This window comes from Triticum urartu, chromosome 2A (assembly GCF_056163025.1).
Source record: "Triticum urartu cultivar PI428250 chromosome 2A, HENAU_Tu73, whole genome shotgun sequence".
Taxonomy (NCBI): Eukaryota; Viridiplantae; Streptophyta; class Magnoliopsida; order Poales; family Poaceae; genus Triticum; species Triticum urartu.
The window spans coordinates 354,265,125-354,337,213 of record NC_141874.1 but is presented as its reverse complement, the minus strand read 5'-3'; the positions used below and the strand labels follow the sequence as shown (position 1 = coordinate 354,337,213).

At 44.7% G+C, this 72,089-nt stretch overlaps 1 protein-coding gene and 1 pseudogene across 1 annotated transcript; both read left to right on the top strand.

The window, feature by feature from the left end:
• Nucleotides 1-35,824: 35,824 nt before the first annotated feature.
• On the top strand, nt 35,825-52,985 carry LOC125537192 (THO complex subunit 4D). The gene is made up of 5 exons (XM_048700495.2): nt 35,825-36,020; nt 36,114-36,275; nt 43,403-43,471; nt 43,560-43,744; nt 52,405-52,985. Exons 1-5 carry the CDS (start codon nt 35,874-35,876, stop codon nt 52,652-52,654), a joined length of 813 nt encoding a protein of 270 aa, XP_048556452.1. The 5' UTR covers nt 35,825-35,873; the 3' UTR covers nt 52,655-52,985.
• LOC125537193 (uncharacterized) lies at nt 36,282-42,830 on the top strand (annotated as a pseudogene).
• Nucleotides 52,986-72,089: the final 19,104 nt, after the last annotated feature.

The window sequence follows — 72,089 nt, the reverse complement described above, 5'->3', positions numbered from 1 at the left end:
ATTTTGTTTGCAATTATTTTGATTTGAATTGAGCATGGGACTGGGCATCCCGGTTACCCGCCATTTTCTCGTGAATGATGAGCGGAGTCCACTTATTGTGAGAATAACCCACCTAGCATGGAAGATATTTACAACCCTAGTTGGTACATGAGCGATTCGAGCATACAAAACATATTATCATTTGAAGGTTTAGAGTTTGGCACTTGCAAATTTACTTGGAACGGAAGGTAAACACCGCATATAGTAAGGTATGGTGGACTCATATGGAACAACTTCGGGTTTATGGAAGTGGATGCACACGCAGTATTCCCGCGTAGTGCAAGTGAAGGCTACAAAAAGACTGGGAAGCGACCAACTAGAGAGCGACAACAGTCATAAACATGCATTGAGAGTAACCAACATTGAGTGCAAGCATGAGTAGGATATAAATCACCATGAACATAAATATCGTAGAGGCTATGTTGATTTCGTTTCAACTACATGAGTGAACATGTGCCAAGTCAAGCCACTCGAATCATTCAAAGGAGGATACCATCCTATCATACTACATCACAACCATTTTAATTTCCATGTTGGTACGCAAGGTAAACCATTATAAACTCCTAGCTAATTAAGTATGACATGAGTAACTATAATCCCTAATTGTCATTGCAAACATGTTTCATTCATAATAGGCTGAATCGGGAACGATGAACTGATCATATTTACAAAAAAAAGATAGGTCGAGTTCATACCAGCTATTCCTCATCTCAATCATTTCATCATATATCGTCATTATTGCCTTTCACTTACACGGCCGAACGGTGTGGATAATAATAATAATAATAGTGCGCGTGCATTGGACTAAGCTGGAATCTGCAAACATTTATTCAAAGGAGAAGACAAGGTGATATGAACTCTTTATTAGATCAACAATAATGCATATGAGAGCCACTCAACATTTTCATCGTGGTCTTCTCCTCTCGACCCCCAAAGAAAAGAAAAGAATTTTGAAGAAACACACTAAAATATTTTTGGAGTTTTTGTTTTTCTGAAGAAAGTAAAACAAAACGAGAAAAACTATTAACACGGGCAAGCTCCCAACAAGCATAAGAAGAACAAGAAATATTTTTGGGTTTTCTTTTAATATTACAACTAAGCATGCATAGAAAGTAAGATAAAACTATTTGTTTTTGTTTTTGTTATTCTTAAGGTTAATCAAGCACACAAGAAGAAACTGGAAAAAGTTAATTAAACTAGAATGGATAATACAATGAAAAAGTATGAACACTAACAACTGAAATGAGTGTGTGAACATGAATGTAATGTTGGTGAGAAACACGTACTCCACCAATCTTATGCTTTTGGCCTAAGTTGGTCTAGGCCCATGGCTGGGCTGGCAGATATCCAAAGTTGTAGTCGGGGTTGTACTGAGATGCATCGGCCACTGCCTGAAGTGCTGCAGCATGGAGGCGAGTAGCCTCCGCTGTTATCTCATACTCGTTTGCTTCCTCTCTAGTTATAAAATATCACCATTTGCTCGAAAGTTAAAGAAAGCAGGAGCAGGAAGGGTAACAAGGATGGCGCGCCGTCTATCAAAGATTAGTCTGTACTGGAGGAACTATTTGTTCCTCTTAAGAAACCGGTAGCGTACCATAGCCTCCTAATCTAGAAATGTAGGTGGAAACTCAATATCATACCCCCTTATGGGTACACCCAAGTGGTTAGCTAAACGAGTTGCATAAATCCCACCAAATAAATCTCCATCATTAGCATTATGGTGTAATGATACGTCTCCGTCGTATCTATAATTTTTGATTGTTCCATGCCAATATTATTCAACTTTCATATACTTTTGGCAACTTTTTATACTATTTTTGGGACTAACATATTGATCCAGTGCCCAGTGCCAGTTCCTGTTTGTTGCATGTTTTTTTGTTTCGCAGAATATCCATATCAAACGGAGTCCAAACGGTATAAAAATTGACGGAGATTTTTTTGGAATATATATGATTTTTGGGAAGAAAAATCCACGCGAGACGATGCCCGAGGGGGCCACAAGGCAGGGGGGGCGCCCCAGGGGGGCAGGTGCACCCCTGACCCTCGTGGCCACCCCGTAAGGCGGTTGATGCCCTTCTTTCGCCACAAGAAAGCTAATATCAGGATAGAGACTGTGTTAAAATTTCAGCCCAATCGGAGTTACGGATCTTCGGGAATATAAGAAATAGTGAAAGGGTAGAATCTGAGAACGCGGAAACAGAGAGAGGCAGAGAGACAGATCCAATCTCGGAGGGGCTCTCGCCCCTCCCACGCCATGGAGACCATGACCAGAGGGGAAACCCTTCTCCCATCTAGGGAGAAGGTCAAGGAAGAAGAAGAATGAGGGGGGCTCTCTCCCCCTCGCTTCCGGTGGCGCCGGAGTGCCACCGGGGGCCATCATCATCACCGCAATCTTCACCAACAACTTCACCGCCATCATCACCAACTCTTCCCCCCTCTATGCAGCGGTGTAACCTCTCTTTTACCCGTTGTAATATCTACTTAAACATGGTGCTCAACGCTATATATTATTTCCCAATGATGTATGCCTATCCTATGATGTTTGAGTAGATTCGTTTTGTCCTATGGGCTATTTGATGATTGTGATTGGTTTGAGTTGCATGTTTTATTATTGGTGTTGTCCTATGGTGTTCTCCGTGTCGCGCAAGCGTGAGGGATCCCCGCTATAGGGTTTGCAATATGTTCATGATTTGCTTATGGTGGGTGGCGTGAGTGACAGAAGCATATACCCGAGTAAGTAGGTTGTTTGCGTATGGGATAAAGAGGACTTGATACTTTAATGCTATGGTTGGGTTTTACCTTAATGATCTTTAGTAGTTGCGGATGCTTGCTAGAGTTCCAATCATAAGTGCATAAGATCCAAGTATAGAAAGTATGTTAGCTTATGCCTCTCCCTCATATAAAATTGCAACAATGATTACCGGTCTAGTTGTCGGTTGCCTAGGGACAAATAACTTTCTCATAACAAAAAGCTTTTTACTAAAAGTAACTTAGTTGTGTCTTTATCTGAACAGACCCTACTTTTTATTTACATGCTCTTTATTATCTTGCAAACCTATCCAACAACACCTATAAAATACTTCTAGTTTCATACTTGTTCTAGGTAAAGCGAACGTCAAGCGTGCGTAGAGTTGTATCGGTGGTTGATAGAACTTGAGGGGATATTTGTTCTACCTTTAGCTCCTCGTTGTTCGACACTCTTACTTATCGAAAACTGTTGTGATCCCCTATACTTGTGGGTCATCAAGACCTTTTTCTGGCGCCGTTGCCGGGGAGCAATAGCGTGGGGTGAATATTCTCGTGTGTGCTTGTTTTCTTTATCACTAAGTATTTTTTTTTGCTGTTCTTAGTTGTTCTTTATCTTTAGTTATGGATATGGAACATGAAATACCAAAAAAAATAGGTGTACTTTCTGCTCATGGAGATGGGGAACCTCCTAAAACCCTCAATGCTGGTTATGTGAAAGATATTATGTACTACTTTAATAATCCTGAGAAAACCCCATTCAATTATGTAATGGGAGTAACGTTGGATCAACGTGAATACTTTAGGGATTACCGCTTGACACAAAAAGGGAAACTATTATGGGATCAAATTCATATATTGAAGTGGTATGCTAGGCAACTATGCTTGAGATATGATTATACTTGTTGCTCTAGGATGAAGGATCCACACCTTCCCTTTTTATGTGAATTTAATGATAATAAAACCTTAGATTCTTATGCTAATGGTATATATGATTACTATGATGTGGAACAAATAGAAGAATTTGTTGCTTTTATGGGTGCTTATGAAATTGAATCTATGTTTAAAGAGTTTGAAGATTTTGATGATTCGGTTTATAGACCTGAAAATTTAGCTATCCTTAGATATTGCTATGAGAATTATGAATACAATTCCGATATTAATGCACTTATTGAGAAAGTCTCCGCTATCCAAGAAGAGACTAATATTTTGCAGGAATCTATGGAAGAAGAAATTGATGAAACTGTGAGCTCATTGGATGAAAAAGATGATGAGGAGAGCGAAGAACAAAAGGAGGAAGAGCGGATTGATCACCCGTGCCCACCTTCTAATGAGAGTAACTCTTCAACCCATACATTGTTTAATTTTCCTTCATGCTTACCTGTAGCGACCCGACCTTAGATGGTCAAGTCTCTGTGTTTCAGTGTCATCCCTGGATCGATAATGCTGACACACACAGTACTCGAAGGATTTATAATAGAGTAGCAATCACACACTTATTACATCGAATGTCTCAAGAGAGAACTTATTACAATAATATGGCTTAAGGCCATCTAATACGATAACAGCGGAAGGCTTGGAAGATAAAGTGAGTCCATCAACTCCAACGGCATAGCTGAGCTGCACGGCAACGACCTAACGAACCTTACTCCTCGTCTGAAAAGTCTGCAACATAATATGTTGCAGCCCGAAAACGGGTCAACACATGGAATATGTTGGAAACATAACACAGTAGAGCAAGAACAAAATAATGCTATCACTATATGCATATATGGCTGGTGGAAAGCTCTATGGTTTATAGTTTTTGCGAAAAGCCAATTTTTCCCTACAACAAAGGAATAGATTTTAATTTTACTATCATGGTAGTTGAAACGTCATTGAGAAGGTTCCTCCAACTCAATCCCAATTAAAGTGATTAACAACCCAACAATATTAATTAAACATGATGAGATACATGTGATAACTCAAGTACTAGATACTCAAGAATTGTCCGTAACCGGGGACACGGCTAACCATGATTAGATTGTACACTCTGCAGAGGTTTGCGCACTTTTCCCCACAAGACTCGATCTCCTCCGTTGGATTTCTCGCACTACAGGGTGTTTGAGAAACGGATGACCGAGACACAGTCTTTCAGAAACATTAACACTCTACTCTGGACAGACCATACCAAACCTACATCCCACTACCTGCTGATCTGCCTCTTCAAGAGCTTCACGTAACTTACTCAACTATGCTAGAGCCCATAATAGCTTGTGGCTGCACACGGAAGTTTCTAGCATGAATCATCTCAGTTCCCTTTGAGCCTGGGTGCCGGTCCATAGGAAGATCACACGGGTACTCCGGGATTTCCAAAAAAATACAGGCAACACTGGGTACTCCAGGTGCCTCAATCCACCCAGTTGTTTGATTAAGTTGCCACCTTAAGTTGAACCATTAATTTGACAATCTCACATCTGTCATGGATTTCACTCAAACCCAAACCACGTCTACGAGCATAGCATAGCATAGCATAGTAATATAAGCAACACGTAGAGTAACTCCCAAGGGTTTGAATGTAACAGGGCAATAGGTTTTACCTCATCAACTACTTCCCAACCCACAAGTTAATGACATCCTAATCATGCAATGTTTGAGGATTGGAACTAATGCATAAAAACTGGGTGATAAAGGGGTATGATCAAAGTGTTACTTGCCTTGCTGACGATCTGCGAAACCTAGGGACTCGTAGTAGCACGCTTCGCACTCCGGGTGTTCTATCGCAAGCAAACAATAGCATACAAAAGTAATAAGCAACGATGCACAAGCAAAACTCAAATAAAAGAGGTTGACCAGAAAGTTCAAATTAAGAACTCCGGTTCGCAAAAAGAATCAAACCAAATGGAGCAACGAAACTCAAACAGCGAAAGAAAGAAGCTTCGTTTACTAATCTGAAACTAGGTCAAATTTTACAGTAGAGAAAACTTGTTTGAGTTGGTTAAACAGAAAGAGCGTTTCGAGATGAAACTCTAGGCGCTTGAATCGCCTAATTCCGACTAACGAGCGAAAAGATAAACAGAAACTAAGATCGGATCAGAAATCGCGATCAGAGAAAATCACGGAATAAATCCGATAAAAGAAAACTGACGAACAGACTAACGAACGAGTGTTCGTTAGCTGTATCTAACAGGCGAAGAACCTTTCATTAAAACGAACGTTCGGACGAACATCCGCTAACTAGAAGAACCAAGAAAAACCGGCGAATCCGAAAAAAACATCTAGGGTTTCTAAAAAATGAACGGTTTTATATTAAAAAAACCGGCGGCGGAGTCCGGTGACTACCTCCGACGAGGCGAGGTGCGGCGGCGGGGCGGCGGCTCGCGAGGGCGGCGGCGGCGTTCGGCGGCGGCGGCTAGGCGCGGCGCGGGGCGGCGGTGGCTGTGGGGGTGGGGGGCTTTAGCGACGCGTATATAAAGGGGCGGGGCGGGGCGGCTTGGAGGAGGGGCCAAGGCGGCGGCGGTGGAGTCCGGCTCGAAATCCTCGTCCGAGTCGGCGGCGGCGGCGCGTGCGCGGGGAAGGCGGCGGCGGCCTGGCTCGGCTGGGCCTTAGGCCCAGTCGGGCGCGGGAACTTTTTTTCAAAAAAATAATAATTTCGCCAACCGAAATAAAATCCTAGAAAAATAAATAAAAATCTAAAAATGCCAAAATAAATTTTCACCATCTAAATAAAATATTTAGAACGAGATGAACATTTTCTTGGCCCTAAAATGCAATTTTGAAAAACATGCAATTTTTCTAATGCAAACAAAATTGCAATAAAATCCAAGTAAAACAAATATTTGATTTTAATACTTTCCTCCAATATTTCATTTATTTTGGAGAAGTCATATTATCTCCTCTCTTGTATTTTAATATGAAATATTTTCGGAGAGAAAAATAATTAAAACCAAAATCCTCGTTTCAAAATTTGATAAAAGAATCAAATATGAAAACCGGGAAATCCCCAACTCTCTCCGAGGGTCCTTGAGTTGCTTAGGATTTCGAGGATTATGGAACGGAAAAGCAATAAAACATGATATGCAATGATTATCTAATGTATAACATTCCAAATTTAAAATTTGGGATATTACATTACTGAAGGATGAATGCTATGATAATTGCTATGATCCCGTTGATTCTTTTGAAATATCCCTTTTTGATGATGCTTGCTATGCTTGTGGTCAAGATGCCAATATGAATTATGCTTATGGAGATGAACTTGCTATAGTTCCTTATGTTAAACATGAAATTGTTGCTATTGCACCCACGCATGATAGTCCTATTATCTTTTTGAATTCTCCCGACTACACTATATCGGAGAAATTTGCTCTTACTAAGGATTATATTGATGGATTGCGTTTTACTGTTACACATGATGATTTTGATAGATATAATATGCATGTGCTTGCTGCTCCTACTTGCAATTATTATGGGAGAGGAACTATATCTCCACCTCTCTATGTTTCCAATATGATAAAATTGCAAGAAACTGTTTATACTATGCATTGGCCTTTACTATGTGTGCATAAATTGTTCTTTTATGACATGCCGATGCATAGGAAGAGAGTTAGGCTTCATTGTTGCATGATATATGTTACTTTGTGCTCACCACTAAATTACAAATCATTGCTAATTCAAATTGGCTTTGATATACCTTGGGATCCGGGTGGATTCATTACTTCAGCACTATATGCCTAGCTTAATGGCTTTAAAGAAAGCACTGCCAGGGAGACAATCCGGAAGTTTTAGAGAGTCATTTATTTCTATTGAGTGCTTTCATATAGTTTTAAAACAACAAAAATAAAGAGGGGAACCCAAAACTTTTTCAAAAAGGAAAGCGAAAGTGGGAAAGACAAGCATTGTTGAAGTGGGAGAGCTCCTTGAACTTTGTTCATGCTCACAGAAAATTTGTGAATCTTGATTACAGAAACTTTTCACTAAAAATAATTATCCCCTTGTACAATTCCATTGTATTATAAAAATAATGTGCCAAGGTTTGCCTTTAGGATGTTTACTTTGCTTGTTGGTTTGTACGGTGTAGGACAGAAACTTTGGTTGTAGTGCGTGATTTTACATTTTGAGTTGGAATGCCAAATGGTTCTAATTCTTTCTGCACTGTCTTCCTATACAAATTTTTTATTTTTCATAATTTTGGTAGAATTTTTCAAGTATCATAAGTATGGTGAATGTTCAGATTGTTACAGACTGTTCTGTTTTAGACAGATTCTGTTTTTGATGCATAGTTTGCTTGTTTTGATGAAACTAACGATTTATATCAGTGGATTAAGCCATGAAAAAGTTATACTACAGTAGACACAATGCCAAAACAAAATATGAATTGGTTTTCTACAGTACTTAGAGTAGTGATTTGCTTTATTATACTAAGGATCTTACCGAGTTTTCTATTGAAGTTTTGTGTGGATGAAGTGTTCGATGATCGAGAAGGTCTCGATGTGAGAAGAAGGAAGAGAGGCAAGAGCTCAAGCTTGGGGATGCCCGAGGCACCCCAAGTAAACATTCAAGGAGACTCAAGCGTCTAAGCTTGGGGATGCCCCGGAAGGCATCCCCTCTTTCCTCAACAAGTATCGGTATGTTTTCGGATCCGTTTCGTTCATGCGATATGTGCAATCTTGGAGCGTCTTTTGCATTTAGTTTTCATTTTCTTTTATGCACCATGCTGGTATGAGATAGTCCTTGGTTGATTTATAGAATACTCTATGCACTTCACTTATATCTTTTGAGTATGGCTTTATAGAATGCTTCATGTGCTTCACTTATATCATTTGAAGCTTGGATTGCCTGTTTCTCTTTACATAGAAAACCGCCATTTGTAGAATGCTCTTTTGCTTCACTTATATTTGTTAGAGCGTGGGCATATCTTTTGTAGAAAGAATTAAACTCTCTTGCTTCACTTATATCTACTTAGAGAGATGACAGGAATTGGTCATTCACATGGTTAGTCATAAAATCCTACATAAAACTTGTAGATCACTGAATATGATATGTTTGATTCCTTGCAATAGTTTTGCGATATAAAGATGGTGATATTAGAGTCATGCTAGTGGGTAGTTGTGGATTAGTAGAAATACTTGTGTTGAGGTTTGTGATTCCCGTAGCATGCACGTATGGTGAACCGTTATGTAACGAAGTCGGAGCATGATTTATTTATTGATTGTCTTCCTTATGAGTGGCAGTCGGGACGAGTGATGGTTTTTTCCTACCAATCTATCCCCCTAGGGGCATGCGTAGTAGTACTTTGCTTCGAGGGCTAATAAACTTTTGCAATAAGTATGTGAGTTCTTTATGACTAATGTTGAGTCCATGGATTATACGCACTCTCACCCTTCCATCATGGCTAGCCTCTCTAGTATTGCGCAACTTTCGCCGGTACCATAAACCCACCATATACCTTCCTCAAAACAGCCACCATACCTACCGATCATGGCATTTCCATAGCCATTCTGAGATATATTGCCATGCAACTCTCCATCATCATCATATACATGACTTGAGCATTCATTGTCATATTGCTTTGCATGATCGTAAGATAGCTAGCATGATGTTTTCATGGCTTGTCCGTTTTTGATGTCATTGCTACGCTAGATCATTGCACATCCCGGTGCACTGTCGGAGGCATTCATATAGAGTCATATCTTTGTTCTAGTATCGAGTTGTAAGTAAATAAAAGTGTGATGATCATCATTATTAGAGCATTGCCCCAATGAGGAAAGGATGATGGAGACTATGATTCCCCCACAAGTCGGGATGAGACTCCGGACGAAAAAAAGGAGAAAGGCCAAAAAAAGAGAAGGCCCAAAAAAATTTTAAAAAAAATGAGAGAAAAAGAGAGAAGGGGCAATGTTACTATCCTTTTACCACACTTGTGCTTCAAAGTAGCACCATGTTCTTCATATAGAGAGTCTCTTGCGTTATCACTTTCATATACTAGTGGGAATTTTCATTATAGAACTTGGCTTGTATATTCTGATGATGGGCTTCCTCAAATGCCCGAGGTCTTCATGAGCAAGCAAGTTGGATGCACACCCACTTAGTTTTTAGTCTGAGCTTTCATACACTTATAGCTCTTAGTGCATCCGTTGCATGGCAATCCCTACTCACTCACATTGATATCTATTGATGGTCATCTCCATAGCCCGTTGATACGCCTAGTTGATGTGAGACTATCTTCTCCTTTTTGTCTTCTCCACAACCACCATTCTATTCCACCTATAGTGCTATATCCATGGCTCACGCTCATGTATTGCGTGAGGGTTGAAAATGCTGAAGCGCGTTAAAAGGTATGAACCAATTGCTCGGCTTGTCATCGGGGTTGTGCATGATGTGAATATTTTGTGTGGTGAAGATGGAGCATAGCCAGACTATATGATTTTGTAGGGATAACTTTCTTTGGCCTTGTTATTTTGAAAAGACATGATTGCTTTATTAGTGGACTTGAAGTATTATTGTTTTTATCTCAAACGATAGACTATTGCTTTGAATCACTCGTGTCTTAATATTCATGCCATGATTAGATTACATGATCAAGATTATGCTAGGTAGCATTCCACATCAAAAATTATCTTTTTTATCATTTACCTACTCGAGGATGAGCAGGAATTAAGCTTGGGATGCTGATATATCTCCGTCGTATCTATAATTTTTGATTGTTCCATGCCAATATTATTCAACTTTCATATACTTTTGGCAACTTTTTATACTATTTTTGGGACTAACATATTGATCCAGTGCCCAGTGCCAGTTCCTGTTTGTTGCATGTTTTTTTGTTTCACGAAATATCTATACCAAACGGAGTCCAAACGGGATAAAAACTGATGGAGATTTTTTTGGAATATATATGATTTTTGGGAAGAAAAATCCACGCGAGACGATGCCCGAGGGGGCCACGAGGCAGGGGGCGCGCCCCTGACCCTCGTGGCCACCCTGTAAGGTGGTTGATGCCCTTCTTTCACTGCAAGAAAGAAAATATTCGGATAGAGATCGTGTTAAAATTTCAGCCCAATCGGAGTCACGGATCTCCGGGAATATAAGAAACGGTGAAAGGGTAGAATCTGAGAACGCAGAAACAGAGAGAGGCAGAGAGACAGATCCAATCTCGGAGGGGCTCTCGCCCCTCCCACGCCATGGAGACCATGGACCAGAGGGGAAACCCTTCTCCCATCTAGGGAGAAGGTCAAGGAAGAAGAAGAAGGGGGGCTCTCTCCCCCTCGCTTCCGATGGCGCCGGAGTGCCACCGGGGGCCATCATCATCACCGCAATCTTCACCAACAACTTCACCGCCATCATCACCAACTCTTCCCCCCTCTATGCAGCGGTGTAACCTCTCTTTTACCCGCTGTAATCTCTACTTAAACATGGTGCTCAATGCTATATATTATTTCCCAATGATATATGGCTATCCTATGATGTTTGAGTAGATTCGTTTTGTCCTATGGGCTATTTGATGATTGTGATTGGTTTGAGTTGCATGTTTTATTATTGGTGTTGTCCTATGGTGCTCTCCGTGTCGCGCAAGCGTGAGGGATCCCCGTTGTAGGGTTTGCAATATGTTCATGATTTGCTTATGGTGGGTGGCGTGAGTGACAGAAGCATATACCCGAGTAAGTAGGTTGTTTGCGTATGGGATAAAGAGGACTTGATACTTTAATGCTATGGTTGGGATTTACCTTAATGATCTTTAGTACTTGCGGATGCCTGCTAGAGTTCCAATCATAAGTGCATATGATCCAAGTAGAGAAAGTATGTTAGCTTATGCCTCTCCCTCATATAAAATTGCAACAATGATTACCGGTCTAGTTGTCGGTTACCTAGGGACAAATAACTTTCTTGTAACAAAAAGCTCTTTACTAAAACTAACTTAGTTGTGTCTTTATCTAAACAGCCCCTACTTTTTATTTACATGCTCTTTATTATCTTGCAAACCTATCCAACAACACCTACAAAATACTTCTAGTTTCATACTTGTTCTAGGTAAAGCGAACGTCAAGCGTGCGTAGAGTTGTATCAGTGGTCGATAGAACTTGAGGGGATATTTGTTCTACCTTTAGCTCCTCGTTGTTCGACACTCTTACGTATCGAAAACTGTTGCGATCCCCTATACTTGTGGGTTATCAACCTCCTAGTAATAATAGCCCCCAAGTTATATCGCTTATCGCCTAAAACCGCACATTTGAGGACACTAAGATCTGGAACACAAAGGTGGTAATGCTCGTGTTTACCATTAATGCATCTTCCTACAAAGAAAGCAAAGTAGTGTATGGCAGGAAAGTGAATGCTCCCTATGGTAGCTTGTGTGATATTTCTAGTTTCTCCAACAGTGATGCTAGCAAGGAAATCATTACATTCAGATTTATGAGGCTCACTAAGACTACCCCGTTGCGGAATTTTGCATGCATCACAAAAGTCTTCTAGGTCCATGGTATAATATTCATCATAAAGATCAAATAGGATAGTATGAGTATTACACTTAGATGAAAACTCAAACCTCCGAACGAAGGAATCGGTAAGATAATAATATTGTAAGCACTTGTCTGATAAGAAATCCTCAAGGCTAGCATTTTGTATGTACGCATAGAACTCATCCTTGAAACCCGCATGATCCATAAATTCATCCAACGATCATTCACATGGCTTCACTTGAGCTTCCCTTGGTGGTTCAGGGTCTAGTTCACGTATCGCACGCCTCGGTGCTTGCTTCCTTGAAGAACCACCTTGCTACATTCTCCTAGACATTTTTATTTCTCCGAAAAATTTCTGAAACTTTTAGTGACTCAAAATAAAAGTGAACCAAACTCAACAAAATTGATAGCAACTACTCCTACAAGTGCCTAGAGGCCATATCATGCATCAACACTACTTTGGACCATATAAATTTGACATGCAAGCTCAAGAACAAGGTCACCACAGCAGAAAAAAATATCAATGAATAAAGCACTAGAACAAAAACTAATTAGACCATTGGAGTAGTCACATATCGAAGAACAATCCCCCAAAGCAGTTTTGTGAATGGAGCTTTGAGCAGGGAGATCGAAAATGGCAGCAAGATGAGCAAGAACACGAGTTTGAGCTAAGGAGTGATTTTTTCTGGAGGAAGAAGGAGTGGATTGGTGTTGGAATAAGTGGAGGGGGCCACATGGGGCCCACAAGGTCAGGGGCGCGCCTTAGGGGGGGTGGGCGCGCCCTCCACCCTTGTGGCTAGCTGGTGAGGCCCCCTAATGTGTGTTCACTGCCAGAAATTCTTAAATATTCTATAAAAAATCATACTAAATTTTTAGAGCATTTGGAGAACTTTTATTTTCGAGACATTTTTTTATTACATGGATAATTCAGAAAACAGACAAAAAATACTAATTTTGCTTTATTTAATCTAATTTACAGAAATTAAAAGATGCGTACACAGAGTTGTGCTTTCTAGATTCATCCATCTCATGCTCATCAAAAGGAATCCATTAACAAGGTTGATCAAGTCTTATTAACAAACTTCTTCCGAATGACATGAAACCGGAGAATTTTCGAATAACACTAGGTTACCTCAGTAGAGATATGCATTTCCCCAACAATAAGAATATCATATTTCTTTTTGACAGTAGGTAGAGGGAATTCAAAACCTCCAATAGTAATAGTTGAAAATTTTCCAATAAAATTGATACTATGAACTTGAGATTGTTCCTCGGAAAGTGTATTGTATGCTCATTACCATTAACATGAAAGGTGACATTGCCTTTGTTGCAATCAATAACAGCCCCTGCAGTATTCAAAAAGGGTCTACCAAGGATGATCGACATACTGTCGTCCTCAGGAATATCAAGAATGACAAAGTCCGTTAAGATAGTAACATTTGCAACCACAACAAGTACATCCTCACAAATATCGATGGCTATATCAGTTGATTTATCAGCCATTTGCAAAGAGATTTCAGTAGGTGTCAACTTATTCAAATCGAGTCTACGATATAAAGAGAAAAGCATAACACTAACACCGGTTCCAAGATCACGTAAAGCAGTTTTAACATAGTTTCTTTTAATGGAGCATGGTATAGTTGGTACTCCTGGATCTCCAAGTTTCTTTGGTATTCCACCCTTAAAAGTGTAATTAGCAAGCATGGTGGAAATTTCAGCTTCCAGTATCTTTATTTTATTTGTAGCAATCTCTTTCATATACTTAGCATAAGGAGGCATTTTAAGCATATCAGTCAAACGCATACGCAAAAAGATAGGTCTAATCATTTTTGCAAAGCGCTCAAAATCCTCATCATCCTTTTTCTTGGATGGCTTAGGAGGAAAGGGCATGGGTTTCTGAACCCATGGTTCTCTTTCTTTACCATGTTTCCTAGCGACGAAGTCTCTCTTCTCCTAACGTTGATTCTTTGACTGTGGGTTATCAAGATCAATAGCAGGTTCTATCTCTACATCATTATCATTACTAGGTTGAGCATCAACATGAACATCATTATTAACATTATCACTAGGTTCATGTTCATCACCAGATTGTGTCTCAGCATCAGAAAAAGAAATATTGTTGGGATTCTCAGGTGTGTCTATAGCAGGGTCACTAGAAGCATGCAAAGTCCTATCAGTTTTCTTCTTCTTTCTATTACTAGGACTAGGTGCATCAGTATTAGTTCTCTGAGAATCCTGACCAAGTCTCTTAGGATGTCCCTCGGGATACAAAGGTTCCTGGGTCATTTTACCACCTCTAGTCATAACCCTAAAAACATTATCAGTATTCTTATTATTCAACTCATTAAGCAAATCATCATGTGCCTTAAGTACTTGTTCTACTTGAGTTGTAACCACGGAAGCATGTTTACTAATAAGCTTAAGATCATTAACGGTTCTACTCATATAATCACCCAAGTGGTCAAGCACGTAAGCATTACGTTTCAATTGTCTACTAACATAAGCATTGAAATTTTCTTATTTAACAATAAAATTATCAAACTCATCCAAGCATTGACTAGCAGACTTATTATGAGGAATATCACCTTCATCAAATCTACGGAGAGAGCTTACCTCTACTACCTGTGTTGGGTAATCAAGACCATGTATTTCTTCAATAGGTGGTAGATTCTTAACATCTTCAGCTTTAATACTTTTTTCTTTCATAGATTTCTTTGCCTCTTGCATATCTTCAGGACTGAGAAATAGAATACCCCTTTTCTTCGGAGTTGTCTTCGAAGTTGGTTCAGGAAGTGTCCAATCATTATCACTACTCAATATATTATTCAATAGCAATTCAGCTTGCTCAACAGTTCTTTCCCTGAAAACACAACCAGCACAACTATCCAGGTGGTCTCTCGAAGCATCGGTTAGTCCATTATAAAAGATATCAAGTATTTCATTTTTCTTGAGAGGATGATCAGGCAAAGCATTAAGTAATTGGAGAAGCCTCCCCCAAGCTTGTGGGAGACTCTCTTCTTCAATTTGCACAAAATTAAACATTTCCTTCAAAGCAGCTTGTTTCTTATGAGCAAGGAATATTTTGCAGAGAAGTAATATATCATATCATGGGAACTACGCACACAACCAGGAGCAAGAGAATTAAACCATAACTTAGCATCACCCTTTAATGAGAAAGGAAACAATTTGAGAATATACTAATAGTGATTTTTTCCTCATGAGCAAATAGGGTGGCTATATCATTCAATTTAGTAAGATGTGTCACAACAGTTTCACATTCATAACCATGAAAAGGATCGTATTCAAATTAACTAAGGATTGACGGAGAATTCATAATCCTTATCAGTAACAAAGATAGGTGAAGTAGCAAAAGCGGGATCATATTTCATTCTAGCATTCAAGGACTTCTCTTTCAGCTTAGCTAACAATTTCTTAAGATTCTCTCTATCATTGCACGCAAAGAATTCTCTAGTAGTTTCTTCATCCATAACATAACCCTCAGGCACAACAGGCAATTCATATCTAGGGGGGAATCATAATCATAAGTTTCAACAATAGCATCAGTTTCAGTAATTTCATTCTCTCTAACCCTAGCAATTTGTTCATCAAGAAATTCACCTAGTGGCATAGTATTATCAAGCAGAGAAGTAGTTTCATCATAAGCATCATGCATAACAGAAGTGGGATCATCAATAACATGCGACATATCAGAATCGATAGCAGGTGTAGGTGTCGCAAGTTTACTCAAAACAGAAGGAGAATCAAGTGCAGAGCTAGATGGCAGTTCCTTACCTCCCCTCGTAGTTGAGGGAAAAATCTTAGTTCTTTGATCTTTCAAATTCCACATAGTGATCAATAGATATAAATCCCAAGTGACTCAGAGAATAGAGCTATGCTCCCCGGCAACAGCGCCAGAAAAAGGTCTTGATAACACACAAGTATAGGGGATCGCAACAGTTTTCGAGGGTAGAGTATTCAACCCAAATTTATTGATTCGACACAAGGGGAGCCAAAGAATATTCTGAAGTATTAGCAGCTGAGTTGTCAATTCAACCACGCCAGAAAGATTTAATATCTACAATAAAGTATTTAGTAGCAAAGTAGTATAGAAGTAGCGATAACGGTGGCAAAAGTAACAGTAATAGTTTTGTAGCAATCGTAACAGTGGCAACGGAAAAGTAACTTAGCAAAGATCAATATGAAATGAGCTCGTAGGAAATGGGTCAATGATGGATAATTATGCTGGATGGCATTCATCATGCAACGGTTATAATATAGGGTGACACAGAACTAGCTCCTATTCATCAATATAATGTAGGCATGTATTCCGAATATAGTCATACATGCTTATGGAAAAGAACTTGCATGACATCTTTTGTCCTACCCTCCCGTGGCAGCGGGGTCCTATTGGAAACTAAGGATATTAAGGCCTCCTTTTAATTGAGTACCCGACCAAAGCATTAGCACTTAGTGAATACATGAACTCCTCAAACTACGGTCATCACCGGGAGTGGTCTCGACTATTGTCACTCCGGGGTTGCCGGATCATAACACGTAGTAGGTGACTATTGACTTGCAAGATAGGATCAAAAACACAAATATATTCATGAAAACATAATAGGTTCAGATCTGAAATCATGGCACTCGGGCCCTAGTGACAAGCATTAAGCATAGCAAAGCCATAGCAACATCAATCTTAGAACATAGTGGATACTAGGGATCAAACCCTAACAAAACTAACTCAATTACATGGTAAATCTCATCCAACCCATCACCATCCAGCAAGTCTACGATGGGATTACTCATGCACGGCGATGAGTGATAACCCACAAGTATAGGGGATCGCAACAGTTTTCGAGGGTAGAATATTCAACCCAAATTTGTTGATTCGACACAAGGGGAGCCAAAGAATATTCTCAAGTATTAGCAGCTGAGTTGTCAATTCAACCACACCTGAAAACTTAATATCTGCAGCAAGGTGTTTAGTAGCAAAGTAATATGATAGTGGTGATAATGGTAGCAAAAGGTAACAGTAGTAAAAGTAATGTTTTTGGTATTTTGTAGTGATGATAACAATAGCAACGGAAAAGTAAATAAGCAAAGCACAATATATGGAAAGCTCGTAGGCAATGGATCGGTGATGGAGAGTTATGCCGGATGCGGTTCATCATGTAACAGTCATAACCTAGGGTGACACAGAACTAGCTCCAGTTCATTGATATAATGTAGGCATGTATTCCGAACATAGTCATACGTGCTTATGGAAAAGAACTTACATGACATCTTTTGTCCTACCCTCCCGTGGCAGCGGGGTCCTAATGGAAACTAAGGGATATTAAGGCCTCCTTTTAATAGAGAACCGGAACAAAGCATTAACACATAGTGAATGCATGAACTCCTCAAACTACGGTCATCACCGGTAAGTATCCCGATTATTGTCACTTCGGGGTTAACGGATCATAACACATAATAGGTGACTATAGACTTGCAAGATAGGATCAAGAACACTCATATATTGATGAAAACATAATAGGTTCAGATATGAAATCATGGCACTCGGGCCCTAGTGACAAGAATTAAGCATAGCAAAGTCATAGCAACATCAATCTCAGAACATAGTGGACACTAGGGATCAAACCCTAACAAAACTAACTCGATTACATGATAGATCTCATCCAACCCATCACCGTCCATCAAGCCTATGATGGAATAACTCACGCACGGCGGTGAGTATCATGAAATTGGTGATGGAGGATGGTTGATGATGACGATGGCAACGGATTCCCCTCTCCGGAGCCCCGAACGGACTCCAGATCAGCCCTCCCGAGAGGTTTTAGGGCTTGGCGGCGGCTCTGTATCGTAAAACGCGATGATTTATTCTCCCTGATTTTTTTCTCCCCGAAACTCAATATACGGAGGTGGAGTTGGAGTCGGAGAGGCAACAGGGGGCTCACGAGGTAGGGGGCGCGCCCTAGGGGGGCAGGCGCACCCCCCACCCTCGTGGCAAGACGGTGGCCCCCCTGGCCTTCATCTTTGGTAGGTATTTTTCTTATTTTCTGAAAAGTGTCTCCGTGAAGTTTCAGGTCATTCCGAGAACGTTTGCTCCTGCACATAAATAACACTATGGTAGTTCTGCTGAAAACAGTGTCAGTCCGGGTTAGTTCCATTCAAATCATGCAAGTTAGAGTCCAAAACAAGGGTAAAAGTGTTTGGAAAAGTAGATACATTGGAGATGTATCAACTCCCCCAAGCTTAAACCTTTGCTTGTCCTCAAGCAATTCAGTTGACAAACTGAAAGTGATAAAGAAAAACTTTTACAAACTCCGTTTGCTCTTGTTGTTGTAAATATGTAAAGCCAGCATTCAAGTTTTCAGCAAAGATTATAACTAACCACATTCGCAATAACGCATAGGTCTCAAGTTTACTCACATCAATAGCATAATGAACTAGCGAACCATAATAATAAAACTCGGATGACAACACTTTCTCAAAACAATCATAATATGATATAACAAGGTGGTATCTCGCTAGCCCTTTCTGAGACCGCAAAACATAAATGCAGAGCACCTTTAAAGACCAAGGACTGACTAGACATTGTAATTCATGGTAAAAGAGATCCAGTCAAGTCATACTCAATGTAAACTAACAGTAATGAATGCAAATGACAGTGGTGCTCTCCAACTGGTGCTTTTTAATAAGAGGATGATGACTCAGCATAAAAGTAAATATATAGGCCCTTCGCAGAGGGAAGCAGGGATTTGTAGAGGTGCGAGAGCTCGGTTTTGAAATATAGGTGAATAATATTTTGAGCGGTATACTTTCATTGTCAACATAACAACCAAGATATGGCGATATCTTCCATGCTACACACATTATAGGCGGTTCCCAAACATAATGGTAAAGTTTATGCTCCCCCTTCCACCACAAGCATCAATCCATGGCTTGCTCGAAACAACGAGTGCCTCCAACTAACAAGAGTCCCAGGGGGAGTTTTGTTTGCAATTATTTTGATTTAGTTTGCATAAAGCATGGGACTAGGCATCCTGGTGACCAGCCATTTATCTCGTGAGTGAGGAGCGGAGTCCACTCCTCTTGAGAATAACCCGCCTAACATGGAAGATACAGATAGCCCTAGTTGATACATGAGCTATTCGAGCATACAAAACAGGATATTTATTTGAAGGTTTAGAGTTTGGCACATACAAATTTACTTGGAACGGCAGGTAGATACCGTATATAGGTAGGTATAGTGGAGTCATGTGGAATAACTTTGGGGTTTAAGGGATTGGATGCACAAGCAGTATTCCCGCTTAGTACAGGTGAAGGCTAGCAAAAGACTGGGAAGCGACCAGCTAGAGAGCGACAACAGTCATGAACATGCATTAAAATTAATCAACATCGAATGCAAGCATGAGTAGGATATAATCCACCATGAACATAAATATCGTGAAGGCTATGTTGATTTTGTTTCAACTTCATGCCTGAACATGTGCCAAGTCAAGTCATTTAAATCATTCAGAGGAGGATACCACCCTATCATACCACATCATAACTATCTCAATAGCATGTTGGCACGCAAGGTAAACCATTATAACTCATAGATAATCAAGCATGGCACAAGAAACTATGATCTCTAATTGTCATTGCAAACATGTTTATTCACAAATAGGCTGAATCAGGAACGATGAACTAATCATATTTACAAAAACAAAAGAGGCTGAGTTCATACCAGCTTTTCTCATCTCAGTCAGTCCATCATATATCCTCATAATTGCCTTTTCACTTGCACGACCGAACGATGTGAATAATAATAATAGTGCACGTGCATTGGACTAAGCTGGAATCTGCAAGCATTCAATAAACAGGAGAAGACAAGGCAATATGGGCTCTTTTGTCAGATCAACAATAATGCATATAAGAGACACTTCAACAATTTAATTATGGTCTTCTCCTATCGACCCCCAAAGAAAAGAAAAGGAATAAAACTATTTACATGGGAAAGCTCCCAACAAGCAAAAGAAGAACAGGAAATCTTTTTGGGTTTTCTTTTTAATTACTACTACAAGCATGGAAATTAAACTGATTAAAAGCTACAACTAATTTTTTTGGTTTTTCTTAAGGTTTATTAAACACACAAGAAGAAGGCATAAAAAAGGAAAATAAACTAGCATGGATGATACAATGGAAAAGTATGAGCACCGACATCTAGCAATGAGTGTGTGAACACAAATGTAATGTCGGTGGGAAATACGTACTCCCCCAAGCTTAGGCTTTTGGCCTAGGTTGGTCTATGGCCACGGCTGGCCTGGCGGATATCCATAATAGTAGTTGGGGTCGTACTGCGATAAAGAAGAGGAAGACTTCGCTTGCCACTGGCTGACAATCATCTCCGGATCCCACTGATAATTAGACTGTCGTGAAGGATCAATTTGTGGTTCCGGCTCTGGCTCCTCAGCTGGTGCAGGGTTCTGGTAGGCGTGAATAGCCTTCAACGGAACAAGGTACGTGCCTACAGATAAATCAAACAAAGAAGGAGCAGGCAGGGTAATAGTCTCAGGATGATGTTTATTAAAGAACAATTGATATTTAAGCTCTCCTTCCCTATTCTTAACAATAAAATCATGTGCCACCATACTTTTATAATCTAGATAAACACGGGGCAGCACTTTTTCTTCCTTCTGAGCATGCCTAATAGGTATGTTAAAATGTGCAGCTAGGCGTGTAGCATAGATGCCTCCAAAGATGGGGCCCTTGGTACGGTTCAGACTTAACTGTTTGGCAATAATGCTGCCCATACTAAAAGAGTTATCACCGTATAAACTGTGGTGCAAAATAATAATATCAGGGATACTCAGGTTTCCACAGTTTCCGCGACCAATTAAGCAACGACTAGCAAATAATGCAAAGTAGCGTAAAACAGGAAAATATATGCTAGTGATTCGTGCATCGGAAACCTTCCTTGTTTCCCCTACAGTGATAGTGTCAATAAATCCCTCCACATCATCACGATGCGGTTCTTCTGTCTTGCCCCCAAAAGGGACTAAACAGATCTGACAAAAATCATAAGGTGACATCTCCTTATGCTCATCATATAAATGAAATTCTACCGTAGGTGGTGAGTTCCTAGAATGAAAATGAAAGTTTTGCACAAAGGTATTTGTGAGCAAGAGATACTGATCGCATTGGTCGTGGAGGAAAGCGGTAAGGCCTGCAATCTGAGCCAACTCATGAAAATCTTCATAAATCTCGGCTGCTCTTAAGAAATCCTTGGAAGTCCATTCACACGCCCGAACCTCCGCAGTGCGAGGCAGATTATACTTAGGCTTCGGTGCCTTTTCCTTCGAGCTTTGGCTCGATGAGCCCCTCAAAAGTCTCCTCATCATTTTCTGAAAAATTCTGAAATTTTTAGTAACTTCAAAATAAAAGTAAACCAAACTCAATAATATTGATAGCAACTACTCCTACAAGTGCCTAGGGCCTATATCATGCATCAAAACTACTTTTGATCATATAAATTTGACATGCAAGCTCAAGAACAGGGTCACCTAAGCAACACAAATTTGCAATGAATAAAGCACTAGAACAAAAACTAATTGGACCAATGGAGGAGTCACATACCAAGGAACAATCTCCCCAAGCAGTTTTGTGAGAGGTGCTTTGAGCAAGGAGATCGAAAATGGCAGCAAAACGAGTTTGGACTCGGGTTTGAGTTGGTTATTCGTGTTTGGGGGAGGAAGATAAAGTGTGTGGGTGCAGGAATAAGTGGAGGAGGGCCATCGTGGGCCCATGAGGTAGGGGGCACACCCTAGAGGGGTGGGCGCGCCCTCCACCCTCGTGGCACGGTGGTTGACCCCCCTGGTGTGTATTCAGTTCCATAAATCCTCAAATATTCTAGAAAAAAATCATATTTAATTTTCAGGGCATTTGGAGAACTTTTTATTTTCGAGGTATTTTTATATTGCACGGATAATCAGATAACAGACAGAAAAATATTTATTTTTATTTTATTTAATATAAATAATAGAAAGTAAAAGTGGGGTATAGAAGGTTTTGCCTTCTAGTTTCATCCATCTCATGATCATCAAAAGGAATCCACTAACAAGGTTGATCAAGTCTTGTTAACGAACTCATTCCGAATAACATGGAACCGGAGAAATTTCGAATAACACTATGTTACCTCAACGGGGATATGCACATCCCCAATAATAAGAATATCATAATTCTTCTTGACATTAGGAAGAGGAAATTCAAAACCTCCAAATATAATCGATGGAATTTTTCCAATAGAGTTGATACTATGAACTTGAGGTTGTTTCCTCGGAAAGTGTACCGTATGCTCATTACCATTAACATGAAAAGTGACATTGCCTTTAGTGCAATAAATAACAGCCCCTACAGTATTCAAAAAGGGTCTTCCAAGAATAATAGACATACTATCGTCCTCGGGAATATCAAGAATAACAAAGTCCGTTAAAATAGTAACATTTGCAACTACAACAGGCACATCCTCACAAATACCGACAGGTATAGCAGTCGATTTATTAGCCATTTGCAAAGATATTTTAGTAGGTGTTAACTTATTCAAATCAAGTCTACGATATAAAGAGAGAGGCATAACACTAACACCGGCTCCAAGATCACATAAAGCAGTTTTAGCATAGTTTCTTTTAATAGAGCATGGTATAGTGGGTACTCCTGGATCTCCAAGTTTCTTTGGTATTCCACCCTTAAAAGTGTAATTAGCAAGCATGGTGGAAATTTCACCTTCTGGTATCTTTCTTTTATTTGTAATAATATCTTTCATATACTTAGCATAAGGATTGGTTTTGAGCATATCAGTTAATCGCATACGCAAAAAGATAGGTCTAATCATTTTAGCAAAGCGCTCAAAATCCTCATCATCCTTTTTCTTGGATGGTTTAGGAGGAAAGGGCATGGGTTTCTGAACCCATGGCTCTCTTTCGTTACCGTGTTTCCTAGCAACAAAGTCTTTCTTATCATAACGTTAATTCTTTGATTATGGGTTATCAAGATCAACAGCAGGTTCAATTTCTATGTCATTATCATTACTAGGTTGAGCATCATTATGAACATTATCATTAACATTACCACTAGTTTCAGGTTCATTACCAGATTGTGTTTCAGCATCAGAAATAGAAATATCATTTGGATTCTCAGGTGTTTCAACAATAGGATCACTAGAAACATGCAAAGTCCTATCATTTTTCTTTTTCTTCTTTTTAGAAGAACTAGGTGCATCTATATTATTTCTCTGAGAATCTTGCTCAATTCTCTTAGGATGGCCTTCAGGATACAAAGGTCCCTGAGTCATTCTACCAGTTCTAGTAGCCATTCTAACAGCATTATCATTATTCTTACTGTTCAATTCATTGAGCAAATCATTTTGAGCTTTAAGTACTTGTTCTACTTGAGTGGTAACCATAGAAGCATGTTTACTAATAAGTTTAAGTTCACTTTTAACATTAGCCATATAATCACCCAAGTGTCCAAGCATATTTGAATTGTATTTCAATTGTCTACCAAAATAAGCATTAAAATCTTCTTGCTTAGCCATAAATTTATCAAACTCATCTAAGCATGGGCTAGCAATTTTAGTAAATGGGATTACAACTTTATCATATCTATAGAGAGAATTTACCTTTACTACCTGTGCCGGGTTATCAAGACCATGAGTTTCTTCAATAGGTAAAGGATTTGGATTATATGTTTCTTCAACAGGCGGTAAATTAAGACCATGTATTTCTTCAATAGGAGGTAAATTCTTAACATCTTCAGCTTTAATACCCTTTTCTTTCATAGATTTCTTTGCCTCTTGCATATCTTCAGGACTGAGAAAGAGAAGACCCCTCTTCTTCAGAGTTGGTTTAGAAATAGGCTCAGGAATTGGCTCCGGAGGTGTCCAATTATTTTCATTTGTCAACATATTATTCAATAGAATTTCAGCTTCATCCGGTGTTCTTTCCCTGAAAACAGAACCAGCACAACTATCCAGGTAATCTGTGGAGGCATCGGTTAGTCCATTATAAAAGATATCAAGTATTTCATTTTTCTTAAGAGGATGATCAGGCAAAGCATTAAGTAATTTGAGAAGCCTCCCCCAAGCTTGCGGGAGACTCTCTTCTTCAATTTGCACAAAATTATATATATCCCTTAAAGCATCTTGTTTCTTATGAGCAGGGAAATATTTAGCAGAGAAGTAATAAATCATATCCTGAGGACTACGCACAACCAGGATCAAGAGACTTAAACCATATCTTAGCATCACCCTTTAATGAGAACGGAAATATTTTAAGGATGTAAAAGTAGCGAGTTTTCTCATCTTTAGTGAACAAGGTAGCTATATCATTCAGTTTAGTAAGATGTGCCACAACAGTTTCAGATTCATAACCATGAAAAGGATCAGATTCAACCAAAGTAATTATATCAGGATCAACAGAGAATTCATAATCCTTATTAGTAACAAATATAGGTGAAGTAGCAAAAGCAGGGTCAGGTTTCACTCTAGCATTTAGAGATTGCTTACTCCATTTAGCTAATAATTTTTTAAGTTCAGTTCTATATCTGCAAGCTAAAATGGCTAAAGAAGCATCTTGATCAAATACATAACCCTTAGGAATAGCAAGTGGTTCTTCATCATCACTTTCATCAGTATCATTAGATTCAATATTTTCAATCTCTCTAGCCCTAGCAAGTTGTTCATCAAGAAAAGCACTAAGTGGCACAGTAGTATCAGGCATAGAGGTAGTTTCATCATAAGTATCATGCATAGCAGAAGTGGCATCATCAATAATATGCGACATATCAGAACGAATAGCAGAAGCAGGTGTAGGTGTCGCAAACTTACTCATAACAGAAGGTGAATCAAGTGCAGAGCTAGATGGCAGTTCCTTACCTCCCCTCGTAGTTGAGGGATAGATCTTGGTTTTTGGATCTCTCAAGTTCTTCATAATGATAAGCAGATATAAATCCCAAGTGACTCAAAGAATAGAGCTATGCTCCCGGTAATGGCGCCAGAAAATGGTCTTGATAACCCAAAAGTATAGGGGATCGCAACAGTTTTCTAGGGTAGAATATTCAACCCAAATTTATTGATTCAACACAAGGGGAGCCAAAGAATATTCTCAAGTATTAGCAGCTAAGTTGTCAATTCAACCACACCTGGAAACTTAATATCTGCAACAAGGTGTTTAGTAGCAAAGTAATATGATAGTGGTGATGATGGTAGCAAAAGGTAACAGTAGATAGTAGTAAAAGTAATGTTTTGGTATTTTGTAGTGATGATAGCAATAGCAACAGAAAAGTAAATAAGCAAAGCACTATATATGGAAAGCTCGTAGGCAATGGATCGGTGATGGAGAATTATGCCGGATGCGGTTCATCATGTAACAGTCATAACCTAGGGTGACACAGAACTAGCTCCAGTTCATTGATATAATGTAGGAATGTATTCCGAACATAGTCATACATGCTCATGGAAAAGAACTTGCATGACATCTTTTGTCCAACATGGGTGGCAGCATAATCTCCGAATCGGTCCAGCAACCGTTTCGACATAGGCATAGTGTCGGTCTATAGGACTCTACTATTGCCGAATTGTCGGGGGTTTTTTCTTGTCAGATTTTTGATGTTTGGCTGTGTGCATCCTAGTTATGCAGAGGCCGGGTGGTACTCTAAGTGCTTTGTATCGCTTGATGCTACATTTTGAGATAATAAAAACGCCCTTTATCGAAAAAATGACATCTCTTGTCCTACCCTCCCGTGGCAGCGGGGTCCTAATGGAAACTAAGGGATATTAAGGCCTCCTTTTAATAGAGAACCGGAACAAAGCATTAACACATAGTGAATACATGAACTACTCAAACTACGGTCATCACCGGTAAGTATCCCGATTATTGTCACTTCAGGGTTAATGGATCATAACACATAATAGGTGACTATAGACTTGCAAGATAGGATCAAGAACACTCATATATTAATGAAAACATAATAGGTTCAGATATGAAATCATGGCACTCGGGCCCTAGTGACAAGAATTAAGCATAGCAAAGTCATAGCAACATCGATCTCAGAACATAGTGGACACTAGGGATCAAACCCTAACAAAACTAACTCGATTACATGATAGATCTCATTCAACCCATCACCGTCCAGCAAGCCTACGATGGAATTACTCACGCACGGCGATGAGCATCATGAAATTGGTGATGGAGGATGGTTGATGATGACGATGGCGACGGATTCCCCTCTCTGGAGCCCCGAACAGACTCCAGATCAGCCCTCCCGAGAGGTTTTAGGGCTTGGCGGCGGCTCCGTATCGTAAAACGTGATGATTTCTTCTCCCTGATTTTTTTCTCCCCGAAACTCAATATATGGAGGTGGAGTTGGAGTCGGAGAGGCAACAGGGGGCCCACGAGGTAGGGGGCGCGCCCCCACCCTCGTGGCAAGATGGTGGGCCCCCTGGCCTTCATCTTTGGCAGATATTTTTCTTATTTTCTGAAAAGCGTCTCCGTGAAGTTTCAGGTCATTCCGAGAACGTTTGCTCCTGCACATAAATAACACCATGGTAGTTTTGCTGAAAACATCATCAGTCCGGGTTAGTTCCATTCAAATCATGCAAGTTAGAGTCCAAAACAAGGGCAAAAGTGTTTGGAAAAGTAGATACGTTGGAGACGTATCAATGAGCATCATAAAATTGGTGATGGAGGATGGTTGATGATGACGATGGCGACGGATTCCCCTCTCCGGAGCCCCAAACAGACTCTAGATCTGCCCTCCCGAGAAAGAACAGGGTTTGGCGGCGGCTCTGTATTGTAAAACACGATGAATCCTTCTCTCTGATTTTTCTCCCCAAACGTGAATATATGGAGTTGGAGTTGAGGTCGGTGGAGGTCCAGGGGGGCCCACAAGGTTGGGTGGGTGCGCCCCCACCCTTGTGGCCAGGGTGTGGGCCCCCTTCGGTTGATTCTTTCGCCAGTATTTTTTATTAATTCCAAAACTTATCTCCATGAAGTTTCGGGTCATTCTAAGAACTTTTTATTCTACACAAAAATAACACCATGGCAATTCTGCTGAAAACAACGTCAGTCCGGGTTAGTTCCATTCAAATCATGCAAATTAGAGTCCAAAACAAGGGCAAAAGAGTTTGGAAAAGTAGATACGACGGAGACGTATCAGTTATCAACGGGGAACCAACCGGTTGGAACAGAGTATTGTACATATAGAGACAACCGACTTGGGATGGGGGTACCGCCCTACAGTCGCAACAGGGTCCAGTGCATTGACAACCAACTGGCTACCACGCTACCACCGCAACGGGGTCTTGTGCATCGAGCGCCAACCGGTTGGGGTGGGGGTACCGTGCTACGGCCGCGACGGGCTCCTATTCATTGAGTGCTAACCGGCTAGGGCGAGGTACCGTGCTATAGCCGTAATTGGGTTTTGGGCATTGCGAGGCAACCGACTAGGGTAGGAGTATCATGCGCGACACCAATAGGGTATTGTACATCGAGAGGAAACCAACTGGGGTGCAGGTACCGTGTGCCAATAACTGGGTAGTGTACACGTCGAGATGGCTCCTTGCAACTAGCTGGGGTCTCAACTCTAACTATCGAATGCGAGGGGCGCAACAAACCATGGGTGCTCTTCAACGTACGAGGCTTCTCGCATGGATTCAAACAGGGCCCCAACTACTGCGCACGATGCAACAGGGTCTCTACTCGCGTGTACGACTTATCGCCGCCAAGCAAGCAACATCGCTGGAGGGAGTCTCGCATCGATCGACCAGTCAGGTTCTCTGTAATGCAAAGTCTCCAACTCGATCGATCAGTACCGCGTATGGGGGGCTCCTACATTTCGCAACAGGGGGCTCTGCTCGTGCATACACCTTCTCCAATCTATCGCGCATCACCGTTGAGTACGCAGAGGCTATAGTGAGATATTTGCATCGATCGATCGGGCCTCCACCTGCTACCGCGCACGAGCATGCATCTATTGATCGACGAGGGCCTCCAACTACTACTACACACGAGCATATGAATCAATCGGGGCCTTCAACTACCCTGGGTGCAACAGACAATCGGTCGGGTACAGTAGTTCGACATGACAACGCAAACTTCGTTTAGGTAGATCCCGCCACTGGTGTTTTCCTAAATTTTTAATAAACATGATTCTTCATGCTTAGTCTTTTTGGAGCAAATATAATTTCCAGTCGATGTGTTATTTATTTGTTCTCATAATATTCTCAACTTCTTCATATTGTGAGAATATTTTGGTAATAGGTTTCAACCATCACTTTATTTCTTAATGTGTTGAGGTTCATTCAATAACATAATGCGAGGAGGGTTAAGAAGAGGACGAAAAGTAGAATAAGCAGCGACACGGATGGGGTGCCATGTTTTTTTAAACAAAAACATCATTTTTATTTACTCGAGATAATGATTACATTGTTAATAAGAAAAGACACGGTATCATTCATTGGTTTCTCAAACCAATCCCTTGTCATAGAGAATTTAACTAACCTAGCAAGTTCATGAGCAACCTTATTTACTTTCCTATTACAATGTTCAAAGACAATAAGAGGAAAATCACACGCCATAACATAACAATCATCGAATAGGACTTCCGCCGCTCCTGCTGAATGTCCTCCATTCTCCATTGTGTCAATCACTTTAATATTGTTAGTGTTAACAACAAGATGATTGCATCCCATTTTCTCTGCAAGTAATAAGCCAAGTCTTAAAACCAATGCTTCTGCTGTCAAAATATCTGCACACCAATTCATCCTTCAATTTCCGCCAACAATGAACGTTCCTTTATCATCTTTAAGGACAACCCCAGCGTGCCCCTAAGCAAGTCATGATCAAAATAAGCATCGACATTCAACTTCACAAAACCCACAGGAGGTCTTCTCCATGCCTCTATTCTATTTGTTGTCTTCGGGGAGTGTGCATTAACATAGTTTGCTATTATAGCACGGGCCCCATCGAAGTTTGGTTTTCATCCTGAGACTTTCCTTCATGAACCAACTTACATCTGTCCCACCAGAAATATCAAGTTATAGCGATCAATTCGCGTACATTCTAGATGCCCAATATAGATAGTTCTTGATCTGGCATAAGAAGTAAGAACTCCAAAATTGCCTCTCCCACACGATCAATAACACATGCTTTACTTGATAGAGGCAAAGGTGTCCCGATGTTTCGATGAGATGGTGGCTATCGTTTCTGTGGGAGTCGACCTTGACGATCCGACTACGAACGTGCGAGACGTCGCGCCTTAGCAATCGCTAAACCAACTTCTGAGGGGTTATTGACCACGCCGGAGTACGATCAACCTGACCACGAGGGTCTGTTTCCTGCGAGCAAACGAAGAACAAGCAAGAAACTGAGATTGCAATCTGGATATTGTGAATATAATATGAAAGCTTTATTGATCAAGGTGGGGTTCTGTGACGTCTTGGTCTGGTCGTTGGACACAAACGAAGTACGCGAAGTTGCAGCTATGGCGAACTTTTAGTCTAAACAAAACCCAAAGTCTAAACGATGCCCTAAGGGCTCTATATATGGAGAAGAGAGGGGGAATTTCGTGGCCCTTGGTGGAGAGGTCCGAAACCAACCCTAACTCTTGTTTCCCCACATATACGGACTCTAAAAACAGCCTATACTTAAGTACTTCGAAAATACATGGGCCTGGTCCAATAATAAGGTGACGCAACACCTAGAATAGCCTCTGGACGAAATTTATGAAGTGGCATCTTGTATATTTCGTCCCATGCTTCATGCACTCATTATGGTGGCTTCAGAGTCCTGTAATCATCACTTGTAACTCCGTTCTTGTTCCCCTTGCGCATGCCATCATCTCCATGCTTGAACTTGCTCCAAGGTTCATCTTTCTTGTCCAAGCTAGGCCCTTCATTTGTAAGAAAAACAAATGTATCCAATTTAGGCGGCATCATATTCTCATGAACATTAGAATCGTTACCAAGAAACGAAAGTCCTGATAATTCAATTAGCATGCGCGAGCTCTAGTAATTGGTCCAGTATGTATAGCAGCAGGGGTTGTGGGTGTAACAATGGTATTGATGTCCTCATCATCCTCCCCTTCTTGAAATGAAGTCGTCACCGACAAAAGTTCATCGTCCTCACCCAAATAAGGCTTCAAATCTGCAATGGTAAAAGTGGGACTAACCCCAAAATCTGTAGGCAGCTCAAGTTTATATGCATTATCATTTATTTTCTCTAACACCTTAAAAGGACCATCAGCACGTGTCATTAGCTTTGATGTGCGCAAATTAGGAAATCTATCCTTACGTAAATGTAACCAAACAAGATCTCCAGGTGCAAACACAACATGTTTTCTACCCTTATCTCCAGCAAGTTTATATTTAGCATTCATACGCTCAATGTTTTCCTTAGTTAACTCATGCATTTTTAAAATCAATTCAGCACGTTCTTTAGCATCAAAATTAATCTTCTCCGAAGATGGAAGAGGCAACAAATCAATAGGTGCACGAGGTAGGAAACCATACACAATTTCAAAAGGGCAATTCTTAGTAGTAGAATGCAATGAACGATTATAAGCAAATTCAATATGAGGCAAGCATTCTTCCCACATTTTCTTGTTATTCTTCAAAACAGCCCTAAGCATAGTAGACAATGTTCTATTGACTACTTCAGTTTGTCCATCAGTTTGGGGGTGACAAGTAGTACTAAAAAGCAGTTTAGTCCCCAACTTAGCCCATAAACATCTCCAAAAGTGGCTAAGAAATTTAGTATCATGATCTGAAACAATAGTATTTGGCACACCATGCAAGCGAATAATTTCACGAAAGAACAAATCAGCAACATTAACAACATCATCGCTTTTATGACATGGTATAAAGTGTGCCATTTTCGAGAACCTATCCACGACAACAAATATGCTATCCCTCCCCTTCTTTGTTTGAGGTAAACCTAAAACAAAGTCCATAGATATATCCTCCCAAGGAACACTAGGTACAGGCAAAGGCATATATAAACCATGAGGATTGAGTCGTGACTTAGCTTTTTGACATGTAGTGCAGCGAGCAACAAAACGCTCAACATCCCGTCTCATCTTTGGCCAAAAGAAATGTGTAGCAAGTATATCCCCCGTCTTCTTGACGCCAAAGTGTCCCATTAGTCCTCCTTCATGTGCCTCCTGCAACAACAAAAGACAAACGGAGCCAGCTGGAATGCATAGCTTGTTAGCACGAAACACAAATCCATCGTTAAGAATGAACTTGTTCCAAGTTCTCCCTTCCTTACAATTCTGCAATACATCTTTAAATTCAGCATCATGCACATATTGATCTTTGATGGTCTTCAAACCAAATATTTTAAAGTCAAGTGGTGAAAGTATAGTATAACGACGAGACAATGCATCAGCAATAATATTTTCTCTACCCTTCTTGTGTTTAATGACACAAGGTAAAGTCTCAATGAATTCAACCCATTTAGCATGTCTACGGTTCAGTTTTGCTTGACTTTTAATGTGTTTCAATGATTCATGATCAGAATGTATAACAAATTCCTTGGGCCATAAATAATGTTGCCATGTTTCTAAGGTCCGAACAAGAGCATATAATTCTTTATCATAAGTAGAATAGTTCAGACTAGGCCCACTCAATTATTCAGAAAAGTATGCAACAGGTTTGCCATCTTGTAATAACACACCTCCTAATTCAATTCCACTAGCATCACATTCAAGCTCAAAAGTCTTATTAAAATTAGGAAGTTGGAGTAAAGGAGCATGTGTCAACTTATCTTTCAATACCGTGAAGTCTTCTTCCTGTGCGGTACCCCAAACAAAAGGCACATCCTTCTTTGTAAGCTCGTTGAGAGGTGCAGCAATGGTGCTAAAATCTCTCACAAAATGCCTATAGAAACCAGCAAGGCCAAGGAAACTGCTCACTTGTGTGACCGTTTTGGGCTGCGGCCAACTCTCAATAGCTTCAATATTGGCTTTATCAACTTCAATTCCTTGTGGAGTAACAACATAGCCAAGAAAAGATACTCGGTCGGTGCAAAAGGTGCACTTTTCAAGGTTACCAAACAAACGTGCATCACGTAGAGCAACAAAAACATCACATAAATGTTCCAAATGTTCCTCCAAAGATTTGCTATAAATCAATATGTCATCAAAGTAAACTACCACAAATCGTCCAATGAAAGCACGTAAAACTTCGTTCATTAACCTCATGGAAGTACTAGGTGCATTAGTTAACCCAAAAGGCATGACTAACCACTCATATAATCCAAACTTAGTTTTAAATGCTGTTTTCCATTCATCTCCCAATTTCATACGAATTTGATGGTATCCACTACGCAAATCAACTTTGGAGAATATTGTAGAGCCACTCAATTCATCAAGCATATCATCTAGCCTAGGAATAGGATGACGATAACGAATAGTAATATTATTAATGCCTCTACAATCAACGCACATACGCGACGTACCATCCTTTTTCCGCACTAAAATGATAGGAACAGCACAAGGAGTAAGGGATTCGTGTATATAACCTTTGTCGAGCAGTTCTTGTACTTGACGCATAATCTCCTTCGTCTCCTCTGGATTGGTACGGTATGGTGCACGGTTGGGTAATGATGCACCGGGAATTAAGTCAATTTGATGCTCAATCCCTCGAATAGGTGGTAATCCCGGTGGCACGTCTTGTGGAAAGACGTCAGCGAACTCCTGCAAAATGTTAGTGACAGCAAGAGGCAAAGAGGAAGGCACGTCCTCGAATGAAAATAATGCCTCTTTGCACACAAAAGCGTAGCAAACAGATTTGCTAAAATCTAGATCTTCAATATCAGATTTGGTGGCAAGTAAACATGCACTTTTCAATTTAATTTCAGAAGCAACACTAGATGGTTTATTATTAGGCTTCATTTGTTGCTCAAATTCTTTTGCCACAATCTGATTTTCACTCTTATTTTTCTCCTGTTTTGCTTTATTAGCTCTATTAAAATCATCTTTCAAAATGGAATCGGGAGTCATAGGAAGCAAAGTAATATGGCTATCCTTATGAACAAGAGTATACTGATTATTTTGACCATGGTGTACAATTTTTTTATCAAATTGCCATGGTCTACCAAGTAATAAGGAACATGCTTGCATGGGTACCACATCACAGTCAACATAATCAGCATATGTCGAGATACTAAAATGCACATGAACAATACATGTTACCTTAACTTTGCTGCTGTTGTCGAACCATTGGATGTAGTAAGGATGTGGATGTGGTCGTGTGGTGAGAGAGAGCTTCTCCACCATCTCCATGCTAGCCAAGTTGTTGCAGCTCCCTCCATCTATGATGACGTGAACAGAACGTTCCTTCACAACTCCCTTTGTATGAAATAAATTATGCCTCTGATTTTGCTCAGCTTGTGTAACCTGCACACTCAAAACACGTTGAGCAACTAAACATTCGTACCTGTCAGCATCTTCAGGAGCCATGTATTGCGTCTCATGATCAGAATCATCTCCATCGTGTTCTTCATGTGTAATAAGAGCCAAAGTCTCCTCATCATAGTCACTAGCGGACTCATACCCACTATCCTCAGTAACAATCATCACACGCTGAGATTTGCATTCTCTCGCAAAATGTCCTCATAGAGGCAAAGGTGTCCCGATGTTTCGATAAGATGGTGGCTATCATTTCTGTGGGAGTCGACCTTGACAATCCGACTACAAACGTGCGAGATGTCGCGCCTTAGCAATCGCTAAACCAACTTCCGAGGGGTTATTGACCATGCCGGAGCACGATCAACTTGACCACGAGGGTCTATTTCCTGCGAGCAAACAAAGAACAAGTAAGAAACTGAGATTGCAATCTGGATATTGCGAATATAAGATGAAAGCTTTATTGATCAAGGTGGGGTTCTGTGATGTCTTGGCCTGGTCGTTGGACAAAAACGAAGTACGCGAAGTTGCAGCTATGGCGAACTTTTAATCTAAACAAAACCCAAAGTCTAAACGATGCCCTAAGGGCGGTATATATGGAGGAGAGAGGGGGAATTTCATGGCCCTTGGTGGTGAGGTCCGAAACCAACCCTAACTCTTGTTTCCCCACACATACGGACTCTAAAAACAGCCTATACTTAAGTACTTCGAAAATACATGGGCCTGGCCCAATAATAAGGTGACGCAGCACCTAGAATAGTCTCTGGACGAAATTTATGAAGTGGCATCTTGTATATTTCGTCCCATGTTTCATGCACTCATTATGGTGGCTTCAGAGTCCTGTAATCATCACTTGTAACTCCGTTCTTGTTCCCCTTGCGCATGCCATCATCTCCATGCTTGAACTTGCTCCAAGGTTCATCTTTCTTGTCCAAGCTAGGCCCTTCATTTGTAAGCAAAACAAATGTATCCAATTTAGGCAGCATCATATTCTCATGGACATTAGAATCGTTACTAAGAAACGAAAGTACCTGATAATTCAATTGGCGTGCGCGAGCTCTAGTAATTGATCCAGTATGTATAGCAGCAGGGGCTGTGGGTGTAACAATGGTATTGATGTCCTCATCATTACTAATGGCCTCATGCAATCGCAACTTCTCCCAAATCTCTTTTGCCTTACACAGAAACAACACGTGATTCGTATCTTCTGGCCCATTCAAACATGATGGGCAGATGGACGAAACTTTCATATGTCTATTAGCAAGCGTACACGACACGGTAGGGTTCCATGCAAAATACGTCAAATGAAAAATTTCACCTTTGTTGGACAAGATAATTGCTAAATCTTACTCAAAATAGGATTGACATTTGTTCTACCATACCATTTGTGTGTTTGCAATTTCCTTTCATATTGTTTGTTTCATTCCTCCAAATAAGCCGAATAAAATGTGAACCATTTTTTGTATAGTTTCAAGCAATGAAATCCGTCATATTATGCATAAGGAGAGGAATCACAAGCATCCTTTGAGCGTCAATTGGCCACAACATTTGCCTCACTAAATTTTGATCCAAAAAATTGATGACTTGATTTATAAGATCAATAACTTTTGACACCCGCAAAAAAAAAGATCAACAACTTTTCACAGAAGATGCTCTTTTCTAGAAGTAATAAATTTTCTGTCCGCGACAGTTGAAATAGAGGGCATGGATGGAATGCCAGGTTGAAATAGAGGGCAATGGAACGAAGAAGACGCTCCGTTGCAACATACGGGCGTGTTCCCTCGATCAAAAAGAAAAATGCTACAGGGTGATTGCGGAGAAGGAAGAGACGCCCGCCAGACCTCAACCTTGCCGGGCCCTCTTTGATTCGCAGGATTTTCAAATTGTAGGAATAGGAAAAGTATAGGGTTGGAGTGGCATGCACACATGAATCCTACAGGATTAGCATGGAGTATTTGATGGCACAGAAAAAGCAAAGGAATTGTAAAAAGAGGTTGGAGTGGATGTTAGATTTCCTATGAAATGTAGTATAAAAGATTCCCTAGAAAAAATTTCTATGAGATTCAATTTTATGAATCAAAGGAGCAACATAGGAAAAATTCTTGAGGATTTCAATCCTCCAGAAATTCTATAGAATTCCTTTGAATAAAGGAGTAGTTTTAGCCGCCGCCGCCGCCGTAGAGCCCGTTCCCCCTCCCGCGGCCAGCGACCATGTCGAGTGGCCTGAACATGTCCCTAGACGACCTCATCAAGCAATCCAAGTCCAGGCCCAAAGCCAACCCCGCCTTCTCTTCCGGGCCCACCCGCCGGGCGGCGCCGTCCGCCCGAACCATGCCCTACCCGCCGTCTGCTCCCAAGGTACGCCGTCGCGTTCGCACTCCCTACCGGGCTTCAGGCCCTTCCTCCCTGCGCAAGAAACCTAACTCCACCAGCTGATGCCCGCCCATCCAGGCCGCCACCGCCGACTCTCTGTACGGTGTCTACTCCGAGCACGTTGCCGCCATGGCAACCTCCCCGCCACCGCCGGCGGTGGCCGGGCCACAGGCACTCGAGACGGGCACGAAGCTGCACATCTCCAACCTCGACTCCAGCGTCACCGTCGAGGACGTCCAGGTGCTTGCTGTTCTTCTGTTGCTATTGCTCTTAAGATTCATGCCAATACCTTATTCTTGTTGGTTGACTGTAATGTCTTAGCTATATTTTTATTCTGGGGGAAAGCCATCATGGCAATATATTCATTAGTCAAAATAGTTCCCTCCAACAAGAGGATCGTGTTGCCACAAGCTAACAAGGTATCCAACTGCATGATTAGCTAGTATATGTGCTTCACAATTATCAAACTTAACTCTAGCGCAACCACGACATAAGAAGGTGCATTCTTCATAAACTGCTGCTGTTTGGCCTATTGAATTGCTGTCTGATCGCATGGTCTCCACAACCTCCAGGCAGTCGGACTGAACAACAATACGATTAGATCCCATATCTCCTGCCAATAGCAAACCGTCCCGGAGAGCATGAGCCTCAGCCATAGGTGCAGCTTCTTGCTGCAATATCACTGTATAAGGTAACATGACCGTTGAGCACCACAAAGTCTTCTGGCAGCTTCTCCCTGCTGTGCCGAGTGATCCCACTCAGTTTCTTCCTTGATCTAGCATAGTTGAGGCACAGGGCCAGAATAGCTTGCGCGGACCGTGCCGCCACCTGTACTGATTCAATCATGGGCCACTTGCCTTCTCTCCCACCATACGTACCAAGTTGTGTTAGCTAGTAGCTTCCCCGTCCGATCTTTCGAATAAGCAAGGGCCGAGTCTGCCCTTTCATTTATCAAACTGTGAAAAACAAATATCCAATTTCTGTAATTGAAGATCCCCTGGAGCTATTTTCCAAAATTGATCTTGGGAGTGGGTATCACCAAATAAGGATGGAAGATGAGTATATTGCAAAACTACATTTTCAACTTACATGGGCCATTATGAATATATAGTAATGCCTTTTGGCCTTACTAATGCACCAGCAACCTTTCAATCCTTGATCAATTTTTTGCTGGCATCTTATCTTAGGAAATTTCTAGTAGTTTCCTTTGATGATATACACATCTACAGCTCCTCAACGGATGAGCACTTAAAACATTTAGCTGCTGTGTTTTCCATTCTCAGAAGCAACAAACTATTTGCTAAATTCAGTAAGTGTTCATTTGGACAAACTCAGGCCCTGTCATGTGGTTACTGCTGAAGGGGTGTCAACTGATCTGTTAAAATTCAGGCTATGCAGAACTGGCCTGCTCCCACCAATGTCACTGAGTTGAGGAGCTTTCTAGCGCTGACTGGGTATTAAAGGACATTCATTCAGGCTGATCCTGGGTCATGTAATTGCCGCTGAAGGTGTGTCAACTGATCCAGTTAAAATTCAGGCTGTGCAAAACTGGCCTGCTCCCACTAATGTCATTGAGTTAAGGAGTTTCTGTAGCATCCCTGTATCAACACTATGCAGATCTAGCATCTTCCACTAGCCTCCATATAATATCGATCCTAAGGTGCCCACTTCAGTCCTTCACACAACACACGCGTTGGAAACGTGCACGCCATGTGGCAGGATGGTCGGTGTCGCAACACAAAATAGCGAAATAATCCACAACAACAACATATACATATACATATACATATACATATACAACAACTTCGAAGAGTCAAATTTAACGAATGAATACAACAACGGCCTTTCGTTCAAGATACAACTCATACAACGGAAGCGAGTAGACCTTAGACATGTAAGAATACTAGTTGTCTTAAGAAGGCTTAAACTAAAGCAAAGGCGTTCATATCGCTACCCAGGCCGCGGTATGTTGGAAAACCAACTAACGCCGTCCATCATCAAACCTGCTTCCTGAATCGTTGCCGGCTGGATTGGCAGCAATCCAGGTAAAAGAGTATGGGATGATAACCAGCTAACTCATCCATCATCAAACCTGCTTTCTGAATAGCTGTCGGCTGGATTGGCGGCAATCCACGTAAAAGAGTAAATTAAGCAAGGTGAGTAGTCAGCTGTACTCGCATGACTTACCTGAGACCTACACTATTTATGCATCAGGTATCAAAGGGGGTAAGGTGTTTAGCGGCAGCAAGCACTAGCACCTATAGAGACCCGCTACATCTTGCGCTTATCAGGTACAAGGAATGAGAGCGTATAAGAACCAATTACGCTAATCGTGGTGCAACGCAACCCCACAGGCTGCATCCATACTGAGCTTCTATCCTATCGCCACACATCACAGAGCCTTGCATTCCCCTTTGGATCACCCACGAAGAAAATCCCCAAGGCACTTGGCAACTTTTATTAATTATTTGAAGTTGTGCAACTCTGTTAACTAACAATATTAAGGGTGGGCAAATTTTAGAGATTACAAGTTGAAGTTGTGCTATGATCAAGTCGACCGATTCAAGTCGTCCATAACCGCGGACACGGCTATCCGGATAGATTTATCCCTGCAGGGTTGCACCAATTTACCCACACGCATGCCTGTCAAAACCACCTGCTGGCCCATTATAGGTATGAACCGGAAGATTTGAAAGAGACACGTTGTTGCCCTAGGTATATCCAAGACCAGAAAGCCACCCGGCGAGTCAATCAAGTGTCCTACCGGCTCTCCGAGTCAGGACCCAATCGTGAGTGGGAAGCGGTCATGATTGACTGTTGCCTCGAACTGTGGTCAGCCGTCTGCCTGTCCACAATTTGTGAACCACCAGGGGTTGCAGCCCCTAACTGTGGTCAACCACCTAGTGGATCCGAATGGAAGAAACAAAAGTAAAACCAGCGTGCGTCTCCTGGAAAAGTCTACAGTTTCGAGTACCCGTGGGAGGGGGGGGGGGGGGGGGGGGATACACCACTCCCACATGTGGTTAGAGCGCTCATTCTTGAACATAAGTGATCCTGGGTCCTAGGTCGGCTCAAGTGTAACAAAACACCATGCCCTCAACATGGTCTCCCAACAGTACCTTCCTAACTTACTATCTCATATTGCACACATGACATCATCATCTGGCTTGGCGTATCTGCTCACCAAAACGCCGGGCAGCGGCGTACACTGGGTCAAAGCAGCCTTGCAGCAGCAGGAGAGACATGTCCCACGCTGCAGAATCCATCTTCACTGCGGCACTGTTTGAGTCCATTGGGGAGACAGGGTGCTTTGAATTTGGTCGGCAACGACGGTCGCCGTTGGCGGCCCTGACCTATGTGGTTCTGGCATCGGCGATGGGGGCGCCCTGCATCGTGCGTACCGTCTGAACGGGAGAGGTGGGCAGGATGGGTGGGGAAAGGCAGGACCAAGATTAGTGGCTTAACCGTGCAGGATTAGGGGTTGATCGGTGGGATTGGTGGCTTGCTGGCGCTCAACATTGGGAGACTATGCACCATTAGATCGCGTGATTAAATGGTTGAGATAGTTTGGATCTGCCCCCTTTGGTTCTTTATAGGGGTAGTAGATAAGGACATGATATTGGTGGTGGTTGATAGATTTACTAAGTATGCTCACTTTATTCCCATGAAACATCCTACTACATGAAAAGTGTGGCTAAAGCTTTCTCTCACAACATATTTACATTACTTGGCTTGCGAACTGTGATTGTGACTGATAGGCATGTAACCTGATGGTCAAACCGAAAGAGTGAATCAGTGCTTGGAAACCTATTTAAGATGCATGAGCTTTCAACAGCCAAAGAAATGAATGCGCTGTGGCTCACTTTAGCAGAGTGGTGGTACAACACCACCTTCCATACTAATCTGAAATCACACCATCCCAAGCACTTTATGGATTGTCTCCTCCTATGGTTGCTGAATCTGCTATTCTTGATTCTATATGTGAAGTGACACATTGCTTCAGAGCAGACAAGCAGCCTAGGAAATCATAAAGGGCAACTTACTAAAGGCACAACAAAGAATGAAGTGTTATGCTGATAGAAAAAGTGAGGACAAATCTTTTCAAACTTGTGATGTGGCATTTCTCAAGCCGCAGCCCTATAGACACACATCACTGAGTTTACATAAGCATGTGAAATTACTCTCAAGTTTTATGGGCCTTTCAGAGTAATTGAACAAATTGGGAATACCACATACAAACTGCTCCTACCAGAAGGGTGTCAGCTGTACCCCACATTCCATGTCAGCCAGCTCAAGACACACCTTGGACCTCAGGTCATTCCCTCTCCTCATGTCCCATTAGTGAATGTTGATGGCGTAATACAGATGGAGCCTGAAGCTGTGCTAGGGAGAAAGCTCATTCACAGGCCACAGGTTGCAATCAGCATCTCAGTTGTTCGCTGGCTGATAAAATGGGCCAATCTACCGGTGGAAGCAGCAACATGGGAAGATTCGGCGTTTGTCCAGAAGGTTTTTCCATCTTTCCAGCCTTGAGGACAAGTACTGTCTCAGCTGGGGGGAATTGTCAGGCCCTGTTCTGAAGTTAACTGAAGATATCCACTTCTATTCGAATTGTCAGGCCCCGTTCTGAAGTTAACTGAAGATATCCACTTCTATTGTTCCCTTGCTTGGTAGCTTGTTTTTCACGTTGATCTTTGATCCATCGGCTGATGACGCACGACACCGCTTCGCCAATGGGCCGCTTCCTTAACCATTGATCGACCATCCGAAGCACCAAGCCCTTGGTGTCGCTGTTGATCGTCCGACAATGGCCCACTTGCTTTAATTCCTGTTGCTCTACTTTTCACTTGCTCCCGCACTGTAGTGGCTATAAAGCCCTCTCCTCGTTCATTTTCGGTTACGCTTTTGTAATTGGGTTAAACCCTAGCCGCCTGTGGCGTGCTGTACCTACCTTCTTCCTTTCCATGTAACAGAAACCCAGATCTAAGCGGCTTAATCCTGCTTGTTCTTTGAATTTCATACAAATTTTCAGTGTTAGAGTAGTTCAGGTCTTGACCATCTGTTAATAATTTTAGTGTGAAGTGTTCCTTGAGAGACCATCTCTTAATCTCCATGATTATTGGTCCACAGATTTCATAATTCCATGTGACAGATTGAGCTCATGTACTCCCTCCAAACGAGTTCTGATCACCACGGAAGAATATGATCATGCTTTCCAGTCTTTGATAAATAATATATTTAAAATAGAGTGTTACTATTCTGCAACCGGTTGCATAATACTTATTCTACAGCTAGTTTTGCACTGCCTTCCAATAACAATGTGTCCTGCCTTAGTTCTCAAAAAAACAATGTGTCCTGCCTTGACTCGATCTATTGTACTGCCTCTACAGTCAGGTTATGGAGGTTGTAGAATAGTAAACCTATATATTTGAATATATAGAGTGGGTCACACAAAGATTGTACAAACAGATTGATCACAAATAGCAATTATATTTTTGCGAGTTTTACCATGCATGTTTATATTGTTTTTTTTCCGAGAAAACGCAAGAGAGTTTGCGTTTCATTTCATTGAACAGGAAGAGAACAGCAGTACAGGTACAACCTCCCAAGAGGAGGGACACACGCACACACATCATCGTCCTCACCAAACGAGCAGGCGAGGAGGTGCTACCAACTACAGACTGCAACTACGAAAGGTCTAGCCTTGTCCAGCCTCCAACCATGAACGGCGAGGTAGCTAGACTCAGAGCCTCAAGGCCGCGTCACAGCCGTTGCCAGGCGCCTCCAAAGAAGACCGCATCTCCAGGGCTGTCCAGGCCAACGTACCTTCCACCCATAAGTGCCTAAGAGACGGCAGGTGGATGGCAGGACCCAACCAGGACTAGTGAAGCCATCGTCTTGGACATGCCGGCGCCGGCGTACATAGCGCCCCGGACGCCCACACTCTATGCTGAAGCCCTCATCACAGCATCGCATTACCATCAAGCCTTGCCGGAAGACCGGGGAGGCCACCATCTCCAGCTGCTGCATCGGGGACTCCAAGTGCGACCCAAGCAACACCTTCAAGAAGGGGATGGCGCTGAGGCGCAACCGCTGCCTTGTCCAATGAACTGGACCAAGGGTTTCCCCCGGTGCTCAAGGAGAGGGTCAGTCCGGGCCATGACAGCGCCTCCATGGAGGTTACGGCACCCTTAGGCGTCGCTGTTGTCAGCGCAGGCCATCGCCGCGCAGGGATTTCGCCCCGGCCCAAGACCAGAACCCCAAATACCGCCGAAGCAGAGCAGACAGGAGGCGGGGAAGCAGACCGCCGGAGAGGACCATCAGCACCGAGAAGGAAACCACGTGTCGTCACCGTCGATGTAGGGAAGCACCGGCCAGCGCAGAGCAGCAGCCGTCGGATGGCTGCCAAACTAGGCCAGCCACCGCAGGGGGTCGCGTCGAGCAGGGGTAGTGGCGCCGTCGCGGGGACCTGCCACCTGCACCTTGCTGCCGCCGACCATGGCCGCTGCCGCGGTGACCCGCAGCCTCCGCCACCTGGATCCGCCGGGGCACAGCCAAGCAGCCGCAGCCGCAGCCGCGCACCCAAAGGGTCGCGCTGCGCCGCCCGCGTGCTCGCCACGCCAGGTCCAGAGGCCCGACCCTTTGGATCTGGGGCCGCCGTCGCGAAACCCTAGGTCCGGAGCAGCACGGCTCCGTCAGCCTCGTCGAGCCCAACGCTCGAGGGGGGAGGCAGCCTGGGAGCGAAGTCCCGCCGCCGCCGGATCCGCCAGGGCTTTGCTCGGCGGGGAGCACCGGCGGCGGCAGGGGAAGGGGGAGGAGGAGGAGAGGGAGCGCTCGAGGCTGCGTCGCCTCCCGAGTCGCCCGTGGGGAGGGCGACGCGGGGGAGGGGGGGGAGGGGGGGGGGCTTAGTTCCATGTTTATATTGTGATAAAAACTACGGGCCCAACTGCAACATGGATGTTATAAAAGTTGAGTCACTCTGAACCACTTAATGAAATCGTTGCACTTTGAACCATGCATACTTGTACCATTATGTAGCATTGAACCATGTTCGGTGTGACCACATAGGCCTGATTAGTTGCGAGTCAGTGCGGTAATGTCCATTCTAAACATGGCCATTGTGAATTTGTGATATATTTATACAAATATCGTACTTCCAATTTATTTATTATTTATTTTGTCCTTCAAAGTAACCCAAGTCCCATAATACATGGCCCAGAGTGAAATTACTCATCATGAGAAGTAAAGAAGTATTATGAATTTGTGACCAAAGCAGACAACACGTAACTCTACATTTGTTTTAAGCACATAACTTAATTGTTATGTGATTGTAGCCGATGGGCTTTGTTTTTTCTTTATCTTGTCAGGAACTCTTTTCAGAGATTGGTGAGCTCAAACGTTATTCTGTTAACTACGATAAGGATGGGAAGTCTCAGGTAGATTGTTGAGCAATGTCTTCTCCAAGTATCATATATCATCTGTAGTTTCTACACCACAGATCTTTCTTGACTCTTTTCCTGTTAGGGAAGTGCGGAAGTTGTCTTTGCAAGAAAAGTAGATGCTTTGGATGCTATTGAGAGATATAATGGTGTTCTGCTTGATGGGAAGCCAATGAAGATAGAGCTCATTGGAAATAAGACCGAGCCACACCCAACAGAACCTTTGATGTACAACGGCACTTCTTCTAACTACAATGCAACTCCAAACAGGTTAGTCTTTTTAATTAAATTTCTTATGTATGGTTTAATCACTGTCAAAGAATGGGATATCCTTTTCGCTCATATAAGGACATTCTCTTACACTACACCTGTTGATGTTTTTCTAATCCTTTGAAGCAATCTGTCATTTTTAATGCATCAAATTGGTTAAGTTGTGTCCTGTCAGGACAGGAATTCTTCAGACAACAGTTAGAAACAGCACAGTGCCGTTTCATTTGCCAGCGCGCATTACAACCGTCGATCGAAGATCCTACGGCTCCAGCGAGCGTGCCGTTTCGCTCTCAAGTCACCGCTCGCAACCGTTGATCTCCAGATGAACGGCTGCAGTAGTTTTCTTCCTTTAAACTTTACTGCATGCTCTGTAATTGCTGAACCTGTCACTTTCTTGCTTTTCACCTGCTCGAACCCCTTTTTAAACCCTCCTTCGGCTTGTGGAGAGGGCATTCTGGATGTGTCTGGGCTTGGCCCTAAAGCCGCCGTGTTCCGGCTGGCGAACCCTAGTTTTGTGGCTCAGATCCACCAGCAATCGATTCCTTAAAATTCCCCAAAATTGTGTCGATTTCAGTTGCGTTCGCTGAATTTTGTGACAGTTCTTAGTTCGGTCCTGTCATGTCCTGAACCTAACATCTGGCCAAATGGAAGAGCAGCAGAGTTTGGAAACGTAGAAATTTAGATTCCAGTACACTTGTTTATGTTTGTCAATGTTTTAAATTGTTTCGTTGGTAACACTTCTGATCATTATTCTCCGTGATCGTGTAGCCACAGTGAGTAGGTGCCCCTACCGCTGCTGCATGATAGCATTCACAGAGCTAGGTTGTTCAGTCTAAATTATCTAATAACGTGGTGATGATTGCAATCTGTAACATAGGGCTTTTGTTTGTGAAGCAGCACAGGGTTGTGGAGGAGCAACTCCACCTTACTGCTACAAAGTGTACAGCACAAGAGTTGAAGGAACTACTTCAACGTGCTGCACTAGATATCACTCTAGAGGCGAATGTAGGCCAATATGGCAGCTGGAGTTCAATCCAGAACTCCTAGAGCACAAGATCTACTCCAAGATCTTAGATAAAAACACCAAGTTGTATTATAGGTAGTGGGGTATATAGTTTGGTTACAAAGTAGAGGTGAGGACCTCTATTTATAGGGCTTTGGGAAGCCTTTAGATACTTCTACTTATAGCTGGACACTCTAGAAAACATTATTTAAGATTCACCATTTCTACTCATAGCTACTCACAACTAGAGGACTCTAGAAAATATTAGGTAGGGTAGAAAAGAAAAGAAATACTACACTAGAGTGGAAGCATCTAGAAGAAGTAGCCAAACAAATCTGACATACGATTTGTTTTTTCTTTTTCCTCATCTAGTGTTCCTCATCATTCTCCCCTAGTTGTTTGGAACTTGCCCTCGAGTTATCTTCATAGAGCGCTTCTTCTGGATGGTAGAGAGTCAAGTCCGAAACATTGGAAGTGTTGGATAAGTTTCTCTTTAACACCTAAACCCTAAACCCTAAACCCTAAACCCTAAGCGTTATCATTTACATTCCTCACGATAGAGAAGGGTCCATTAAGGGTCCATACCTTCGCTGCCTAAGTTTCTCTTTAACACCTAAAGGTAGCCTCTTTTTTCGGAGGTATACCATCACCTTATCACCAACTTGGAATGATTTTGGCATCCTTTTGCAGTCAGCAAGTTGTTTATATTTCTGATTTTGTGCTTCCAGAACACCATGAATCTTTTCAAATAACTTAGTGTAATTATCAGCAAAGGACAATGCTGATTTTGAGTTTCCCCTTGATGGTAGCTTCACCAGGTCCACCACATGTGTTGGAACTTTAGTGTAGACAATGGAAAAAGGGCTCCTTCCTTTGGATCTATGCTTGGAGTTATTGTAGGAGAACTCTGCAAGAGATAAAGCCAAATCCCATTGTCCCTTTCTTTCTCCACAAATGCAACAGATCAGATTACCCAAAAACTTGTTCACCACTTTCGTTTGTCCATCTATTTGTGGATGAGCAGTGCTAGAAAATTTCAATTCAGTGTTGAATTGCTTCCACAAAGTGAGCCAAAATGCAACAAGAAACTTGCTATCACGGTCTGAGACGATGGACCTTGGTACTCCATGAAGTCTGACCACTTCTCGAAAGAACAGATTTGCCACATGATGAGCATCTGTTGTCTTGCGACATGGGATGAAATGAGCCATCTTAGAGAATCTATCCACGACTAGTCCACGACCACAAACACAACATCACTCCCTCGCCGTGTTCTTGGCAAGCCTAAGACGAAGTCCATAGAGATGTCCTCCCATGGAGTGACAGGAACAGGCAAAGGCATGCATAACCCTGTGTTCTGGACTTGGCCTTTGCAGGTTTGACATATAGGGCATCACTGAACAAACTTTCCAGCATCTCTCTTTAGTTGTGGCCAAAAGTAGCGAGCTTCCAGGTTAGCGGTAGTCTTGTCCCGTCCAACATGGCCAAGATCATTTGAATGGAGTTCTCTATTTAGTTTGTCACGCAGAGAACTCCTTGGGATGCACAAACGATCATTTTTGAAGACATAGCCATCTTGCACCAAATAGTCATCACCTAATGGCTAGCCTTGACGTGCTTCACCCAAACATGGCCAAAGTCATCATCATCCTCATACAACTCCTTTATTTGATCCATGCCTGGAAGTTCAGCCTCAAAAGAAGTCAAGAGGCTTGCACGATGACTCAAAGCATCGGCCACTCGGTTAGTTGTCCCAGATTTATGAACAATGAGATAGTTAAACCTCTCCAGGTATGCTGCCCATCTTGCTAGTATGCGGTCAAAATGTTTTTGATTTCTAGAATGCTTCAAGGATTGATGGTCACTATAAACAATGAACTCTTTAGGCAGCAAGTAGACTTCCCAAGTTTTCAAAGCTCTAAAAACGGCATACAATTCTTGTTGATAGGCACTCTGTTTCTGTCTAGCTTCGCTTAACTTCTCACTAAAGAAAGCAACGGGCTTCCTTTCGTGAGATAGAACAGCTCCAATGCCTACTCCACTTGCATCACACTCCAACTCAAAAGTCTTCTTGAAATCAGGTAGCACCAAGACGGGAGCTTGTTAGAGTTTTTGCTTGATCTCATTGAAACTAGCTTCAGCCGCTTCTGCCATTGGAACTTTCCTTTCTTCAGGCACTCGGTAATTGGTGCCATGATAGTGCTGAAATTCTTCACAAATCGTCTATAGAAAGTTGCAAGGCCATGAAAACTTCTTACCTCAGAAATGGTCTTTGGAGTTGGCCATTCTCGGATTGCTTCAACCTTGGAATCATCAACATGAATACCGTCACATGTTATGACGAATCCTATGAAAAGATGTTGTGTTTGCAGGAAAACACATTTCTTCAAGTTGACGTAGAGCTCATTTTCCCTTAGTACTTCTAGCACCTTCCGGATGTGATCAAAGTGTTCATCCTCATCCTTGCTAGATCAAGATGTCATCGAAATGGACCACAACAAAGTGGGATAAGAAGGGTCAAAAGACTTGATTCATCAAGTGCATAAAGGTACTTGGTGCACTTGAGAGTCCAAATGGCATGACCAGCCATTCAAACAACCCATCCTTTGTCTTGAAGGCTGTTTTCCATTCATCCCCGAGTCTGATACGGATTTGATGATATCCGCTTCTTAAATCTAGCTTTGTGAACACTCTTGCTCCACTAAGCTTACCCAACATATCATCCATACGGTGAATAGGGAATCTATACCTTACAGTGATCTTGTTAATGGCTCTACTATCGGTACACATGCACCAAGATCCATCTTTCTTTGGCGTGAGCAGGGCTGGTACAACACATGGGCTAATACTTTCTCGAATGTGCCCCTTCCGCAGCAATTCCTCCACTTTCTCCTTCAATATATCATGCTCTTTTGGGCTCATTCGATAGTGTGGAAGATTAGGAAGACTTGCTCCCGGAATTAAGCCAATTCTATGTTGAATTCCTCTCATCGGTGGCAGACCTTGTGGCTCTCCTGGTATGTGCAACACACAAATCTGTCTCCTTCAAGTCTTCCATAAACTCATGAGAGGTGTGGGAGATAGTTAACATAGTTATTCTCTCCTCCTTAGAGGTATTACCTTCAGTTTTGTTTGGTAGAATAATGATCTTTCTCCTGTTCCAAATGAAAAGAGTAAGAATTTTCCTTGCCCTTGTGTGTAGTATCCACATCAAATTGCCAAGGTCTCCCAAGAAGAACATGGCTGGCATCCATATCAACTACGTCACACAACACGTTTGGGCGATAATGCTTTCCCAAAGAAAGTGGCAGGTTGCATTGTTTGGTGATTCTCATATTCACTCCTTTCTTGATCCATCCAATAGTGTAGGGATTTGGATGATCATGGGTTTCAAGCTTTAAATGGTTCACCAACTTCTGGGAGATAAGATTATCGCAACTGCAACTATCAATCACTAATTTGCATATCTTGCCATTCATCGTGCATTTGCTCTCAAATATTTTCTTCCGTTGTGTGTCGTCAGGCTGTGGTGTGGAACATAGGAGACGCTGAATCACACATACCACCTCCACACCTTCTTGACAAACCTCTTGTCCCTCTACATCTTCAGATTCGTATTCTTCCTCATCGTCTTCACCATCATGGATAGTTGTGTTAACAAATTTTCTTAGTGGGCAACCGCTGGATATGTGTCCCTCTTTACCACATTTATAGCACTTCGTGCCTTCATTTGCCTTACCCTTGCCTCTAGTTTGCTTCGAGATGGGTCGTTTTGCCTTTGGTGGAGTGGTCTTTTCTTCCACTCCATTAGTGTGATCCCTAGACGAGCCTTCAGTATGAGGATATGGAGCCATAGTTGTCTTTCTCATCCTCACAAACCTCTCGGCCTTCAAGGCTAGGGCTTGTGCTTGATTAATGGACCAGATTTGTTGCATCATCAATCGATCTTGAATAGCATCATCGAGACCATTGATGTACCTTGCAACTTGTTGATCTTCAGCAAGGTTGCACCTCACTTGTAGCCTTAGAAACTCTTCCGTGTAATCTGAAACAGTCTTATTTCCTTGAGCACAATTTTGGAATTGGATAAATAGGATCTGGTCATAATCAGCAGGTAAAAATCTCCCTTTCAAAAGACTTTTCAATTGTCGCCAAGTTCTCACACGAGGTTCTCCTCTCAGCCTGCGTTCTTCTTGAACGCGATACCACCATGCACCGGCTCCTCCTTTCAGCTTGTAAGCGACCAAAGGAACTCTACGATCTTCCGGAACCTCTATGACCTCAAAGAAAGTCTCCACTTCATATAACCAGTCAAGGCACCCTTCAATATCAACATTTCCATTAGAAGTTGGGATTTCAGCTTTTACCTTGTATGTATCCCTTGCATATGTAGGGTTGGGTACTCTCCGATATGCATAGAGATCAGGCTCTTCAAGGGCATCATCATATTCTTCACCTTCAGGAGCTTCAACATAAATTGGCCTTCTTGAATTACGCTGGACTGCACGTTGAAATGCTCCAACCTTGAGGGAGATTTCAACCGTGTGTTTCGCTTTGATAGTGTCGGAGTCACTAAGCTATTGGACCTTGTATGGATGAGGATGGCGCTTCTTTTTAAGATGCAACTTGGAGCATAGTTATTCACTTGCCAAATTGTGCCAACTACCACCATCAATGATGTCCTTGATGGATCTTCCTTGGATTCCTTCTTTGATGTGGAAGATATGGCATCTTTGATCATCGTCATTTGTTGTTGAAGTTTCGAGATCTTGGAGACGACTCTTGTGGGACTTGAGTCGTTGTCATAAAAGACTTGATCATCTTTAGCTTCATTGACTTGTCGGTGTCGAGCAACATGATCCAATGGTTCCAGTTCTCCTTCACTATAAGATTCGTACTCTTCATCGGCATTGAGGATCATAGTGCCTCTTTTAGGATGACATCAAGATAGCAAGGTGAAACGTCAAGTTCAAGATGGCATCAATGGAGTACTTGATGACACCAATGGAGTAGGATGACATGAAATAGCTATCTTGCCTCTTGTAGGATGACATGTCATCTTGGTTGGAAATCCGCTATCTTGTTGTATGGTTGGATATCACAAATGAGGATAGAGACGCTAGCTTGATTGCACATAGAGGGCAAGGATTCGACCACTTGACTACTACTCTACTACTGCCAGAACTTCATGTTTTCCTACGAGTATCCTTGGCACTTGTATTTCTATTGCTCTTTGTACCTTTTGCTAACAAGCTTCTTCTTTCTCTTTTTTGTGATACTTTTCTTCCTTTTGCCTTTCCTCTTTGAGCCAAGATCAACAGTACAAGAATATTGCCATCAAGATAATGTGAGGATAGAAAGCACACCTCTGATCAATGAAATAAAAAAGTCGTGTAAGGCAAGTGATTGATACCCGACAATACTCCATAAGCTAGTCTCGGTAGGTTCAAGGTAATTGCAAAAGATGGAATGGCTCACAAGGTGGCAAAGTTGTGTGACGAAATGATATACCTCGTCGACACCTCTACTGTTATAAAATTGGAGGAGACCGACCTTGCTTCCTTTAAAGGTGTCAAAAGGATGGATGGATCGTCGTCATAGGCGAGCTTAGTGGTAGATGGGGCGGTGTAGGGTTACTTGTGCTTGTCGAAGAAGCCCTTGGTCCGAAGCCGTCGAAGATGCCTTCCACTCGTTGTAGCCGTCACCGTGCGCTCCTGGGTGAAGTCGGACACGAAGTTGGAATGTTCGACAAGTCGGATAATCTGACTTTGTCTCGGCAGCTACTCGTCAAATCGAGGAAGAACTCGAAATTGGAGGGAGAAAAGGAAAATTTTGGGGGAAAATTGGCTAGAGAAAAACAAATCAGAGGTAGATTGACTCGCACAACACCGGATCCATGGATCAAATCCAACCAAAACATCACTAGAAACAACAAATTGCTCGAAATCGGGTGAGGATATTTTTATGGGGATTTTTGTAATTGGGAAGAATAAAACAAATTAGGCTATAAATACGAGGGGGTGGGGTTCCAATTCGTGGCAACATTGCTCATGATACCAAACGATATGGGGCAAGTGTGGCTCGGTCTTCATGAATTGAAGGTGGATTGAGAGGGTACAAGTGCAAATCATGGGAAAAACAAGAGGAAAACACTCAATAGGACAAGATCCACTCCAATTAGCCTAAAATCCTAGGTCAATACAAGAGGCACATCTTAGATCCACAAAAAACATTGGAAAGTAGAGGAAACAAGGGTAGTTCTTCCCCAATCTCTAGGAGGTATGGAGGGCTTGAGAGATATTCCCCCCCAAATCTCTATGAGAGATGGAGGCCTTGGAATCCAAGGGATTCTTCCCCAGTGAGGAGGACTTGAACCTCTAAGAGGAGATGGATTGAGCAAGTCTCTCTCAAGTTTTTAGTTTATGCTTTGCTAACCCTAGAATGGAGGAGTACGGTTTATATAGTCTATACAAAGAGGGAAAGGTACACGGGTACGTGCCCCCTTACACTGAGCGCAGGCATGTCGGATGGTCCGACATAATCAAATATAATCTGAACATGTCAGACAATCCGGCCTTTGTCCGACATGATCCAGCGAGGCTTGGTAAGTCGGACATAAGGTCAGATTATTTGACATGTCGGATGTTATGTTAGATAAATTATGTCGGACTATCTGACTTCATTCAGAGAGCTCGGTTAAGTCGGACATTGGGTTGGACCCCAAGTCAGATAGTCCGACTTTTCTGTTGTTGGCTGGTTGGCCCCCTAGGTAGGTACTCTTTGCTCTTCAAGTCCCGTCTTCTTCGTAGCCTGTCCTTCATTCCTTGCCTTTCCATGCTCGATTTCATCGCACCTAACTACACATAGCGTTCCTCCTTGAGGTAGAAGTCATGTCTCACATGCAAGTATAGGGAGCTCGTATAGGAAGGATGTCACCTTGGGTGCTGCACGTGCCCTTGTCAATGGTCCACTTGAAGCTTGTGGCGTTTGATGGGTTCATGGTGATGTCCATAAGATGCTTTGCATCAGGTCCATCAGGTTCCTTGTTCTTTGCGTGGAGCCTGGCGCTGCTGGGGCCACGCCCATGCAGGCCACAGAGGCGATGGGTTTTGAGTGCAATAACGAGTGTGCTCTTGATTCCCTCATGGACTGGCATCATGAAATGACTATTTGTAAGAAAGTTAACCTATATGTTGGGACAGAGGTTTTTTATGATTTTGACCTTGGACAGTTGCATCTACTCGGTAGTCCAGAGGCTGTTTCACCGCACATAAATGAAGTTTGAACGTGAGTTTTCTGCACCTGAAGAATTCTGATTATGGACTTAAGGGTTGTGGCTCCTCATTTGGATTTGCAAAACTGATTCCAGCCACATGCCTGTAGATACTGACCCACTTGTACATTTTCTAGAGTATTAACATGCACAGCCTATCATATTACAAAATGCATTCTATTGTTTGTGGGACACCAGATGTCAACCACATTCTGTAGCCTGCATGTCAACTGGCATAGATTTGGCTCTGCAGGCCTTTTGAGCAGTGAATGTAAAACCAGCTTTATTTTTGGCAGGCCTTTTGAGCAGTGAATGTAAAACCAGCTTTATTTTTGGCAGGCCTTTTTACACCACACATTCATTAGTTTGGTACTCCTTTTGCAGTTTGCTTCAGAGAGGTGACCAGAGAGGGCCATTTCATGGTAATGGTCGTTCTGGAGGCAGTGGTCAGGGCGGTGCTGGCAAAAGAGGAATGTTTCAAGGCAACGTTCGTCCTGGAAACACTGTCCAGGACGGTGGTGGGCGGGGACAGGGCAGAGCCAGAGGGCATGATCGCAGCCGAGTTCCGGCCTCTGCTGCGGATCTTGATGCTGAACTGGAGCAGTATCATGCAGCAGCAGTGAAGCAAAAATGAGGCTCTGATGTACTCCGTATATTTTATACTCCCTCCGTCCATATATAAGTGACGTGGTTTTAGTCCAAATTTAAACTAAAACCACTTCACTTATTTATGAACGGAGGGAGTATATATATAGATTGTTGCATTATTAGTTTTCTGCTTTTAGTCGTCAGGTACCATGTTGAGAAAAGTTGGAAGGCATTAATTCGACATTTACATCTGCTGTGCTTTTGATATCCCTACTCCGTGCTGGATATGTCGTATTACCTAATTTTGAAACAGGGGTGTTCTCTTGGGGTTTATTTGGATAATAAGATTACAAAGAACTAGTTCTTGTTAAATTCAATTTCTAACTGAATCTTGGATATGTCGTATCATCTTGTTTGGATTGTCTAATTGAATCTCTAGATAAAAAAAACCGAGTTCTGCAAAAAGATCCGTCTAAGGCTCATTGAGATGAGACTTTGTTATGTCACATCTAAGTGATAGCATCTCCCTTTGTGTGGTCCCTTTTTCCTATGCAGCACACCTTTTTTAGCTTGTTCTGTTCTTGTATTTTTGTTTTTGTTTCTTTTTTTTTAGCAACTGTTTTTGTTTCTTGTAGATGTGCTGTTTCTGTCTGGATCGATGCAGCATTTGTTGGGCTGGGCTTTTTAGTTTTTTTTACTTTGTATTTGGGCATTTTCATTTCTATTGAATTTCTTCTAGCTGACGGCTTTGCTTTGTGTTGTTTTTTGACAGGCCTGGCCAAAAGAAAAGGCAGACTATATTTACACATATCCGGATAAAAAGAATATAAAAATACTGAATGGATAAAATCACCAAAAAGAGCATGCTGGTAAAAAACACAATGAACAATAATAATACTCCCTCTAAAGTCGTATTGAAGTCTGAGACACTTTGGGATCAAGGGAACGGAGGGAGTAATAATTTAAGACGTGTTTAAAATGAAAAAATATATATATTTCTTTTAAAGTTATATTAAATTGAGACATTTATTTTTGGGATGGAGGGAACGTGTTTGGTTGCCTGCTGAAATTGCAACTAATTCTTGAGTGTTTTTGGTAATTCATAATAACACATATCTTATTGAGTTAATATCCATTCAAGTTAAAGATTTTAGGATGTTCAATGATTGGCATGGCAAGGATTATTGATTGTGGACCCCTCAAAATACTAAAGACATGAATTGATAAAAGCTCAAGACTTAATATTTTTTGGTTAAGTGACCTAAGATCACATTGAGTCCATAAGAAAGCCAACATTATTAAAAGGGCATTAGGTTTTGATTATGATCTACTTGCTCAAGTGCTTAATGATATTGCTTCAAAACCCTTAACCACTTTCTCTATCCAAATATGTCCAAAACCCTACATTCCAACTCGGCCCCATCGAAATTTCTCCATCCAGACCTACTGAGTTCATCTGGACACTGCCTCTGCCAAACCCTAACAAATCGGAGTCACTGATATGGTTCTCGGTCCCACCGGTTTGCCCTGCCCAACCTTCTGTAACCAGTTGCAATTATTTCGGTCTCACCGAGTTTTGCAACCGATCCCACCGAGATGGCTTGTCAAATCTTTTGTAACTTGTTGCAATTATTTCGGTCCCACCAAGTTTTGCAATCGGTCCCAACGAGAGGGCGTGCCAACCTTTCTGTTGCCTTATTGCTTCACTTCGGTCCTACTGAGTTGATGCAATCGGTGCCACCGAAACGAGGTTTGCCCTAACCATTGCACATCGATTCATCCGAGTTGTTACCTGTTGGTCCCATCGAGACCTCCAACGTTTATATCTTTTACACAGGTCGGTGCCACCGAGATCTCTGATCGGTACCATCGAGTTGGGTCGAAAGTGTGTAACAGTTGGATTTCGTGTGGAGGCTATTTATACTCCTCCACCCCCTCTTACTTAGTAAGATAGCCACCAGAACATGCCTACACTTCCACTACTCATTTTTTGAGAGAGAACCACCTACTCGTGTGTTGAGATCAAGAGGTTCCATTCCTACCATTTGAACCTTGATTTCTAGCCTTTCCCAAGTTGCTTTTCACTCAAATCCTTCTTCCATCATTGCTAAACCTGAGAGAGAGAGAGAGAGAGAGAGTTGAGTGTTGGGGAGACTATCATTTGAAGCACAAGAGCAAGGAGTTCATCATCAACACACCGTCTATTACCTTTTGGAGAGTGGTGTCTCCTAGATTGGTTATGTGTCGCTTGGGAGCCTCCAATGTGATATGGAGTTGAACCAAGAAGTTTGTAAGGGCAATGAGATCGCCTACTTCGTGAGGATATACATGAGTGAGGCAAGTCCTTCGTGGATGATGGCCATGATGGGATAGACAAGGTTGCTTCTTCGTGGACCCTTCGTGGTGGAGCCCTCCGTGGAATCGCGCAGCCGTTCCCCTTCGTGGGTTGAAGTCTGCATCAACGTGGACATACGATAGCATCACCTATCGGAACCACGCCAAAAATCACCGTGTCCCCATTGCGTTTGCCTTCTCCAAACCCTTTCCTTTACTTACATGTGCATGTCTTACTTTCCGCTGCCATACTCTTAGAATTGCATGTGTAGGGTGTTGCTTGATTTGTCATAATTGCTAAAATTTGCCTATAACTAAAATTGGCAAAATATTAGGTTTGATTTGGTCAAGTAGTCTAATCACCCACTCTAGACATACTTTTGATCCTACAAGTGATATCAGAGCTTTGGTCTATGTAAGCCTTGGTTTCCATTGCTTTGGTCACCATAGTCTTGGTTTCACAACCTAGGAGAGTATGGCGTCCAGCGAGGGTAATTATCACCATAGAGGACCATATTTTGATGGTACAAATTTTCTAGTTGGAAGCATAAGATGAAAATGCATATTCTTGGTCATAACCCCACCGTTTGGTATGTTGTTCGTATTGGCCTGCAAGGTGAATTCTTTGAGGATGGTAGAGAACCAAATCGTGAAGCGATCGCGGAAGAATGGAGGATGTTGCAATACAATGCTCAAGCTTGTGATATTCTCTTCAATGGTTTGTGCCCCGAGGAACTCAACAAAATCAGCCGCCTTGAGAATGCAAAGGAAATGTGGGATACTTTGGTTGATATGCACGAAGGTACTGACTTAGTTTCCCTCGCGTTTCTATTTCTTCACTCTTACGTATCCTGTATGCATGTACTCTGACTCTGTGATAACTTAGTTTCCCTCGCGTTTCTATTTCTTCACTCTTACGTATCCTATATGCATGTACTCTGACTCTGTGATAACTTAGTTTCCCTCGCGTTTCTATTTCTTCACTCTGATCTTTGTCAAATTCTTCAGAGTTTGACGAATTTATAAAAATCTCCCATTCACCCCCTTTTGGGAGATAACCTACACTTTCAATTGGTATCAGAGCAAGGTACTCCCTTGTCTATGTGATTTTGGTTTAACCACCTGGAGTTTAGTTATATCGACCACATGTATGATCAAGGTTTCTGCTGCATGCCCCATCTTCGATGGCACAGACTATACCAAGTGGAAGGCTATGATGCGGAGGCGTCTGTCGGTGTTCTGGGAACGGGGTCCCCAGACTTTCCTGCCTGCGGCCCGCGGCATGGCTGAGCCAGCGGGCCGTACGACCCGTCTTCACCAACCAAGCATCCAAGACCCTCGCGAGGGGCCAAGCCTCGCGAGGTGGACGACACAAGACCTCCTCTGGAGTGGTCTAGCTAGGCAGGCTCACGAGGAGCGGAGATATCAAGGCGAGGCGAACCTCACGAGGCTCTCGTGACGTGAGCCATGACGATCGACACCAGGCGGGCGCCAGCGGGCGCAGCGTCCTTGTTTCTCCTTTGGTGCAAAGGGGGCAAGCGCAGCCGTGGAGTACCGAGGGCTCAGGCAAAGGTTGCCATTTCGGTGCAACAAGACCAAGACCATGGACTGTAATACAGAGGTCATCGTGGAGCCCAAAACAGCGTCACCACCAGAGCTTTGTGCAGGCGAAGACTACTTTTGTCAGGATAGCTTGTACTAGCTGCCCCCTTCAAATTAGCCCGCCATTGTTGGCTCCCTTCCCGTTCGATATTTGGGAAGAGGACCAGGGCCTCTATAAATAGGACTAGCCACCTCAGTGGATGGGAGGATCTCATCTTGGCTTGAGAGAACCTACACACCACAAGTCCGAAAGCACAAGAACCCCTCAACCTCAGGAGGTCGTTCTTCCCTTGTATTGTTAATCATCAGCCCAAGAGGCAATCCACCACCACCACACTGGAGTAGGGTATTACACCACAACGGTGGCCTGAACCAGTATAAACCCCGTGTCTTTTCTGTGTTGTGAGTTCGTCGAGTTCGTTCGCAAGATCTTAGCGAGCTAGAGCGTAGATCGGTAGGAGGGAAAGACTTCGCGCGCACCCTAGTGTTGGAACCTTAAGGGTTTGCCGGAGCCCCACATCCGACATTTGGTGCGCCAGGTAGGGGTGCGCCGGGGCTTCTCTCCACCAACCAGCGCCCCGTACCGCCGCACTACGCTCCCATGGCAGGTGCCCCGCCACCAACCTCCGCGGTCAACACCAGCAGCAGGGAGTCTGGGTACCGGGCCCTGACCCCCGCTCTGCAGTGAGTGCAGTGGCCATCCAAGTTCAGGCCGGAGATGCCGCCGCGTTTCGATGGCGCGATAGACTCGGCGCTGTTCCTACTAGCATACGAGGAGGCGGTCCTCGAAGCTAGAGGCGACGACAAGATCATGGCAAACTTGTTCCCCATGGCCCTCGCCGGTGAGCCGCGCGCTTGGCTGCTCAACCTCCCGGGATCCATGGTGACATCATGGGGGAACTCCGCGACCTCTTCACTGCGCGCTACGCGGCGCCGGCACACCACGCAGTCGCGGCACTGCTGGGTGGCTCCCAAGCACCTCCTTTAGATCGCCACGTCAAGCCTTTCTTCCGTCAGATTGGGGCAGCCCGCAAGTGCTCGGGGGCTCCGCCGGGTTGGGCCGCGCTGGAGGCCGACCTCACCTTCGACTCGGAAGACCACCCCGGCTCCACCGCCGGCTCAGGGATGCTCCCGATGCTCTGCACGCCCACCATCTGCAACGTGGCCGTCACCAAGACCCTCATCGACGGCGGCACCGACCTCAACTTGCTCTTCATGGAAGCCTTCAGCCTTCTTCATGTGCCGCTCGAACGGCTCGGCCTCAGCAAGCCCTTCACAGGAGTGGGTGGTGGATCTACTCACCCTTTGGGGCAGATCCGCCTCCCTATCACCTTTGGCACGCGGGACAACTATCGCACCGAGCTGGTGGACTTTGACATCGCCCGCATCGGTCTCCCGTACAATGCCATCCTCGGGCACCCGGCTCTCGCTCAGTTCATGGCGGCGACTCACCCGGCCTACAACGTCATGAAGATGCCAGGGAGCAAGGGCGTCCTCACCATCAGGGGGACACTATGGAGGCCGTGATGGCGCTCAGACTCGCCTTCAAGACCGCGGCAGCGGCGCAGCCAGCCGGCGCCGGTGCTCCAGAGGCCAAGGAGACCGCGCCCACCAAGAAAAAGCAGTTGTTCACCCAAGACAAGGCGGAAGACCAAGCTCAGCAGGGCAACATCGCAGAAGCTCCTGAGGACGGTCAGGTCTCAGGAGACCCATCACCTCAGGATATGCCACAATCTTCGCGGGACCCGAGCCTCGACAGTGTGCCAGCCCTCGTCGAGCACCCGCTGTACTTCGTCAGCACCGTACTGCGGGATGCGAGGGCGCGCTACCCCATGCCGCAGAAGCTCCTGCTCACACTTTTGGTGGCCTCGCGCAAGCTACGACACTACTTCCAGGGGCACCCCATCAAGGTCGTCTCATCTTACGCATTGGAGAGGGTACTCAGGAGCCCAAACTCAGCCAGAAGGGTCCCTGAATGGAATATCGAGCTGCAAGCATTTCAGCTAGAGTTTAGCACCACCAGGGTCATCAAGGGAGCCGCGCTCGCCGATTTTGTGGCAGAATGGACAGATGCCCCGGATCTTGAGGAAGGAGAAGACCGGTCCACCTCCCCAGGAAGCGAGGCCCCAGACGGCTGGGTCATGTATTTTGATGGCGCCTTTGCGCACCAGGGAGCGGGGGCTGGAGCAGTGCCCATCTTGCCCACTCAGGAGAAGCTTTGCTACGCCATGCAACTCTGCTTCCAGCACAGCGAGAAGGTCTCCAACAATATCACAGAATACGAAGGCCTCATAGCCAGCCTAAAGGCTACGGCGGCTATGGGGGTGAGGCGCCTTACCATCAAGGGCGACTCGTAGCTCCTCGTCAACTTCTCCAACAAAGTGTACGAGCCAAAGGACGAGCATGTGGAGGCCTACCTTGCGGAAGTGCGCAAAATGGAAAAGCAGTTCGCAGGCTTGGAGCTGTAGCACGTGCCCCGAGGCACCAACAAGCCGACGACATTGCCAAGAGAGCATCCAAGCGGCAACCGCAAGAGCCCGGCGTCTTCGAAGAGCGGCTCTTCAAGCCGTCAGCTACGCCACCTCTTTCAAGCACGACTCAGCCTCAGGAGGAGCTCCCTTAGCACCCGGCCTCAGGAGCCCCAGCTTGCGGCCCAACCTCAGGAGCTCGGCTGCTCTTGGCGCTCGAGCCCCAGGAGGAGTGCTGGACCAAGGAGTTCAAGGAGTACCTGATGCATGGGAAACTGCCGGAAAAGGAAGAAGACGCGGAGCGCGTGGCCTGACAGGCCATGACATACTGCATTCAAGACGGCGAGTTGTACAGGAAACGACCGAACGATGTCACGCTGCGCTGCATCTCCAGCGATCAAGGGAGGGAGCTGCTGATTGACATACATGGCGGGGACTATGGACATCACTCATCATCACGGACCCTTGTCGGCAAGGCCTTCCGCAGCGGATTCTATTGGCCCACAACACTCAACCATGCAGCTGAGCTGGTGAAGTCCTGCGAAGCTTGCCAATTCCACGCCAAGCAAATCCATCAGCCTGCTCAGGGCCTCCAAACCATCCCGCTCATGTGGCCATTCGCGGTCTGGGGGCTAGACATCCTAGGCCCGTTCCCACGAGCACTAGGGGGCTACCGTTATCTCTACGTCGCCATCGACAAGATCACAAAGTGGGCGAAAGTGGAAGCCGTCCGAACCATTCCAGCCGGCTCTGCTGTCAAGTTCATCAAGGGCCTCGTGAGCCACTTCGGGGTCCCCAACCGCATCATCACAGATAACGGCTCGCAGTTTACTAGTAACCTCTTTAAAACCTACTGTGCTAACCTTGGAACGCAGATCTGCTACGCTTCGGTAGCCCACCCCAGGAGCAATGATCAGGCTGAGCGCGCCAACGGTGAGGTCCTGAGGGGCCTTGTCGGTGTCAAAACCGGCGGATCTCGGGTAGGGGGTCCCGAACTGTGCGTTTAGGCGGATGGTAACAGGAGACAAGGGACACGATGTTTTTACCCAGGTTCGGGCCCTCTCGATGGAGGTAAAACCCTACTCCTGCTTGATTAATATTGATGATATGGGTAGTACAAGAGTAGATCTACCACGAGATCAAGGAGGCTAAACCCTAGAAGCTAGCCTATGGTATGATTGTTGTATGATGAAGTTGTCCTACGGACTAGAACCCTCCGGTTTATATAGACATCGGATAGGGTTAGGGTTACACAGAGTCGGTTACAATGGTAGGAGATCTTGAATATTCGCATCACCAAGCTTGCCTTCCACGCCAAGGAAAGTCCCATCCGGACACGGGACGAAGTCTTCAATCTTGTATCTTCATAGTCCTGGAGTCCGGCTGAAGGTATAGTCCGGCTACCCGAACACCCCCTAATCCAGGACTCCCTCAGTAGCCCCTGAACCAGGCTTCAATGACGACGAGTCCGGCGCGCAGATTGTCTTCGGCATTGCAAGGCGGGTTCCTCCTCCAAGTCCTTCAAGAAGATTTTAAACACCAAGGATAGTGTTCGGCTCTGCAAAATAAGTTTCCACATATTGCCATAGAGAGAATAATATCAACACAAATCTAATCTGCTGACGTATTCCGCAGCATGACATCACACTATGGCCAAGTCCTTTACTCGAATCGTTTTTACTTTTCCACCTCAGCACGTTTAGCGAGGAGGTTTCCTTGGCACGTCTTGTCAAAGCAGAGATCGTGTCCCCCCTTTTTATGGGATTCTCATCAATACGGACGTGGGTAACCCAACTGTGCCATTTATCAGGGCGCTTGGGAGGCAAGCGAGTTTTACTAGGCCGGTGGGGACGCACAACCGCATCCGCCCATATAAGGGGATAAGGATCCACCTTTTTACCTACGCCTTCTTCCTCCTTTGCCTATCCATCTCTTGCGCACTCGAGCTCCAGCGCCCAAGTCCGCACTTCCTACCTCGACCTCCTCCAGCAATGTCCGGAGCGGGAGGCAAGTGGATGGTCTCCTCCGTCACGGAGGGCCATGTCAAAAAGCTAAGGAAGGCCGGATACTTGTCCAAGAACATCGCGCACCGGCTTCCCGAGGAAGGGCAGCTTCTCCCCACCCCAAAGCCCCATGAGAGGGTAGTATTCCTTCCCCACTTCCTCCGCGGACTGGGTTTCCCACTCCACCCATTTGTCCGGGGGCTCATGTTCTACTATGGCCTGGATTTCCACGATCTGGCCCCGAACTTCGTCCTCAACATCTCGGCGTTTATCGTCGTGTGTGAGGCTTTTCTCCGCATCCGCCCCCATTTCGGCCTCTGGCTCAAGACCTTCAACGTCAAGCCCAAGGTGGTGCGCGGCAACCAGGCGGAGTGCGGAGGCGCCATGGCAGGCAAGATGGCCAACGTCCTATGGCTCGAGGGCTCCTTCGTGGAGACCCTGAAGGGGTGGCAATCATGGTGGTTTTACATCACCGAGCCGCGCGATCCGAAATGGATCGCAGCCCCCGAGTTCCGATCCGGACCCCCCACACGGCTTATGTCCTGGAAAGAGACGGGCCTGTCATGGGGCGACGAAAAAGAGGTGACCGGATTGCAGACATGCATCCAGTCCCTGGTGAGCAAGCCGATCAAGCCTGTCAATGTAGTCCAGGTCATGCTCGTCCGCCGGATCCTCCCGTGTCAACAACGGGACTTTACTCTGTGGGAGTTCGACCCGGCGCAGCACCAAACCCTTAATAGGCTCTTCGACACGACGTATGAAGACGTCTGGAAGGTGCTAACCAGAGGCGCCGAGGCTCCCACATCCGCTTCTGAGGACCGCAGATACATCTCGCAGCGTCACGCTAGCGAGGTAAGCTATTTTCACCTTTTACAGGATGTTAAGTTTTTCATAGTTTGACTCTATGCGGGATCTAAACTCCCTCACCTTTGACAGGATTGGCAGGCGCAGTCCGGATCGATTAACTGTCCGACTCCCTTGCCCGAAGACCCAACCCCTGCTCTCCTAGTGAAGCTGCTGGTTCCGGTGCCTTATGTGGTGCCGGAGAAGAAGGCCAAGAAGAAGAAGGCCACGGGGACTCGAAAGAGTGCCCGCAATGTGGTGGTGTCGGACTCGTCATCCGACGAGTCTGAGACGCTCTCCTCCCGTGAGAACGAGGAGGAGGAAGAAGAAAACTCTCCCCCTCCAGCGGGGGGAGGAAAGAAAAGGAAGGCCGCCCCAACGGGGGAGGCCGAAGGGTCCAGGAAGAGGAAGACCCCTCCGCCGAACTACTCCCTCGACGCCGAAGAGGACAAAGAGGAGTGGCCAGATAGGGCCAAGCGTCCGGCGAAATCGTAAGTATTCGGATATCAGAGTAACTCATGACGTTCCTTTGTCGCACAGCTTTCCCTAATGTCGAACATAATTATGCAGCCCGCCCCGGTCCAAACTCAACGAGTCGTCGAGCGGCTCCCTGGATTCATCGGACGTGAACTCAGTTCCGCCCGCTGTCTCCCCCCGCACTGCGGATGACGCCGAAGTGGCGTCGCAACAAGTTCCGGGGCAGGAGGAGGTGGTCCTGGAGGAGCCGCAAGGTGACCTCCCGGAACCCAGGAGTAAAGGGGACAAGACCCCCAGGGCTCCAAGTCCGGCTTTGTGTCGGACACCGCGCCGGAATCTTCAACAGTTCCGGACCGCGGTAGGCGAACTCCTTCCAAGAGGAGCAAGCCTTCTGAGCCGGCGGCCTCCGTCCAACCGGAGGTGCCGGACAATCTGCTGGAGGTGCTTGACGGCGCCTCCATCGACGAGGAGCACCATACTATTATGAGTACGGTGATCCAGAAGGTTCAGTCCGCCAAGAGCGGACTGAGTGAAGCTTGCACTAGCCTTCTAACAGGCTTCGAGGTAAGTAAAAAATATGTAAGAATATAACCGCATAGACAGTAGCCCCTGATGCTCTGTTTGGCGTTCGGAAAGAAAAGCCGAATAGAGGATCTACTAAATTTCGCAGGAGTCTAACAACAAAGAATCAATATGCGTATGCAGGCATCGCTGCTAGCCACCGCCGCACTGACTGCGGAGGTGGGTGCCCTGAAACAGAGACTCGAGCGGACCGAGCAAGAGCTCGGCCTTGCCAAGCGTCAGCTTGAGGAGAAAGAAGGTAAGAAAATACCTTACAGAAAAAGTGCCTATAAAAAGACGTGATTGCAAAAAATAACAGGATTGTACTGCTTATTGTAGGGGCCATGACTGAGGTGGCGACCCTCAAGCAGGCGCTGTCCGAGGCCGAAAAGAAAGTGGCCGTAGAGCGCACCGAGCGAGAGAAACTTGAGGCCCAGGTCGGTGAGGTGCAGCAAGAGCTTCAGGCTCTCATGAAAAAACATGAGAGTTTGGAGCTTGAGTCAAAAACGCAAGCATCCGAGCTTGTGGCGGCCCTTGAGACTGCCAAGTTTGCCAAGGCCGAAGCCCAAAAGGCCCTCCAAGAGTTGGAGGAGATGAAAAAGATAGCAGCGGGTAAGGCATTCTTTATGCAAAGTAGAAATATAAAAGTGAACTACTTGTTACTTACCCGAATCCGGAGCTCTCCAGGGGCATTCGCAGATCTTCCTCGCAGTGTATCCGACGCCGCCGCATTCTACCGAGCTGAAGAGGGCAGCTCGACGGAGAAGGTGTTCTGGTCTCAGTACGCTGAGGCCGGACACCCTGTGCCCTTGAGCGACCAGCTGAAGCAGCTGGTCGAGCTCCACAAGGTGGCCGAACAGGCCATGAAGGGCTTCATAGTTCGGCTGTGGCCCGGAGAGGCCCTGCCTGGGAGCTACTTCGGGCTGGTGCGGCGGCTGGTGGAGGCCTGTCCAAGGCTCGAGGTCATTAAGTGCTCCATCTGCATCGAAGGTGCCCGTAGGGCCCTTGCCCGTGCAAAGGTGCACTGGGGTAAGCTGGACGGTGAGAAGCTTGTGAGGGACGGGCCGCCGCCGGGGAAAGAGCATCGCAAGCCCGAGAACTACTATAAGGATGTTCTTGCGGGTGCCCGCCTTGTGGCGGATGAGTGTACCAAGGATGTAATTTTTGAATGAACTCGCTCGTGTTTATCCTGTGCGCTGAAAACTTGTTCATATGCGCTAAGCAATGCTTGTTGAATTTAAAATATTACTTTCTGTGCGGCCGTTTATCAAAAAATTGAGAGATGGCCAGTCGTCGGCTTCTGCCCCCATGCCACTAGTGCTGGGGTGTTCGGGATAAACCTGAGCGCTCTTTTTCCCATAGTTGGGTCCTTCGAGGGAGGCGCTCAGCACAACGAACCAGGCAATCGGACTATAATGCTTGAACACTCTCACTTAGCCATAGAACTCTATAATTTTAAATTTCGGCGAAGCCCCTAGTTCGGAAGACCGAGTTTGGGGCGCTATCCACACCTTGGCCGGACAAAGCCGGCTCCTCGCTCGAAGCGGCATAAGTCTTTAGGGACTCGAAAAACCTCTCGAACAGCGACCGGTCTCTCGCCTCATCATGACAGTCAGTTTTAGCTTTCTCCACTGAGGTGCTTAACCCAGCTCAACTGGGGCACAATCGTAGTGGTTCTCCTAGTGCTACCTTAGCCTATATAGTGGAACGTAAGGCATCAAAACATAGGAGCCGGGCAAACCCAACTATTGACCCAAATCATGATTCGGAGCCGATGCATATAGTGCTATAAGTTCGGGGTGCCGCACTTGTGAAAGTGTACTGGCTTCTCACACCATATTGAGGGGTACTGAAGCCCCTGGCGTTTTTGCCGTACCATGGTGTACGGGTGCAACATGTCATTTAATAAACATATATATGAAAGGAGGATAATGCAAAAAATAGACAAAAAGCTATGCATTGTTTATAGGAAGGCTGCTATCAAAGCAGAACGATACAAGTAGTGCGATAAAAGATATTGGGCTATTTAACATGTCCTGGCCGGGAGCAGGCCGCGGAATTGTATGCCAAAACAGGTATACTGCTCGTAACAGAGACCACCTGGGAGTTCCATAATGCGGCATGGCTTGTCTGCTTCCCTGCATCTTGCATCGTTTGTGCGGCAGTTGAATTGCCGAACAGGTCGTCCGAAGTATGGAGTCCTGAAAGTAAGAGAAAATTAAAAAGAATTCGGCAGCCCCTGGTACGTTTTAAGCCGTATTTTGGGTTTGCCGTTATTGTGCCCCTTCCCCTGCGCCCATGGTATTTCTAGAGCGTAGTTATGTACGCGAGGCACTGGTTTCGCTATGTCATGAGGGCTGGGGTTGGGGCCGCATTGCTACGCCTGCTCAGAACATGCCAGGCGGTCTTGTTGTAGGTTACTCCGGGCGCGCTTGGCAGTGTCTGGCTTTTTAACGGCCGGACTGGAGAATTGCCTAAGAAGGCTGCTTTGTACTTCCGCTGCGAGGGCCGCCATGTGCTCCTCCGTACGGAGGGAGCGTTCGGTGTTTCCGTTGACCGTGATTACTCCTCGAGGGCCTGGCATCTTGAGCTTGAGATATGCGTAGTGCGGTACCGCATTGAACTTTGCAAATGCGGTTCGCCCGAGCAGGGCGTGATAGCCACTGTAAAACGGGACTATATCGAAGATTAACTCTTCACTTCGGAAATTGCCCGGAGACCCGAAGACCACTTCAAGTGTTACTGAGCCTGTACAGTTGGCCTCTACACCTGGTATAACGCCTTTAAAGGTCGTTTTTGTGGGCTTAATCCTCGAGGGATCTATGCCCATTTTCCGCACTGTATCCTGGTAAAGCAGGTTCAGGCTACTTCCGCCGTCCATGAGGACTCTTGTGAGATGAAATCCGTCGATAATTGGTTCAAGAACCAATGCGGCGAAGCCACCGTGACGGATGCTAGTGGGGTGGTCCCTTCGATCAAAAGTGATAGGGCAGGAGGACCATGGGTTGAACTTTGGGGCGACTGGCTCCATCGCGTATACGTCCAGTAGCGCACGCTTCCGCTCCCTCTTGGGAATGTGGGTTGCGTATATCATGTTCACCATCCGCACTTGTGGGGGAAAACCCTTCTGTCCACTGTTGTTCGGCGGCCTGGGCTCCTCCTCGTCATCGCTATGCAGCCCCTTGTCTTTATTTTTGGCTCTTAGCTTGCCTGCCTGCTTGAACACCCAACAATCCCTGTTGGTGTGATTGGCTGGCCTTTCGGGGGTGCCATGTATCTGGCACAAGCGGTCGAGTATTCGGTCCAAACTGGACGGGCCCTGAGTATTCTTTTTGAATGGCTTTTTCCGATGACCGGATTTATAGCCTCTGAATCCGGCATTAACTGCCGTGTCTTTGTTGCTGTCGCTGCTAACACGGCGCTTTTGCTTATTCCGACGTGTCCTGCCACTTTTGTCCTTGGTATCCGAATTACCAGGGTTCTTTGCTAAGTTGTTACTGCGAGCTAGCCAGCTGTCTTCTCCGCACAAAAGCGGGTCATGAGTGTCGTGAGGGCTGCCATGGACTTTGGCTTTTCCTGTCCCAGGTGCCGGGCGAGCCACTCATCGCGGATGTTATGCTTGAAGGCTGCTAGGGCCTCTGCGTCCGGACAGTCGACTATCTGGTTTTTCTTTGTTAGGAACCGTGTCTAGAATTGCCTGGCCGATTCCTCTGGCTGCTGAATTATGTGGCTTAAGTCATCGGCATCCGGTGGTCGCACATAAGTGCCCTGGAAGTTGTCAAGGAATGTGGCTTCCAGGTCCTCCCAAGAACCGATTGAGTCTGCTGGCAAGATGTTAAGCCAATGCCGGGCCGGTCCCTTAAGTTTGAGCGGGAGGTATTTGATGGTGTGTAGATCATTGCCGCGGGCCATGTGGATGTGTAGGAGATAATCCTCAATCCATACCGTAGGATCTGTTGTTCCATCATATGATTCGATGTTTATGGGTTTGAAACCCTCTGGGATTTTATGATCCATTACTTCGTCTGTGAAGCATAATGGGTGTGCGGCGCCTCTATACTGGGCTATATCACGACGCAGCTCGAAGGAGCTATGTCTGTTGTGTTCGGCCTGGCCGGATTTGTTGTATCCGGAATGAAGATCACCGTCACGTGCCATGGGGCGCCTGCGCAATCCGTAGATCGATCTTGTTTGTCTTGCCTTGTCCTCCAGTACGTCTCGCAGGTCTGGCACATTTTCCCATGCCTTGGTTGAACGGCGCCGGGACATGGCTTGGGTGGAGGGCCGAGATGCCTCTCTATCGCGGCCGCGAGGTGGCCGGTCGGCCATGTCGTGCGCTGGTGATGTAGGTGCTTCCTCCTCTAATCGGGGTAGCGGCCTGCGCTTTGGGTAACTCTTGGAGGGGCGTTCGAGTTCATACTCTGCGGCTGCAAGGACTTCAGTCCATCTGTCAGCTAGCAAATCTTGATCAGCTCTAAGCTGTTGCTGTTTTTTCTTGAGGCTACTTGCCGTGGCTAAAAGCCTGCGTTTGAGACGCTCTTGTTCGGCGGGGTTCGATGGTACGATGAATTCATCGTCGTCGAGGCTTGCCTCATCTTCGGAGGGAGGCATTTAGTTATCATCCTCAACCTCTCGGTCTGCCGCTCTCTCATGAGGGCTGGCTTCTCCATCTTCCTGTGCCGAATCTTGCTGTAGGGGGTGTTCTTCGGCGCTATTCGGGGTAGTATTATCTCCCGTGCCGGAATCACCGTTTTTGCTTTGGCGGGATTTAGAGCGGCGCCGCTGACGCCGGTGCTTTGGCTGTTTCTTGGAGGTGTCATCCTCCGCTGTTCCATCGCCATCTCCATCTTTTGGAGTATCCACCATGTATATATCATATGACGAGGTGGCCTTCCAGTGCCCTACAGGTGCTGGTTCCTGTTCGTCTCCTGCATCGTCGTCCATACCGTCGATGTCTTCGGAGTCGAAGTCAAGCATGTCGGTTAAATCGTCGACAGTGGCTACAAAGTGGGTGGTGGGTGGGCCTCGAATTTCTTCGTTGTCCGCATCCCATCCTTGCTGACCGTAGTCCGGCCATGCCTCTCCTGATAAAGAGAGAGACTTTAGTGAGTTCAGGATGTCACCGAAGGGCGAGTGCTGAAAGATGTCTGTTGCGGTGAACTCCATTATCGGCGCCCAATCGGATTCGATCGGTAGGGGCGCGGGGGGTTCGGAGTCCAGAGAGGAATCTGGATCCTCGGAGTCACGAGTCACGCAGAACGCGGGGTTGACGTTCGGCTCGATCGCCTTTGAGATCATAGCCCCTAAGGTGACGTCCAGCCGCTCATCCTCGATTGGCGCAATAGGCTCCGGATTAAGGGTAGGAACCGGTGCGCGTGCGGCCTCCAGGGCACTGTTCGGCGGCAGGGCAAGATCATGCCTCTCAAAACAGTGCGACGCGCTTGGTTGTGGCTCGAATCCGTCGAAGATCAAATCCCCGCAGATGTCTGCCATGTAGTTTAAGCTTCCAAACCTGACCTGATGGCCAGGGGCGTAGCTTTCGATCTGCTCCAGGTGGCCAAGTGAATTGGCCCGCAGTGCGAAGCCGCCGAAGACGAAGATCTGTCCGGGGAGAAAAGTCTCACCCTGGACCGCATCGTTGTTGATGATCAAAGGAGCCATCGGGCCTAAAAGTGACGATACAGAGGAACTCTCAATGAAAGCACCAATGCCTCAAGACCAGGACCTTCAAGAAGAAGCTGGAGGCCCGCGGCAGGGGCTGGCACGACGAGCTCCAGTCCGTGATGTGGTCCATCCGCACCACCGCTACCAAGCCAACGGGCGAGACTCCGTTCTGCCTCGTCTACGGAGCTGAAGCAGTCCTCCCTCACGAGGTCAAGCATCGCTCTACGCGGGTCCTGGCGTTCGATGAAACGCAGCAGGACGCCATGCGGGGAATGGATCTCATGCTGGGGGAGGAACGTCGTCGCGAGGCTGCATTAAGGGTGGCAAGGTACCAGCAAGCGCTGCGGCGCTACCACTGCCGCAACATTCGCTCCAGGACGCTCGAGACAGGTGACCTAGTCCTGAGGCGGGTCCTCTCCAGGGAAGGGTTGCACAAGCTTTCACCCATGTGGGAGGGCCCGTTCAGGGTCGTCCACATCTCTAGGCCTGGCGCCGTGCGCTTGGAGACGCAAGAGGGGACACCTATCCAAAACGCCTGGAACGTCCAACACCTCCGGAAGTTCTACCCATGAGGCAAGGCCCAGAACCTGTGAAGCAAGGCCCAGAGCCTGTGAAGCAAGGCCCAGAGCCTGTGAAGAAAGGCCCTGAGCCTGTGAAAAAGGCCCAGAGCCTGTGAAGCAAGGCCCAGTGCCTATGAATAATTGCCGCCCATGACACTCTCACGTAATAATGAGTTAGGGCTATACATGCCCCGGGGTCTTAGGAGCGCCGGCCTCAGTATAACGACCTCGATGCGGCTATATCTCCGCATCCGTAGCTCCGTTTTGGGCGTGTAGCATATCAAAATGTTCATCTCAGAGAGCACATCATTTCATCTCATTGCATCATTTTCATTTGAGCTCATCTTGATGCCCGAAATGCTGTTGGAAGAGAGCTATTTGAGTTAATTGTCAGATCTGCTGCACCAAATAGCTATTTGTCATTTTTGCCATGATTATTGTGTGCATGATATGCTCCTGAGCTCTACATGTGTTTTGTTATATACTTTGCCATCTTTGCAGAGGTGCTATCCATGTATTTTTGTGATGTGTGTGGTGACTAGCACAAGCTTGCAAAGTAGTGCATTCGTTAATGCTGATTTCAGGGACTTAGAAATATCACTAAGTCCTTGATCTGTTTTTATCAATATGCCATATGTTCATGTTGTTTCCTAGTGATCAGTGCCTCTTTTGAGGATGATCAGTAAGGATGTTTTGTTAATCTTGTGGTGCTCTATCTATCCATGTCTTTGTTTGCAATCATGGAGCACCCTAGCTTGAGTCAATCGAGCTCTACTTTTGCTATTTCGTAATTCCTGGCAGATTGTCTACTTGTTAGCGATTTTCCCGAGGATGTTGTTGTTGATCCATGCATGCTATGTTGTTGTTCTTGCCATGTATAACTTACTTAATGTGTATTCTTAATGGGTGTATGCTTAGATTGTCATGCCTTTCTCTGTAGTGAGTGCATCAAGCTCGTAAACATGCCTACTTGTTAACAGATTTGCATGTCCCAGTTTTTCACTTAGTCTGAGATCTGATTATGTTTTTGCCATGTTCACATGCTTGCAATTGTATTTTAGGATCCCTTTTGGCTCAAGGTCACTAAGGGACTTTTCTTAATGTCTTTGAGTAGCTCCATACCATGCTTTACTTTTCCATGTTAAGTTCCTGTAGATTATAGTTTTCACGCTCCAAAGTGTGCTACCTGATTTGAAATTCCAGGCTTGTGTTAATTTCACCAAGTCTGAAATCTGTTTACCGTTTGCATTTTTGTCATGCTTGTTTGAACCTGTTAATGGATGAATTGGCCGTAGCTCAGTGTTCCTCTTTTGTCAAGCATCATGAGTGGATCCCTGCCATGTATTTTGTTGTCATGTTTGAGTGCTGTAGCATAATTAACGTGTTGCATTTAGATGGCTACTTGCTGTTTATCGCAGACCGGTGCCATTTTTGTTTTGCTTGCCATTTCCAAACCGTGTCTCCGATTCCGGTGTTCTTTATATCGAATTCAAGCGAAATCACCTCACCTTTCCAGTGGCACACTTGGATTTTCAAGTTGAGGCCAGGTTCTATCATTCCTTGTCAATCTTGCATATGCATCACATACCGCATCCCGCATAGCATACCATGTTTGCATCTTGTTGTTTGAGCATTGCACGTGGTTGATTGTGTCCTTTTTGCTTGTTTGTCTTGTTTGGGTAGAGCCGGGAGATGAGTTCGCTAACGAGGAGCCCGTTGAGTTTGCTTTCGAGGATCCAGTCAACTCTGACAACTTTGCAGGCAAGATGATGACACCCTCGAAATCACTTCTATATTTGCTTTGCTAGATGCTCGCTCTTTTGCTATGCCTATGCTACGATGCCTACCACTTGCTTATCATGCCTCCCAAATTGCCATGTCAAACCTCTAATCCACCATGTCCTAGCAAACCGTTGATTGGCTATGTTACCGCTTTGCTTAGCCCCTCTTATAACGTTGCTAGTTGCAGGTGAAGATTGGAGACCGTTCCTTGTTGGAACATTATTTTCTTATTGGGATATCACTATATTATCTTGTTATATTAATGCCTCTCTATATTGGTAAAGGGTGGAAGGCTCGGCCTTTTGCCTAGTGTGTTGTTCCACTCTTGCTGCCCTAGTTTCCGTCATATCGGTGTTATGTTCCCGGATTTTGCGTTCCTTACGCGGTTGGGTAATAATGGGAACCCCTTGACAGTTCGCCTTGAATAAAACTCCTCCAGCAATGCCCAACTTTGGTTTTACCATTTGCCACCTAGCCTTTTTCCCTTGGGTTTCGCGGACTCAAGGGTCATCTTTATTTTAACCCCCCGGGCCAGTGCTTCTCTAAGTGTTGGTCCAACCGAGCGATGTCCGGGGCTACCAGGGGCAACTCTGGGCTGGCCTACCCGACGTCTTGCTCATCCGGTGTGCCCTGAGAACGAGATATGTGCAGCTCCTATCGGGATTTGTCGGCACATCTGGGTGGTGTTGCTGGTTTAGTTTTAACTTGTCGAAGTTGTCTTGTAGAACCGGCATACCGAGTCTGATCGGAATGTCTCGGGAGAAGGTATATCCTTCGTTGACCGTGAGAGCTTGTCATGGGCTAAGTTGGGACTCCCCTGCAGGGATTTGAACTTTCGAAAGCCGTGCCCGCGGTTATGGGCAGATGGGAATTTGTTAATGTCCGGTTGTAGATAACTTGAACCTTAACTTAATTAAAATGAATCAACTGAGTGTGTTACCGTGATGGTCTCTTCTCGGCGGAGTCCGGGAAGTGAACACGGTGTTGGAGTAATGTTTGCCGTAGGTTGTTCTCTAGTTCTTCGTTCGTGCTTTGCTTTCTCTTCTCGCTCTATTTTGCGAACAGGTTAGCCACCATATATGCTAGTCGCTTGCTGCAGCTCCACATATTACCTTGCCTTACCTATAAGCTTAAATAGTCTTGATCGCGAGGGTGCGAGATTGCTGAGTTCCCGTGGCTCACAGATT

Bases quoted from the DNA above. Each gene is read 5' to 3' on its own strand.
- LOC125537192 (XM_048700495.2), top strand. From the start codon at position 35,874: ATGTCGAGTGGCCTGAACATGTCCCTAGACGACCTCATCAAGCAATCC. The intron at 43,472-43,559 runs GTAGATTGTTGA...TTTTCCTGTTAG, and splicing joins ATAAGGATGGGAAGTCTCAG to GGAAGTGCGGAAGTTGTCTT. The intron at 43,745-52,404 runs GTTAGTCTTTTT...CTCCTTTTGCAG, and splicing joins TACAATGCAACTCCAAACAG to TTTGCTTCAGAGAGGTGACC.